Source organism: Gavia stellata, unplaced genomic scaffold (assembly GCF_030936135.1).
Source record: "Gavia stellata isolate bGavSte3 unplaced genomic scaffold, bGavSte3.hap2 HAP2_SCAFFOLD_34, whole genome shotgun sequence".
Lineage (NCBI taxonomy): Eukaryota > Metazoa > Chordata > Aves > Gaviiformes > Gaviidae > Gavia > Gavia stellata.
Window position 1 is genome coordinate 1,429,130 of NW_026776320.1, and position 66,445 is coordinate 1,495,574.

Genomic DNA, 66,445 nt, shown 5'->3' on the forward strand with positions numbered 1-66,445 from the left:
GAAGCTCCAGGAAGATAGTGAGTGCCTGCTCTGGGTGCATTTGCACTGCACTTACCGTGACACATTCTGTGCCTTGGGTCTGATTCCAGCAATCCAGCCCCTTCTCCCCCATCACTGTCCCCCACAAAGAGATGAGATTATGATCATAAATTGATTTTATAAAAAGCAAGTGTGATACGACCAGAAATTAAGACAACACTTCCTCCGTGGTCATGCTGAGAACAAACTCCTGTTACCTTCAGTGAAGCCTGAAAGCTACCTAAGGACCTGACAAAGCAAATCATTAGCAACATTTCACCTAGGTCTTAAAATATTTTCATTGCAAATGACTCTCCTGTTAGATGAATGCCCACTGCAGAAAGTAATTACCCTTTCTTTGAACTTGCATTTCAGAAATTTGAAACAACTAAACAAAATGACAGAGGAGAATAAGGACACACTTTTTATGACTTCCCCCCTTCCCTCTTCTGGTACCACAGCAGTAATAGAGTGAGGGGCAGGTGAACAGCCTGAATTTTCAGCATTAGAATTCAAGGAGACCGCAAAAGATGCCATGACCAAGAAGTAGCTCTCACCAGTCCTTTCTTTAAAACTGCTCCTCTGACATATATGAACTGACAGGACAGTGTCAGTGAGCTGCCAGGGCAGTTGGGTCCCAGCTTGAAGCTCAAAGCTCTGAGGGCACATGCCAAGAGACACAACACAGAACTGCTGGCTGTCTGTAAATGCACTCCCCATGCAAAATAGTGGACAGCAAAGACAGATTCTTACAGTTCATTTAAAACATAAACCCTAACTGAAGGCTGAATTTTCTAAAAGGTTTACTTGTTATGTGTCCCAGCTAAGCTGAGTGTGAAAGCTGACAGGGGACAAAGCCATGGGATCTGGGCTGACATTTACAAGTTCTTAGACTCTCAGAAACAAACATCCACTTGTAACGGTGCCTCAGCAAATTACTGATTTATTTTTTTCTGTATGTGCATCTGCTGAGACATACAGGCTAAAATTAGGGTGAGTACTCTTTCTGTGTATGTATACATGCATGTGTATATATATGTATAAGCACACAGAGACAGATTTAAAAGGGAAAGGAAGAAAATGGAACTGTCAATTAGTAACAGTATCTTAATTCTTTGTTTTAAATTCATTTTGTGATCATTCACCCTGGGTTTGACTCATAATAAGAAGTCCCTCTCTCTGAAGAAGATGTATCCAGATGCTAATATCAGGACACCGATACAAGACCATGATATTAAAAAAAAGACTATTCTCTACACTAAGAAGTCACTATATCTCTTCTGTGAAAGAAAGAAAGTGTGTATGTGTCTCTGTATAGGATTTTTCTAGGCTTGGGAGCAAGTTATAACAGAGGATGAAAACAAAGCAACATTAATCAGTGCTTCCTTTAAGGGAAAAGAGAGAATAAAATTGGCCCTATCATAAAATATTTAAATGGGTTTTTTGTAAATCACAGTAAAACACAGTAAAACACAGGGGGTGAGCACAGCTGTGGGCACACACAGGCAGAACCCAGACCTGGGGCTCTCCGAGCCTGTCCTGTGAGAAATTCGGTGCCTCCAGCACGCGCAGCACTAAATCAATAGCTTAGTGTCGCAGCCTGTCTCCTCCTCCTCAGGCCACCTAACCCAGCATGTCTCATGTCATCCTCACACACCCACCCATGCACCGCCACATGCGCCACAGCACATCAAATTCCCTCCCCGTCATGTGAGCTGCATGGGCTCTCATGCAGTGGGGACAAGTGGCTTCAGCTCAACCCGCAAGGCAGACGAGGCACATCAGGGCGATGCTGGGCTGGCAGCCTCTGCCACCCGGGCCTGGAAACATCAGCTCAGGGTCCCTGGGGTGACCCCAACCTGCATCTCGGGGCACAGCCAGAGGAAAGCTTATTGACATCACCTCTATCTTACAAATCTAACACTTATATCATTACATCCATAAAGAGTTTCAGGGGTTTTTTAGTTAGGTTGAATTGATTGCCATGTGTTTAAAGCTAAGCACAGGTATCAGTGGGTGCAGGATCATGGCATTAATTCAGAATTAAACCACTTTGGATTTTAAGCAGCTTCAGCTTTCACTATGAGTATTTCGACCATCTCTACTAATTGCACCCAGTGGAATTTTCCAAAAGGACACCTTTATTTTGGAGGGAGGAAACATGTATTACACAGACTTTTTAGAGGTTTGAATTTGAAAAACCCATATAGTTTTACTTAGAAAACTCCACAAGTTTTTCTACTCAGCCACTTCCAATAGTATTTTGTTGCCTCTAACTCTAAATCCTGCTCAGAGCTGCTATTTTCAGAAAAAAAGCTGCCATATATCTGATGTAATTCAGATATTGCACTGCTAAAAGTGTCTTTAAAGTGCAGATTTGGGCAAAGAACATCCTGCAGAGATTTGATGAGAAGCTTTTATACTTAAGCGATAGCCTTTGTGTTGCATACAAGGAGGAGGAAATAGCTATTCAGACAGAAAAACAGTGATCTATTATTCCAGAAAAAGAAAACTCTGAACATGACAAAGATGATCAGCAGCACAAAAAGCACAGTGGATCACGGACATCTCTCGTCTGCCGAGTAACACATACTGAATGCCACCAGCTCACAACTGATTACAGTTTGCACTCTAGGATGGATATTTACTTTTTCTCATCCCTTAAGTCTGCTTTCCAACACTGTCCTAAGATGACAGAACTTTGTAGGGGTCAAGTGGAAATGAAAATAAAGGCCACTGTAACACTAGAGTACTTTTTGTAGAGAATGAGTATTTGTGAAGACTTGTACTTAATTAGAGTTGGAGTGTGTCCCCAAAAAGGTGCATGTGTTCTCTGCTCTCTATTCTGTCACATCATATTTCTGCTCAACATAATGCAGCAAACCTTGGGAGTGATTTGTGGAATATATTAACACAGTTTAACGCAGTATGCATAAGATTTACATGCTAGTGCTGTAAGGAAAGGTGATAGGTCAGAATAAAATGGATGATTAAAAAAGTTCATTAATTTCTGTAGCACTATTTCAAAAAGATGTATTGGAACAGAAAACTTGACTCACTCCTTCCAAGTATCTTAATTATGCAAGACGAAAGGAACAATGCTGAAGCTGTGATCCTCCCTGCACGACCATGCATTACTCGCACAAAGTTAGTCTCATCCTATGCACCCTTGCTGCGCCCTCCAGCTCAGCTGTCTTATCTTGTAGCTCTCATCTTCCTTTGCTCAAGTCATCTGAAATCAAAGCTCAGCATGTACTGAGGTGTTTTCCTCTTGAAGGATGGAATTACATGTAAGAATAAATCTTTTTTTCCTGGATTGGCACCCAAGGAGACACACAATGGCTTTCACTTGAGTATGTCAAGGCTGAATCATATCCAAATATCTGTACAGGATGAGGCACTCTAGGAGGCTCAGTCCCAGTTAGGTTGATGGGATTTTGTTCAGCCATCACTTCCAGTGGGGCCAAAATTACCATCCAGCATCGTCGGCTGCTTGGGGAGGGGACAGCACTGCCACAGCCCCTGGGCCTGGCTGAGATCTCCTGGCTTTGCTGCAATAAGAAACAACAGTGACCCATATAGGTAAACATCAATTTGGCCTGAATTTCAGTCTCGCTCAGCTGCGTGCACATAATTATGAATAAAACACCAGTCAGTCACCCCCGAAGCATCCATCACAGCATTGCTGCCATTTTCCCAATGGGTTGCTTCTTTCTGGTGGAACTAATTGACCTGTGACCTGTTTATTGCTTTACTGCCACCAATTTAGCACCAGTTTATTCATCAACATCTGGTGGTCGGAAAATTGTATTTTACATTATTAGCTCTCAAATGGATAGCTAATGCTGCTTAATGGGGCAGTTATAGGCTATTATAGACTCATTTTTTCTCATTTTGCTAATGAATGGAGAATCTTCATCAAATAAATATTTGCCAGTTGGCTTAATATCAAAGTCACTAATTAAAAACAGAAAAATGCTCAATATATGGAGAGCTGAATGGTGGTAGCATGTGAGTTTTAAAGAAGTATCATTTCTGCCACACTGTACTTGCCTAGAGGCCAAATTGGCAATCAAGTGATCAGTGTGAGGAAGGTTGAGCTGTATTTACATATTGTCTCAGTAAAATGCTACTGATTTATTTCTCTGGTGCCAGAGACACAATATGGGCATAGCTTAAATCGGCTTATTCTCCTGGCTTTTACAAAAGAAATGGAAAAAAGAAAAATATGGAAATAAACAACCTTGGACTCAGTCCTAAAAAAAACTGATTTCCCTCCACAGACTAGCACAATTGCATTTTGCAATGGGAATGTGCATAGATAGTGTGACCGGGCATGCAGAATTCATGAAACATCTCTGCATAAACATGTGAATTTGGAGTAAACATATTTCAAGCTGACAAAGTGCAGCACTGGACTGAAAGCAGGCTACACTTCAGCATATATGCCCCAGGGCTCAGCGCCTGGCTCAGATTTGAGACAATACAAGTCAAGGCTCTGAAATGAGCTCCCCCATCCCAAGGGCCAAATAGCTTATATAGTTTAAAAGGGGTTTTTTGACTACATACACATCTATTACTGTTTGATTATTTTCAGTTATACACTAATACCTAGTGGTGTCAGCTGGCAGTATTCAATGCACAGAAACACATTAGTTTTTCTTATACCAAAAGTCTTTTCTTCTCAGTTCAAGATTCTGCAAAAGACCTTAGGGAAGCATCTTTACAAACAAAACTACTTACTGACTTCAAGAATGCAGACGTACAAATACGTTTAGTTTGCAGGACTGGAACTTGCTGCCAGTCTTATATTCCATGTGCTTGCAAATAAATGAATGTTACCATTGAATCAAATACAACGACTCACAAGTCTAAACTCACACAGGAATTCAAGTGGTTTTTTTGCCAGAGTTCAAAGATGAACGTGAGTGAAATCTATCCTGCATTACTTGCATACTCCTTCTATGAAAAGGTGCTGAGAACATTGACTCCCCATGTGATGTCTAACAAGAAGCTGTGGTTTAGATTTAAGAAGCTTTCAGCATTTAGCGTATGTCACCCATGCCACATTTTCAGCACAATCCACATGCATCTTGAGGCACACCAGTAAAGGCATAACACACAAAAATTATTGTAATAATGCTATTAAAATGTGAAGATCTCTTTATTTTTCCCAAACCAAATAATTCCTATCATTTCAAAAGAGAACGTACTCTAATCTAAAGCTACCGAAGCACACAGAAACTGTGCCAGCTCTAACATATCTATTGGCTTCATGGACCATTAAATAGCACAAATGGCACTATGAGTTATTTCTGAAAATGTCAATACGGTTCTAATGCCACAGGCAAAATTCTCCTCATCTTTGGGTGTGCACTCCCTGAGGCTAGGTCCCAGCTCAGCTCCCGAACGCCCTCTTTTTCCATCTCACTTCGCAAGATGCAAGTAGCTGGCAGCAGACACAGCCAGCAGCTGTGCAACACCACAGAAACTTCAGCCCACATAGACCCCCAGATGCTACTGCAGTTTTACTGCTACAGTTTCAAAAAACTATCAAGGGTGCTGGAAGCACAGGATGAGCACTCCTCTAGCAACAGAAAAGCATCTCATACAAAGTAAACACCAAAGCCCAGGAAGTCATTGTAAAAGTATTTCTTTTTATTTATTTTTAGAGCTCTAATGCACTCTTTTTTGAAGAAAATAAACCAAAGAAAATAGAGAGAGGAGGAAAAAAAGCTGTGTCAGATTTACATGGGTTTGTTCTGCCACTCTTGTTTGCAGATCCATTGGCACACATATGATAAAAGTGCAGAATAATTACTGCTTCACTAATACAGATTATTTGAACCTAATGTAGAAGAGTCACAAACTTGTAATTTCTAAGAAGTCAGAATAAAACTAAGATATATGCCAGGTTTAATATCTGTAGCCTGATGCTTAAGCATACCAATATTTGTCATGGCCGATGACTAACACCTCTAGTTCCAAAATCCTTTATTCATCAACACCTCCATCCATTGAGTAAGGGGATTTTTTTTTTCCTTTCTGCTTTTTACTTTTGGTATTAAATTTTCTAATAAAAACTCAGTTTTCTATTATTTTGCATGTCTGTATTTTACATGCAACTTCATTGTGGCCATGAGAAGCACGCTTAGAGAGCTAAGAAAAAAAAACTGTGGTTTTCATTTCAGTGGACACCTCTGGTTCAGTTACAGGCAAGAAGGGGTTTGTAATTGCTAAACCTTTGATTTACACAGTAACTTGTCAAAGGAGGAACCAGTCAGATGAAAAGAGTTGATGGTTCTGCGCTGTGAATACATTCAGGCCAGATTACATCTCCGTTAAGATCCTTTCGACCTGTCCAACAATATAAGGTGACATGAATGTTCTCCCCTCATGGGAGAACCCACCCTGGTGAACCCTCCACAAGCCGTTCTGGAAGACGTGCTATAGTGTGGTATGCCAAAGCATCTTTTTCTAAGCTTTAAATGAGAAACAAAGATGACATCAGTCTGAACAGAGTCTTAATTTGTGCCTCTGTGCACACATATTAAAGGTCAAAATCTATTTCCTTTTGTCACAAGGAAAAGTAAAGCTAACTGTGGTATCCACAGCTTATGGTACAAAACTGAATTAGTGAGGGTGAATGGAAACTAGGACGGAGGTTTTCCTCTTTGGAGCAGAGAGGGCTCTCAACAGTGAAAGGTCCTGGAGTATGTGATTTTAAGTATGATTTAGTATGTCCTTAATTCAGCTGCAGCTTCAAACCTCTTGCAACAGACACCCTCAAATTGCTGTTTAATGTCTGATGCAAAGTACATTTCATTCTAAACCTCTATTTGACTTCCACAAATCTGATGTAAACCAAGATGAATCAGCCCAAGTTTGCTGAAGGGCAGATCCAGATTGACTTACACTTAAAGGGTGGCTTCTCTCCAATTTTGTCACCGTTCAGAAACACATGCCTACAATTTTGTCCTGAGTTTGGAATTTCTGATGGCTTCTCACGTGAGCCTTTTGTTGCAAACCTTCTGAGGAACAGCTGTCAGATGGTAAAATGAATCTCTATACTGCCCCTATTACTTTCTTTTTGTAAGAAAAGTGCCTAACTTGGGGGGTGTGGGAAGAAAAAAGGAAGATCAGCAGTATGTACTGAAACACACAACACTTTAGCCAGGAAAGATCTTTTCTTTATGGATATATAAAACACACAGTCTTGCAACAAGCTTGTAGCTTATTTGTTGTTCCCAGGTGGCTACTGAAAACTCCTTAAATGTTGTGTGATAGAGTAGTGATTCTTTTCTGCCTTACCGGTGTAAATTGAATATATCTAAGAGCAGAATATATTGGCAATAAAAAAGGTTTTCTTTTTGAGTTCTATCAAAATAAAATATACTTGGGAGGCTTTGCAGTTAAATTTAAAAAAAACTTTTGGAAATTGCCTTTCATTTCTGAGAGCACAATTTAAATTCAATCTGAGGGTTTGCATGAGACACCTCAGGTACTCTCTGTTCCAAATTCAGTTGACTAATGTTGCCGTAAAAGATTTGCTGAAGAATCAGGCAGATGTAATTAGAGGTTGAGGTAGCTAATACTATACATAGATCATCAAAGGATAAGTATGCACAAAGGAGATAAAGAATCTCAATACAATTGTAATAATCTCTGCAGATTAAAAAAAATAAATTACAATCATAATTAGGAAAAAGTAATGAAAGCTTACATGAGTATATGATCCGGGTTCCCTTGGTGTCTTATCACTGGCACAGGGTTTGCTGGGAGGGAGCCCTATTCAAGCCAGCACAGCCGTCCCAGACAGGGTGCCGAGGGAAACATCGCAGAGACTGAAGGGAAACAGTCCAGGCTTAAGTGGGCCACAAAACCTTACAGAAACATTATCCCAATGGTTGTGGCCTGATTCCTCTCCGAGCAGGGATCCTGTTTGGAGCTCTGTGGGTTCAGTGGGAGCAAGACAGCCCAAGGGCTGGTGGATAAACAGAAGCCGTGCCAGTGTCACCACAGAAGTGCCCAGGGCCCAGCTGCGGTGGGCTTGCACAATTAGCGTGAGATCTTCCAGAGTACACAGGGTACTGCCTAAACCCTGAATTCCTGCCTGGGTGAAACCCTGCATGACGTTTCTGTGTTGGGCACCAGTCTGAGTTTTGACCATGGAAATTCTAAGGGCTGGAGGTGATTCAGCTTCATCACAGCTCTTTTAAGCCAGGACTAACTACTGCAGGCATGACTGGAACCACTGTGCTCTTGGAGCTGGGAGCACATATGTAAACACCAGAATGACTCAGGGCCAGTAAGACTACTTTTGTATTGAAATGCAAATTTTTAAAAGGTCCTTTTTTCTTTAAATCTGCCCAAATTCACTATTTCTTCTTTAAACGTGAAACACCTTTTAATGCAGTTATAGACAGGCCATTGTATCCCCTCTGATGCTGGCAATTTATGTTAAATAGGTGGTCAGGAAAAACAGAGGTCTGTAAGGCCCTCACCAGTAATAGAATAAGTATCTTTTCAACACAAAGATGAAAACCGCGCTTTGATGGGACACAAATGGCCTCATTACTGTATGGGCATACGTCCATATTTTACGATTTTTCCTTCCCACTATGAAGGGTAGAAAAGAGGTAAAGAAAACAAATAAGGTTCACTAAAATAGCGTCACAATATTGTAATAATTACTGATATGTTGTTCTTCAAGGCGGTTGAAAGCCAAAGTGAATTGGAGGCTGGTCAGCATTACAGTGCTTACTACGCAGGACACCACAATTCCATGTTCTCCCTCATGCTTCATTTATTGCACTGGGAAAGTAACCCAGGACTACATTTCTGAAGATACTTTTCACTCCTGTTGCAATTTTCCAGAGGGCCTGCAACAGTAGGTGTTAGGCATTTGTCTAATCTTATCACAGAAACTCCTTTTATAATCAATATTGGGACACAGATACTGCCTTAGGATAGGAGGGATCTTTCTTTTCCGGAAGAGCATCTCTTACAATAAACAGTTCTGCTGAACAACTCACTCAGGCTGGACAACAATATTTCAGACAGCTATAGAAAAATCCCAGCCCAACTGTAAAAGAGCATTGCGTGCCTCAGAAGATCAACGTAAGGACAAATACCTGAGGTGCTCAGTTGCTATGTAAAGAGATTGTAGAGTAGATATTTGTGATAGAAGGAAGACGTTGCAGTACTGAATGCTAAATATCACATCAGCCCTTTGTCATGAACAGGCTTGTTCAGCCTTGGTAAAGTTAGAAAAATTTGCAGTCAGGTTATCAATACAGATACCAGTAAGTTGGAAAAAGACTTACATGAGTCGCAGTGACACCGGCACAGCAAGCCCTTCTATCTGGCTGCATGCCAGAACCAGTACCAGAACTCCTCTGCCCAAACACAGACATCCCTTTTCCTCTTTTGCTGGGGAATTTTAACTCTTAACAAGGAAATACAACTCTGACCTTTCTATCAGACAAGGTCTGTTCTTGCTAAGAGAGCCCAGGCACATTTATATACGGACATTACCTTCAACTGCAGAGCAGTTAGCAATTTTTCCATACATTTTTGCACAGATCCAAGAACTCCAAGAGAAATGTTTTGTTCGCTTGTTTTCACATCACTGACCTTTGTATTGCCAACTCTGAAACCCACAGAGGTACCCATCCATGCAGTCATGGCTGGAAAAGTGCTAACAGATCTTTTCATAACAAAAGACCACCACACGTGAGTGGAAGCATGCTTTCCCATCTCCACTTGAACTGAAGTTTGGGGAGTGTGTGTGTCTATTTGAGACATGACAGAAAGGAAGCCAGTGAGAGTGAAAGCCACCCCTTTCCCACAGTAACATAGCTCTTTCTCACTGCAGCCTGAAGAAATCTGGAAGGATTTAGTTCCACGCATCATTAGAGATGGAATAAAACTGTAAAAGCTTAAGAAAAAGATCCAAGAGCACTCAGCATTGCGTCCACTCCAAGGACCCTCTTGCAATTTATGCACTGACTGTTCTTCCTGTGAAATACATGAGTAGCCCTTGGAGCAGTCTGGGAGCCAGCATCACCACCATCCCCAAACCATGACTTTCCTCCCTCCTTCTCAGTCTTGAATCTTTAATTCCTCCATCTAAAACAGAACAGATGAAGGCAAGCAGTGTGTTACTGCCCATCTACTGCAGCTCAGTGGGTTGGCTGCTCCATAGGGAAAGAGGGACCTCCTCAAATGGAAGCAACTGAGCTTAAACATCAGTTCGAAGTGCTGATGTGGCTCTAAAGAAAATAAGGCCAGGTTAACAGGGAGAGGTAATAACTTTCATTAGCTTGATATACAGAAGCAGCTAAGCTTGCAAACACATCACAGGCTCCAGCTATAGCACGTTGGTCTAATAAAAGATATCACCCCTGCCTACAAACCTTTTGCCCTGTCTCTCAGACCATCGCTGCTACCAAAGCCCTATTACTATTGTAACACCACAGGAAAACAGCAGTGACCTGGGTTGGCTCACACATCAGAGGAAACAACTTTTTTTTCCCCAGGTAGCTCGGACCAGCACAGGCAAGGCCAGAGGTAGTCTTCAGTAGGAAGGAGGGAGGGACAGAGAAAGGAGGCAGAGCTGATCACATAGAGATAGCCCCAATGCAGGTAACAGCTCAAACATGGGCTAAGCAGGACATGCAATTGCAGTTTTGCTTCAGAACATGACCTGCATTTGGACTGCAAAGGTACTTCGGTATCAGAAAGTACACTGGCTGCCTAATTTGATTTTCAATAGAAAGTAAGTGGATTAGGGGTTAGATTTTTTAAGGGATTTAATTTCCTAAAGGGACAGAGAAGTACCCAGTGGGAGAGCATTACAACTCAATTAGGATTATAACGAAGAGCTTGTATTTGTTTTTCATAGTTACATAATTCGTAAGTGGTTGAAGGAATTTTGTACAAATAATCAAATTATAACAAACCTAAAAATGCTTGGTTTATTTTGATAGAGATCAACTGTAAGAAACTTCAGGCCAAACAAAATTTCAGAAGGTTATCAGTACCAAAAAAAATGAGGATTCAGGAAGAAGTTCTGCTGCAATAATTACCGTAACTGTTGGGGGTTTTCTATAGAAATACTGGCATTTCACTCAAGGCATTTACCCTGAAATTCTAAAATATCCAGAATAATGACAATTAACTTTTTTTTCTTTCTTCTTCTTATAAATACCTCAAAGGAATCTCAGCTTTTTGTCCTTTTTTACCCTCCCTACTGATTAATATTTTACTGTGTTCTTCCAGAGTGAAGACAAACTGTCTTGGTTCTCCAGTCTCTGTTACGCTCTGAAAAAAACTGTAGTGAAATGTAATGCTCCAAATATTACCTCACCCAATTTTGGAAGGAAAAATTACATGTATAATCCTGCCCTTTTTCCTGAAATCCTAAATTTTCCATATTTCTGAACAATTGCCAAAAGTGAATTCTACATATGAAATTATTTTCTTCTTTGGTTCTTTATACATTTTCTACAAAAAAAATCCACCTATGTGAAAAGGTAACATTTAGCAAAATTGGTTCTTGTGCCAAAAGCTTTGACTTTAATAACAGAGACTGAGGCAATCTTCTACAGATGTAGGGAAGTAAAACTCAGAATCAGGTTTTAAGATCTCTCACAGCTTTCTGATACTTCCAACTAAAGAAAAACTATTTCAGTCTAATCGTTTATTTCTTAATGAAATACAGATTATTTGGGAGTTAGCTAGCTAACAGAGGCTTGAGCCAGGACTTTGCCCCATAGCTATTTAGAAACTGTTCAGTCTAGTTAAAAACTTTCATGACATTGGTTTTGTAAGTATGTTTCTTAAAAACTGTAAAGTAATAGCATAACTTTCTAAGGAATGCCATTTTCACTGTGGAATGCTGTAAAATTCCTCCCCTGAGGTAGCTATGTTATCTCTTTGCATTTAAAAACAATAAATTGAAAGTTAAAAATAAAAGAAAGAGGAAAAGGTGGAAGAAATAGGTGGAAAGGCATTGAAGCTGTAGCAGTTCTGACAAATCATCCTGGCATATAGTCCCAGTGGTGATGAGAAATTGTTCTGTGCATTTTATTTATTTTTTTTATATGCCAGAACAAAAAGTGTACTTGAGGCAAAGTTGTAGAATATTGTTAAATTAGTGGGCTTATTTTATTAATGCCCATCAGCATGCAGTGATGAAAAAGGATTATTCTAATACACAACCAGTGTGGGAAAACATGGTATTACATATCCCAGTGCTGCAGTCTGTTACATGTACTTTATGCATGTAAGTAATCACTCCATGGTTTAATACAATATCCTAAGATACTTATTCTATACTTGGAATTACATATATTGTTTTTTCTTCCTTTAATGGATAAGTCTAGTGACCTATATTTACAGTACATTACATCAAATCCAATAGACTACTTTCCGTATTTTGGTCTTTGAATGAAGCATTCATGTGTGCTTTCTACCCTGTCCCCTTATGAATTAGATAAATGACTTGGTATCAATTAAACATGTAGAATATAATTCACCAAGGCATATTCTTTAACAGAAACTGAACTTCACTGTCATTCATCCCCAAGGCAGTATTTGAGGCCAGCAGAAGAAACCTAATGCACACAATTCTCCTGATAAGAGGAGTGAAAATTAGAAGCATAGAAGTTTGCTTAAGCAGACTCAAGTATCCCTGGAAACGAGTAACTAAAGCCAGACAATCCTTGCATGCTTCAGTTCACAGTGGGTTCGTAAACCAAATTCTGTTTTTCTGTTCACAGAGTTTGGACTCTTGCCTGAAGAGTCAAGTTAGATTAATTTAAATCTCGAATTAAAAATTCACATGTAAGACAAGGAGAGGCTGTTGTGATGTGATGCAGGACAGAGCAGATGCAAATAACAGCCCAGGTTTAACTGAAAGATGCAGGTATGCATGTCAAGTCACCTTGTGCACAGATTTTCTACTCGTCTTTAAACATTCTGCAAAGGATACACACGCACATGGAGAACAAGATCTTATAATACCATCTCAAGTCAGGGTTGATTTGTGTGCATGGATGAGATGTTTTTCATGGTTTCACTTTCATAGCTAAATCCAAGCTTAGCAGCAACTTCTATACACTAGTTCAATATTGGCTGTTTTGTATTTTCTGAAATTTTGATTTGGGCACAAAATGCAACAAGAACAAAAATACTGTGTGTTTTCATTTATTCTCATTTTGTTTCCAGAGGGAGAAGAAATCTCACAGTTAGACTCTATTAGCCCGCTTTCATAGCAATGCCATTAGTAAAATGTCATTTTGATTTGAACCAACTACAACCTACTTCAGAAAAAAAAAAATCCATGCTGCATACACTATATATCAGTGTATGCATATATATATATATCTCTGAGAACTTTTCACAAGCTGGTAAACTGTGTAATGGTGTTTATATATGAGCATGGCTTAATTAGCTACATAATGAAAAAAGCAATGAAAATGCAAAAGGAGGTTAGGAAGGGCTGAGCTGCAAGAGGAAACTGGATGTTGACACATCTTGGGAATACTGAAGTTTGTATAATAAGGTCAAATTCTCACCTCCCATTGATAAATAGACCATTACATAAATAAAAGACTGTGTCTGGTCCTTATTATACAGACTTGTAAGCTCACTGAAGAAGACAAGAATGATGAATAGTTCCTCGAACAGCACTGAATTAGCAGCAATGCTCCGCAGAGAGGCAGTTCAGATCTGCAGTTTAGCTTGCGTTGCATGAAACAACTGCCACCCTTTTAAGCCATTGTGGTGGAAGAATGTTTTCAGAGTGACATATTTAGGTGTTGGAAAAGCTGCCCCGAGGCACAAAATATTGTCTGTGAGAAGCATGAAGGAAAACAGCACCATCTTTTAGTTCAAACCAGCAGTTTCTAGCATGTGCTGAATATGCAGGGAGTGGTTCACTTACGAGCGAAGATCCTGCCTGCCTAAAGCTGCAGCTCCTGGAGAAGAAGATTATGCAGCTCAGGAACTGGTCCAGTGAAAGGAGGTTTTGTTATCTGAAAATGCATTGGCAGCAAGCTGAAAACAGTCCCACAGTTGTCATGCAAAATGTTTAGGCCCATAACAAAATAGGACAAGAAATTAAGGGAAAAACTAAAAGGCAGCAAAAGCTCAGCCACAGCAGTCAGAAAAAATTGTCTGGGATGAAAAGGATGAAAAGAAGAGTAAAACAGCATCAACAGTGAATCATGCCCATAGCTACTGATTTAAGAGCACTACAGTGCATGAGGGCCTTACTTATGTGATGCTGAACATTGGACAGCCATGGTCAGAACTGCTCATACAGGGTCTAACTTGACCCAAACGTGTTAGAACTATGTGCAAGTCCTCTGTTGTTATCTGACAATCCACTGGCTGTGCTGGCTGCAGAGGCAAGCGTGCTCACCTGTGCTACTACCACCACCCTGCAAGCTCTTCTGGATCTACCTTAAGAAATCAATTAGCTGCTCCACAGAGATAAAGAGGCCTTTCAAGTTCTCCAGTATCCTATGAAAAGTGTCATAAACTCTTCAGCAATTACCTCTGGTATGTGGAAGAAAAACGAACAAAATCTGAAATTCAGTTGTATATTTGCTAACTGATTGAATTATACTGTCAGGATGTAGTCTTCTCTTGGATGCATTTTCTTTCTGCCTAGAGATATCTCATATAAACTGAGGTGCACTGGCTAAGATAAACATTTGACTGAGATTTAATTCTCTGGCTCCTTAATTGGTCTTTCATCTGGTTCACTATTGTATATTTATTTATACAGCACATAGTAGTTGACTTCTAATTAGTTTAGAATCAGAACCAAGTTTCAAATACTCAGGTACTATTTGCACTGGAGTCAGAAGTGCTACCAAGTACTAGACATAAATTAATGTCTATGCCTCAGCTGCCTTCCCAACCTGAGCATTCAAACTCTTTTCCATTACTCCTCAAGACCCAGAAAACACCAACAGGTCACTCCTTTATTATAAGGGTCAAGAGGACTTCACAGAAATTAGGCTATTTCTAAAATAATTTAGAAGTTTGACTATCACCTTATAAATGTCAGTGCTAGCTTTCCAAGATCCTAACACTTAACTCAGTAAGCTTTTCTGAGTTACTTAAAAAAAAAAAAAATCAAATAAATACATACCAATAAAAGCATAGCAACCCCATTTAATTCTGTTCCCCTAGTATGCCAGATGCTAATTAGGAGCTGGCCCTCATCACATAATGTGGATCCAGATTTGCACTTTACCAAATCACGGAAAGCCAAATTCCAAGCCAGGATTTCATTCTAGCCTACCCTAATGGCTGCAAAAAGCTGCACAGTTGAGATCTGGATCAGATTCAAAACTTTCCCAAAATGTATCTGTGTTCACATCCTGATTTTTGATTCCAGCTCATCTCTAATTATAATTATTACACAGAATGTCAGATCTCAGGTTATGCTCTTTAAAGTTCTCCCTATAAACAATTAATTAGCTTGCTGCAGCCTTTCTATAAATAGCTTGTGCATATAAATTATTCTCATCTGCTCAGACAAACAAAATCCCTGCCTTCTGATTTTCTCTAGTGGACTGCAGCTGTTAGGCAGTCAGACACACATGTGTGTGCTCTTCACATTCAGAGTTAAAAATAAGATTATGGGGCTAATTGACAAAATTTTTTGTATCGAATTAATGCTTGAGAAATCAGGTTTTCCCCAGAAAATGTCTGAAAGCAGCATTTTATCAACTTAATAACTCCGCTAGAGAGCTGGCTCCCAGACCAGCTGAAATGCTGTTCAGCCAAACAGCATGTATTCCTTGTTTTGAGACATCATGCTATTATGGGACAGGATACATATGGCTGCCCAAATTAATTTTGCTGACAGGTCTTCCAAACTCATCCTGTAGGTGCTGACAGGCAAGATCGGTCCAAAGCTTCCTCCAACAAGCAGGGAGCTACCTCTCCTCTCTCGAAATGTATACTTCACTTCCCTACCAAAGGTTTTCACCTCCCATAGTAGAGCTGCCCAAGTAAAGTGTGTAGTCACTCCTCTGCCATGTTAGGGCATAGTCCTGTGACTTAGCTTCATTTACAGATTAATTGGATTTACACAAAGACACCCTTTGCCATGCGCAAATGTGAGGTAGGCTGGGATAGGCAGACTGCTATAGCAATCAGACCAAAAATTGCAACAGTCATGAACGTACAAAGTGAACATAGATATGAATTTACCAGAACCAGATACCATAACCATTCCTCTTAGTCTGCATGCACCTACCTGCGAGATGTGCATACCAATAATCTTTGTCTCATTCCTATGTTGAGACTGAGTAAGGATTATTAGTAAAGCACTTCGGAAGATTGTAAACCAGTGCAAAAAAGCGTTATGATCATTTTGAAACACTAATCTATATGTTTTTCCCCACAGTCTAGCATACAATCATCATTGCGCCCAGCCAGAGAGGAGAAAGCAGGATTACTGGACATTTTAATGTTTCACAGCATAATACTGCTATCATAGTGGGAACAGCAAGGCACTGAGGAGATTGCCCTTTTTTTATGGCCTTCAAGCTCAGATGGGAATCAGTCTTGTTATATTCCTCAGACCCAGCAGACAGAGCCCAGGATGAGCAGAGCTTTCCCAAGCTTCCTGGCAATTATGCTATTTCAGGCTGAGTGACACGCCACCAAGCACACCACGCATCTCTAAGCTCCACAATCCCTTCATCTATTTATTACTGCTTTTCAGAAAGACCACTGTGAAGCCCAAGTGTATGGGGGAAACCTCTTCATCAACAGTGCTTTCAATGGGCCCTTTGTGGTTGCATGGCTGTCCAGGACACAGCTGGGGAGCCGAGTTCTGCTTTTGGCATGATTTGTTGGGTGTCCTTGGGCAAGTCCCTTTTTCCCTGGGTCACCTGCATAAAGGATCATAATACTAGCTCACATGAAACATTCCGAGACCACTTTTAAGGAGCTAGATCCTATTGTATAAGAAAACACCAGCAGATGTTAAGGATAATGTCCCATCTATTTTTATTTGGAAAAATATAGAATCATTAAAATCCATTAGCCTTTATCCTTCCCTCTGAAAAGCTTTTTTGTATACATATTTTTGCTGTCCATAGTTGGGGAGATTTAACAAGGCAAGTTTGAACCCAAAAAAAGTCACACTGTACTGAAATGTGCTTTCAACTATCCACAGGTGCACACCATATGGCAAAAATGTGGTTATGAGAAGGTATAGCTCCAAACCGTAAATACATTCATGTCAATATGCTCTGATACACAAGCTGGGTCACTGGGATTTCTTCTAGTCTTGGCTTTTGTCAGATGGGTAAAGCTTGCTTGCCTCAATGCCTGTTAAATCAGAGAAGCTCAGTAAGTGCAAACACGGAGGTTCAGACTAGTCTGAGCAAACCAGCAGAGATAGAAAGAACAAGTATCTCTGGAATCAGTCACCCGGCTTAGCAACCACTACTACCCTCCTTGTTTCTTGCCTCTCCACATTAAAATTCCTTGGAGTGGGAGAGCACTTTGTTGTATTTGCAAATTAATATACTACAGCCATGTTCCTTGTACATATTAAAAAACCCTGCAATTAACTACCAAGCTGGCTAGCCAATTGAAGAATAGATTTGATTCTGTTTTTTCACGTTACCAAGCCTATTTAATTTAAGGTTTGCAAAAAGTAGACTTGATGACTCCTGCTTTGTTCTCTCCAATATTCAAACCATTGCAAACAGTAGTGTAAAATATTACCAAACTATGTGCAAAATAAATATATTATATTCGCTACATAATAAATAGGATGAAAACCAACAGGGAATCAGATAGCCTTTTGATGTGGACTTTGGGACCAGAGTGACATAGACGACTTCAAAACCTGAAGCTCAACTCCATTTTGTGTCAAAAACTTCAAGGAGAAAATTTACTGATTGTTGGCCTCTCATTCCAAAAAGGCTGGGTTTTTTTAGATGTATAGGGCTTTTTTTTGGTTTTTTTTTTTTTAATATTTGCTACAAATGAGTTGTTTCCAGTTTAATGGGGGGGGAAGAAATAAGGGAAAGCTGCACTGAAAATTAGGAGACGAAACTGGGCAGAGTAACTCTTGAGGCACACTGCCAAAAAAAAAAAATCCAGGAGAGAGAGTATTTCTGAAATACTAGTCACAGACCAGGCAGAGAGGTGGTTCTCTATTTCCACAGCTTATATGAACAGAAATGACACCTGGATATCACTGGTAAAGAACTGACAGGAAGACAGAATTTCAAAAGCACTGAAAATTGGTCTTATTGCTCCCAGTGCCGTCCATTATCGTAAACCAAGCTGGATCAGCACCGGATATTTTGCAACTCTAATAAGCTCCACTGAAAACACAGATTTGATTAAATTCAATAGTTTGGGAAAAATGAATGCATACTAACACTTTGATGTTATTTTAATAGAATTTTGCTGGCTCTATTCATCCACTCTCCTGGGCTAACTCGCTTTTTTTAAGCAAGTGAAAGGGATTGAATTTTATTCAGGACATGTGTGTCACAAAGAAGAAGCAAGTATCTTTTAGAATCCTGCTTTGAAAATGGTAACAAGGATGGGTTAGTTACTGATATTGGTTTCTAAAGTATATACATTAGCATTGTGTTTCAAACAGTTTTACTGCTTTCAAACATTACTCTTCATCTCCCTCACATTTAAAATGTCCCTGACACATGAGTTTTTCTTCTGCTTTGTCAAATTATTTATCTTTTGACATTTTGTTTTTGTATTTCATGAAGGCCCCCAAAGCAGTAGTCTGTGTGAACTAAAAAATTAGCATTATTCTATAGGTGAAAACCTATCTTTTGTTTTGCTAGTTCATATCACTCAATAACATGAAATGCCAACTTGTCTTGTTGATTCTTAGCCTTTTTTACTTCAACTATTTAAATGGTTTAAAGACTCGCACAATAAAGTCTCATAAAGTCTCGATTATTCTTCATTCATCTATACTAAACTGTTTTAGTCAACAATTGACCTTGATCTATTACAAGTCTCATTGCATCTGGTTACATTTGCTCTTGGAATTTATTGCTCTTCTTTCATCCACGCTTTTGACCAATACTAATCTACTCTGTTTTTCATTTTCTAAGCATCCCACATAGTTCAGAACCTTATTGATATTCTGGATTCATATGTTCTGATTTATTTGAGTTTCTCCTAACTATCACTGCAGACAAAGGCAGCTTTATTGTAGAACACTAATTGGAAATGGAAAAGTGCTACTTTGTTAGACTGTATTATGAATTCCTCTCCCATCTCCCCAAAGCAAAGTGGTTCTATTATGTGTTTTGGATTATAGACCCCAGACTAAAACCTGCGCATATTCAAGTCTCACCAAGCAACAGCACAAATCCCAAGCAGAGACCAGAAAAGTCACAATTGGCAGCTGTTGAATTTGTATCAGCTGGTAACTGAGGTAAACCATATCATTGCCAAGCATGGTTTATCTTTCAGTGCAGCCACCAAGATCTGAATTAAACAAGACCAATTTTTTTTCTAATTAGAAATGAGGAGGATGCAATGAGCATCCATTCTAGACACTTTTCTGAGGGGGCATCACATGGAAGCAAATATGTAAACACACAAAGCAGGCCAGCTTGCCAGAGACATTGTAGAAGTTCAAGCAATTGAAACATTGATTACAAGATATTAAAAAAGAAAGGGGTTTTTTTTTGTTTTTTTAATCCATTAGGCCCCTGTGTGGGAGAAGATGGGGTCACTGAACCAATCCTCTGCTCTAGCACAAAACCCACATGGCTCAGCAGGGGAGGGACTGCTGGTTTCCACACATCCATCTTCCATCCTGTTAGAAAGCAAGTTGGGATTAAATCCATCCTCCTGCACAAGCACTGTGTGAGGGCAGAGTTTGAACTCTGTCATCTCTGCAGCCTTGGGCGGGATGGGGTAAGGGGGTGGGAGTCTAATTTTTTACCAGCAGACCACAACAGAAGAGTAAACTTCTAGGGAAATGTTTCTTTAACAATAAATGTCAGCTCATTACTACAGCTGACATTATTATCAGCATCATTATTAGAAAAGTATAAATTCTGGTGAAATTCTGATTTAGGGAAAAGTCTTTGAAACACTGATTTTTCCTTTTAGAAAAATAATTTAATTTTATACTATATTTTTAATTCAGAGTTCCACAGCAATCCACATGTACTTACTTTAACCTATATCTCTCTATAGGTTCTTTTTTTCTAAAATAGGGGTTTAGAAAAAATACAAGTTAATTTGCTTTGCTTTTTCCATTACGAGGAAAAATTCCCATCTAGCTCTAATTGATGTTTATCTTCATAGATTTCTTTATCACCATCAACCTCCAGACAAATCATGCTCCAGCTGAAGGTGAAGTGGTTTCTATAGGGTGTTATATCATATCAGTATGCCACATTGAAGATTTGCTGGGTATGTGTAGCATCAATCCAATGTGGTGCTCCTGCTCTATCACATTTCGCTAACATAACAACTAAAAAAGAAAAGGTAAATGTAAATGAAATATCCAGCTCACACAATTTGGAAATCACTGGTCGTTCATAACTTCTCCATTTGTTCTGGGGGTTTTTTTTGCAATTCTTCAATTTTATTTTATTTTTTCTTTGTCTTCTAGTTCCTCATCTTACCAAATGAAATCATATGAGCACATGGATTCTCCTTGCAGTACTAAAGATCTACTTGAAGACCTGTGAGGACATTGACTTCCTACCTGCCCGTACAAAGCTTAGCATTGTTATGACAGGATTAAATATTTAGTAACATAATAAAATGCGAAAATGAACTATAATAGCATTACTGCTATTGGGTTACCCCTGCTCAGGATCTGTATTGCATTTTTTGCAACTGCATAGTCATCCATTTTTATTAATAAATGTAAATTTAGAAATCAATATGTTCACCCATATTAAAATCCTTCATTTCTAAACAGGTTTATTTTCACCATAGTAGTTTTTTTTTTCCTCTACTGTATTCCTAAATGTTTTTCTAATGTTAAAATACTTTCTATAGAAATGGTTTGACATTTTCTTTGCTATGTACTAAATCAAGAAACCTAAATCCCAAAGAATTGTTTAATGACTGCTTATGTCTGAGGGAAACCAGGGTTAAAGTGCAATTTTTCAAGTAAGCAGCATGCTGATGCTCACTAAAGTGATACAGATTATTTTAGATAGGAGTAACTGAGCTGGGTAATTCATCTAACCTACCTGACCTGACAACTCCTTTCATTATTTTAGAACAGTAATTGAGATGCTAGAACACGTGATGATGATGACATAAGATGACAATATTGGTCCACTTCAACCAGCCTCCATGTCTACATCAATGAGTGATACTACAGGCTCACAGCTTAGCCACAGACAAGGTCCAAAATGCTTATCCTCCTCTGCCTTTCTTTTCAGAGGATGAGACAACTCCAGGGATTAATGTGTGAATTACCTTGAACTCCTTTTCTCATTGTCATAAGCAATGAAGTGCCTCAGGAACAGTCCTGAAATTGGCTAAGGGCCATATGCCACCACTCACCCTTTCCTGCCCCCTTATTTGTTTCAGTGGTGAGAGGACTGCTGGCTCACTTCACCTCTTCCACCAGTTCTTTTCCCGTTGCCAACTGGGCCACCTACTCCTGTTGACAGCCAGAGAAGTGGAGGCAAGGCTCTTCCTATTCCCTTAAATTCACTCCCATATGAAGAGGAGAAAAGGGCAAGCATTTAGGCCATGTTTTAAGTCATTTTCCTTCCTCTTTACTGCCTGCATATCCTAGGCTTATAGTTCTGCAGCTTCCTTAAAACAGCTGAGAAGAGAGACCTCTGCTTTATAGACTTCAAGTCCACCCTTTGTGATGACCACCTTTAGCAGCCTCCATACAGCTAAAAGTCAGGTTGGACAAAGAGTGTTTTGTCCTCCTTCTTTGTCTAACCGAATATGTGCTTCCCTTTAAATGAGTGCTTAATCCTCGCATTAACAGTTTTCTCTCCTAGACTTGCTTCTTGTTGCAAAATCACCTCCTGTGGTTTTAGGCAGAGAACCACAGCAAAGGCTACAACCAAAAGGATGCTCAGAGAATATAATAGAACCTGTAGTTTAACACAGGGATGTATAAATAACATATGATATGAAACAGAATTAAAGCAGTAAGTAGAAACACATCAAGCAAGCAGTCACAGTACTGAATTGAAAAGCAGGGGGAAAAGCAATAGCTGTAGATAACACACTGCGTGTGCTGGAGGGCCTACAGAGATTTCAAAGATAGTTTAAAAAAAAAAAAAAAGACACTTCAACCTCTCTAGATCTAAGAATCTAAGACACTCCTAAAGATATTTTCTCCAAGCGAAGCCTAAAATGAAGCACTTCAGCATGAAAATGAAACTATCTGTTTAGCATTCTTTCTGGAGAACTCAAGTATCTCTGGAAGCTCACATTCTCCTTCAGAGCATCACACAGCTGTGGAAATGAGAAAGAAAATATAAAGCAAGACTTGCGATGGATATAAAAATACTATGGAGGTAGTGGGGATCTACTATAGATATCTACCGTGGATAACCCAGCTGATCCGCTCTGCCTTACTGTAAATTCTTAGCAATGCCACAGAGGAAAAATACAGCCACAGATATTCAGAATAAGCAACACCCAATGGTGAAACGTTTATTTCAAAGAGAAGAAACTGAAATCCAACGTTTCTGTAGCTATAAACACCTTTAATTAGAAAGCTTATTTCACTTACTGGATATTCAGAGAACTACTCACTGGCCTCAAGCTAATTTCATTTTCCAATCTCATAAGACAGTAGGAGCTACACATAAAATGACAAAAAATTACACCAGTGTGTTTTGTTAGAAAAAGAATTGCACTCTTCACAGTAAGGTGTGATTCTGGAAATATTTTCCTACAGAGGTGTTTGGGTGCTAAAGGGAAGTAAAAAGTTACTGGCAGCAAACTCAGAATATTCTCTTTGTCACCAGAAGTCCAGGAGCCTGGACTGATGCGAAGTAACAGAGCTCCAGCAAAGCCAAAGACAATTCTCTGGTGATAACAGTGGATGCTTCAATGGGGTTACTGCACTCAGTGACTGGTTGGGAGGCAAATAAGCACAAGTGTGTCATTCTACTTCTAGAGTTAGTGTGATAGAGCGATCCCCCTCAATACCATGTAAGTGGCATCAAGATTCATGAAATCACAGTAAGAGGATTTTGTGATTAATATATCTGATCACATATCATACTGCCTGACTTCACCCTGCTGTATTAGGCTAAATGAGGGAAAGGGATGTCTTGTTTTTCTTATAATTTGGAGAGAGAAAAAAGAATCCTACACTATCACTTGATTTCTACCATATGGGTTAAATATTTAAAGCACCCATTGCTGGAATGGCTCTCTGAAAAGAACACTAAATTCTTCAACTTTGACAGGCAAAGTCAGTGATTGGCATTTCAAAATAAAAAAGACTGGAAAGAATATAAAACCCAAACAATAAACCTTTCACATTGGCTGTATTGTCACAAAGCTCCTTCTCTTCATCAGCGTGATGCCAGGTATATTCACTGTCTCCCCAGAAGCTTTAAATAATAACACGAAGGAAAAGATGAGAACTTAATCTATTCCTCTCTAGGGCAACTTTTAACACTAACTTTTCTCTACCGAGATCCTCTCAGTTGACTTCCAGGCTGACACAGCTGATTTACACTGGATTAAAGCATTGGTTTCTTTCTGTGAAGATGACACACCAATGTCCCTGGCTTAAAGCAGACCTTTGGAGTTTTGAACAAAAATCCCTCTTCCCATTCAATCCTTTTTTGTCGTGATTACAGAACAGAACATGCGTTGCTAGAATATGCAATGAGATGTCCATAAAACAGGAATGGGGACATGCAATTGTCTGGTATAATTTCTGAATGCCAGCAAATTAGAGTTGACCAGACAATGACAATTCCATTTTGTGAGAACTTTCAATGTAACCACAACAACATGTGGAAAATATTTTCCAAATGCTTTTGTTCCAATGCAAAACAGAAAACAAACCCATTTCAAAATCTTGCCATGAAAACAAAATCAGACAAAAATGTCTACTTTCAGAATAAAATCTGAGCTTTTCCATTTGGAAAGAGGAAGCAAGGGTGTTTTAGCTGTTATGAAGCAATATGGAAAATTCAAGCTCCTGTTTCTCATCCCAGATCAGTATCGCAGTAAGTCAGCGATCACCCCTTCTCAGCGGATCATTGAAATACTTAAGTCTCCATAAAACATTGTAGCGTCACAGAATGCATATTTGGCAAATGGAAATTCTCTGATTTAGCCAGCACTAGTAGAAACCTGTTCTTCCACTCTTCCAGAAATTTAAGGAAATTTTTCTTATAAAAATGAGTAACGAATATGAGTAAGCAGAGTTACCTGTGTGCAGAAGCAACATGGGGCTAAATTCTTCCCTGTGACTGCTTGCTGCTGCCATAATTCTGTCTTAAGTACAAATGACTGCACTGCTTTCAAATAACTTGCTATAAATGCTATTTGCTGGAAGAGAGGATAAGTGCTAGCAGCTATAATTCAAAAGCAATAAAAGCTGCACACATTCCCCAGCAACACAACAAATATGAGACAGACCTGCACTTACAACAACAACAGATAGCTAGAATAGTTCAAATTGTTTATTCCTCGAAGAGCAAGAAGAAGGGAAAAAATATCTGGTAGCTCTTCAATGAAATACGTTGAGCAATCATGTTAGTAAGAAACAAAAGCATTCCCTATGTTGGTTAGGCTGTAGAAAAGGGATTCTATAGAATAAAATATCTGCAGCTCAGTGAGCATCGTAACAGGACATTTAAACAGGGACGTGTGAGACACGAAGTAATTTGCTCTACACAGCTTCAGTGAGAGTCCTGTGTCCAGCTTGGAGCATCACATCTTAGCAAATATGCAGACCAGTTTGGAAGGATGCCAGCATAGAACAGTAAGGATGAACTTGAATGTGGAAATTTTGCCCCCTGAGGCAAGACCGAAAGAATTGAAAATTTGCTAAGTCTATAAAAACACAGTTGGAAAATCCTGGAAAAAGAAGGCCTGAGTAAGAGTTTTATCTTGATTCTGTCTGTCAGTGACCCAAGCCACTGCCCGAGTATACTCAGCAGTCTGGAAGACAAAATTATTGAAAATGTATGAGAGGGTTTTACCCCTGTAGATCTGAATTTTGCCAGTGAAGTCAATCTTGACAGTAAAGTTTCCCTCTTGATGTCTGTCTCAGTGGATCAGAGGATTCACATTTTAAAGCTTTTTGCCCAGATCTGAGGAATATCCTATGTAAAGCAGGCAACAATAGACCATTATTTTAAATTTGTGAAACTGAAACGTCCAGAGTTCCACTAAATATATAGTCCACTTCCTCAAGCTTGGTATCTTAGACACATCCCTGCAGAAATATCCTTAATGCTCCAATTCAGCAAGCATTTAACGTCCATTAAACCAGTCACAAGTTCCATAAGACTGAATGGATTTAAACATACTCTGCTGAAATGAATACTAAAAGTAAAGCTCCCATCATTTTGGAAAAGTTCCTTTGAACAAGATATGTATGAAGCCCATAGAAGGGATAGTATAAACATCTTAAAGCTTAAAACAGAATCAGATTTGCTGAAACAGGAGCAGTAAGGTGATGAAAAAACCATATATTTTTCAAGCTTAGACAGCCAGGCCAAATCAGCTGCAGCAGCCTTTCACCTTTTATAGCTTAAGGATAATTTCCACCTCGCTTATGGACTATGCTTCTCGGAGCTCTCCCTGCCATATTCGTGCTGAGCCCTGTGCCTCCTATACGCCAACCAGAAGGCAGGAGAAGGTTTGCATTGAATATCGCTATATATTATCCCAGAAAAGGTTTTTCCTCAATTCTACCACTGATGATCAGGCAATTCTGAAAATAACCCATCATCACAGTTTAGCAGAAACCAATTACGAAAAGCTGTGGAAAGGTTTTTTCAGTTGAGTAAGTTACTGCGCGCGTAAGCATAGGACTGTACCTGTGATAATTATTGACTTGAGTGACAATGGAGGAACTGTTCTTCACATTAACCTTCCAATCTTGGGGGCTAAACCAAAAAGTGCCTTAATGTATTTGTTGCTCCACCTCCCATACGGTTTCACAGACTTCAGCAGAATAAGGCTGATTTATACTGCTCAGCACTGGTCCAACACATGCAGGAAACATTGCTAAGGAATCACAGGTTTTGTCTGTACCTTTTCCTCTTTGTAATCCGCGAAAATCCTTTTTATGCTGATCTCTAATGCACAGTGTTAAACCTACCTGGGCCAATAGATATTACTAAAATACAAGAGCGCTGCTGCGGGCTTCCAGTTCACCATAATCATGCTCCTGACTCCCAAAATTATCAACAGGGTTGGGAACAAAAGAAAATGCTGGGGCAAAGACGGAAGGTGTCACACGGTGTGCACAGATCTGCCTAGAGCACAGAAGCACTGGCAGAGCTGGGACCAGAGGGAATATCAGTACCTCCTTTGCACAGCCTTGCTTAGAAGAGCTTGCTGGTCTTCAACTACGATCCTTCCATAATCTGTAGTGTTACTGAAACATCACCAGAGGATATTTTGCTTTCCTTTCATTGCGGTCCTTTGTAGCACATCTCAGAAAGTATAAATCAAAGCAGCATGGAAATCACATTTCCTCCCTGCCTCTGGAATGATTTCATCATCTCTTTTTCTATTCAGCCTGTGAAACAGCTAATGCTTTTCTTTTATTTTCAATCCCTTCGTGGATTTTAGGTTACCTGTACTACTGACCTATTTACAACCAAGTGCCAAACTAAAACATAACGTGGCAACAGGTTTAGTAGCCCTTGTCAGTCTAAAGAGATTAAAAACAAAACAAACCCTGCCCCAAAAAAATAAAAACAATCTGGGTTTTTTGCACCCCCAAGGACAATGTTTCAAATCTGAAATTCAGCCACTTGTACCAAAAGAGGCACAAACAATTTTGTTATATTTTAAAAAAAGTTGGCTAGTATTTAAGCTACTCAGTTAAGGAGATAGCACAAGTCAAATACAGAATAATCCAAGCTAAGATTAAGATGGAAGTTTCCAGCCTGACAATAAGGGGCATCATCCACTACACAACCACTGAAGAACCCCCATGCTATTTCTGGCATTTCTGCCCTATGCAGGTGTGATCGGTACCCCCTGCTCCCGACCCCTGGTAATGTCTGTCCCCTTAGTGTCAGGTGACAGAATCACACGCATTTAGAAAGACAGTCGCACTAATTTTTGCTGTCACACAGAACACTGATGTGAACATTAAAAATCTTGTAGAATTGTTCCTTTGTGTCTTTGACTACATCAGTTGTTTATGTATAAGCTGCCCAAAGTACCTCACATGTAATTAAACATAATCTTCAATAACATTAAATAATATTCAATATAAACAAACAAATAAGAGTAAGCGCTTGCAGAGAAGTAGGAGAAATCCAATAGAATTAAAACTTTGTAATCAATTTATTATAAAAGTGATTAGCAAAAAATCTTGGGGAGAAGGATTAAGAAGCCATTTCAGAAATACCTGAGCACCATTAGCTCGGTGTCCTCCTCACAGGTGAACAGGTTTTGGAAGACCATGTTCATGGCGCATATGTTGCATTAGGAAATGGATAAACATGCAAAAAGTGAAGTGAATGGGATTCAGAAATTCCACCCGTCTTTCACAGTGATGTCTTTTATAACACTTTTATGATGCAGAAGTATTTTCTTTGGAAATGGAGTGCCATATTAAATGTGAGCATATGGAATTTATAGTGAAACAGGTTATCACTAGTGAAATTATGAACCTATTACATCTTGTTACTCCCAAATACGTTAGCTTACTTTTTGTTAGTCATTTGCAATAAGACAGTCAAAGTCATCTTGATAATTGATGTGCTGACCTGCCCTAGATGTGATGACTCTGGTCTTTAAATTTCGCCATGATTTCCTCTACAGGGATTTAATTAGGAGATGTGCTCCAAGGCACTCGCTCCACATTTCTGCATCTTCTAAGAATGACCTTTGATTTGTTGATTTTCATTTGCTTAAACACATCCTGAAACAAATTTTGCAAACTGAATTAATTTTCATTTGCACTTTACCATTTATGTTAAAATGGGCCAGCGCTCTAACTTCCTTTGTAAAGACTGGCTTCTAAAAAAGAAATTTCTTAAAGTTTAAATCGTTCACCGTAATGTCTGTGAAATGTGTATAATGATTGTTATTAGAAGTCATCATCTAGGGCAAAATACTAAATACATAAACCCACAAGAATTCACAGTAATTCAAAATACAATTTTCTTCCTGGAGAATCTAATTTTAGCTACTAAAAGACCATCATAGCATTAATACTGATGTTTTTATTGTACATGACCTAAACTGTTGTTCAGAAAAACCCCAGGCAACTCACTTAAAAGTGCAATTGCTCTCCTTAGATCAATATGAAAAAAGCAAAATCTGGTAGAAGAGAAAGCAGGGAGGAAGGTATAGCTTTGTTGTATGCTCTAACTGCAAAATGAGCTCATGGGGGTTTATTCACTCTAAAGATGGGTTTCATAGCACCGATGACAACGCGCTGTTAAAAACTACACTGAAAGCAATGGGTGCTGGGACTTTCAAGCATAGGGACGCACATTTAGCAGAAGCCACTTGGCTAGTTAACACTAGAGGCTCTGCCAGTCGACCTGGCCCTGCCCAGTCTAAACCCCTGCGCACTGTGGAAGGAGGTAAGATCCCCTTAGTACATAAAAAGAACTTGCTGGGAAAAACAGTCTGGGTTATTCCTTCCTCAGGAAAAGGTAAACCTATTGGTGGGGTAGTTTTTGCTCAAGGACCTGGGTGTACTTGGTGGGTAATGCAGAAGGATGGGGGAGTCCAGTGTGTACCTCAAGGCGATTTAATTCTGGGTGAAAATAATCCATGATTTGAGCTGCATGTTATGGGAATTGCTATAGCAAGAACCCATTGCTGCTAGCCAGGCTAGGAGCAAAAGGAGGAGTTCATTGCAATCTTAAACCCTATAAGCTGGCCCAAAGGGACCGGGGTGGAGATTGTCATGGAAACACTTTTAAATTGTTGTAACCCGTAAGTTGAGTTGCATGTTACAGGAATTACTATAGCAGGAACCACCTGTACCAACGGAGGACAAGCCTTACAAGAAGCAGTGCAAGTGCAGCAGTGACCCGACCTGAGCTGGCTGTGGTGCCCAAGAACTCCATGCAATACTACACCTCTGCTGTCCTGAGTGACCACCCTAACAGCTGGAGCCCAAAATGAACTGAAATGAACTCAGTGGACATTTTGTGGACATTTGTGGATATTTATGGACATTTTACAGACATTTCACAGGGGTGATCCATAAACTAAGGGAATGATGTCCGTGTCCTATATCAAAGGGTGGGAAGGGTGATGGTAACTAAGGAGAACGTATTGGATAGTGTGCTACCTGAGCATGCCATAAAAGGTAAGGAATAAGGGGTGGAGAATATGCTGGTTTTGGCTGGGACAGAGTTAGTTTTCTTCACATTCGCTAGTACAGGGCTGAGTTTTGGATTTGTGCTGAAAACAGGGTTGGTAATGTTTTAGTTATTGCTGAGCGGTGCTTACGCAGCGTCCAGGCCTTTTCTGCTTCTCACACCACCCCACCAGCGAGTAGGCTGGGGGTGCACAAGAAGTTGGGCTCTGAACTTGTTTAGGCTACTAAAACTTCCAACATACACTCGCTCTCCTGCTCACGCTGGCCAGAGCTCAACACTGATATAGCGAACGTCCAGTGATTGCTCCTACAGTAAAGGTGCCAGCCCTGAAAGCTGTTGCTGGTCCTCATCTCCCACCGGTAACCTCTAAAACGAACCACAAACACTTGGGCTCTGAACTTGTTTAGAGCTGGGACAGCTGGACAGCTGATCCCAACTGACCGAGGGGATATTCCATACCATATGACGTCATGCTCAGTATATGACCTAGTGGGAAAGCTGGCCGGGGGACCGCTGCTTGGGCACAGGCTGGGCATCGGTCTGAGGGTGGTGAGCAATTGTTTCCATTTGCATCGCTTGTCTTTCTTGGCTTTTATTTTTTGTTGTTTTTATTTTCCCTTTCATGACAATGTTTAGTATTATTATCATTATTATTTTATTTTGTTCAATTCCATTTACGAAACTGCTCTTATCTCAACCCATGAGCTTTCTCACTTTTCTTTTCCGATTCTCTCCCCCATCCCGCTGGGGCAGGGGGGGAGTGAGGGAGCGGCTGTGTGGTGTTTAGTTGCCAGCTGGGCTTAAACCACGACACTACCGCCGTCCCTTCATCCGCTGGTTGGGTGACCTTACCCTAGAAGGGTATCTAATGAGTGAAACAGGACTTTCCCTTTGTGAACCCATGTTGACTGTGCCTGGTGATTGCATTATTCTTTTAAAGCCTTTCAAGAGAACCCAGTACCATCTTCTCCAGAAGTTTTCCAGGAACTGAGGTTAGACTCACAGGTCTGTAGGTTTCTGGGTCCCAAGACCTTTGGCAGATGATGGAGAGGGGTCCTGCCATAACATCTGCCAGCTCCTTCAGTACTCTGCGGTGAATCCCATCAGGCCCCATGGACTTGTGAGCATTCAGCTGATACAGCGGGCCCCTGACAGCTTCACTATTCCACAAATGGAAAGTCACTGTTCCCACACTCGTGCTCCACCGAGTCAGGGGACCGGGCAGCCCAAGGTCTATCAGTATTATTAAAGGCTGAGGCAAAAAAAAACATTGAATGCCTCTGCTTTTTCTCCGTCCCTATCAGTCAGGCGACCATCTTCAACAAGTGGTCTTCTGCCCCGCTCGCTTGATTTCCGACACAGGGGAATTGCCTGCTTCTGACCTTCTCAAAGGCGCTTCTTAAAGACTGACCAGCACTCGCCGACTCCTGAGCCCTCAACAGCAGACTCCCAGGGGACTCTGCTAAGTACCTCCCTGAATAACGGAACGTTTGCTCTCTCAAAATCCAGCATAGCAACTCTGCTGTCCTTCTTTCTCATGACACTGACAATTTTAAACTCAACCGTTTCATGATCACTGTGGCCAAGAGCATCCCATCTCCCACGAGTCCTCCTCCATTCCCAACCAGCAAGTCTAGGAGGGCATCTTTCCTACTTGGCTCCCTGAGTACTTGTAACAAGAAGTTCTGTCCCACAAACTTCAGGAACTTCCCAGACCTGCTCATCACAGCAGTATGGTATTCCCCGCTGGGGCCTGGGGACTTGAAATCCCCCATACGGACACGGGCTGCCCATCCCGAGATTTCTCCTAATTGCCTGTAAAATAACTCCTCAGCGCTGGCATCCTGGCTGGGCGATGGCTAGCAGACACCCACTACAACATCTGCTTTGCTTTCCATCCCCCTCATCCTCACCCAGAGGCTCTCGATCATGTACGTCATCACCACCTGTAAGGGCTCTACCATCAAACCTCTCCCTCACATACAGCACGACTCCTCCACCTCGCCTGCCCTGACCACCCCTCCGGAACAGCCTGGACCCTACATCCCAGCGGGACCCCTTCCACCAAGTCCCACTAATCCCAAGGATATCCCAGCTCTGGGAAGGCACCAAGGCTTCCAGCCAAAGGCATTTGCACCCACAGCCCCCAACAGCCGCCTGCAGGGCCCGGGGCAGCCCAGCCCCCCTTAACCCTTTCCCTCCCCAGGAGGAGCTGGGGAGGCTGTTGGGGTGGGGCGGAACACAGGGAGCCCCCGCATTCCATCCTGGGAGACCCAGAGAGTCCTTAGCAGCCAACAGCCACAACGGACCATGGCGCGGCCACCACTGCGGCTCCCAGCGCGTGGGCCCTGGGCCCCCCGGCGCCCCGGCTCCTTCAGCCTTTTGTGCTCCCCAAAACCTTCTACCCCCGAGGTAGGGACCCACCCCGACCCCTGCAGCCCGGGACGCTCCTGGGGGCAAGAGCGGAGGTGACCGATGGCCGTCGCTCCTGTCTCTCTTGCAGGCTCACCCAACCTGTGCCAACTGCCCGGGCAGGAGCAGCCCTTCCCCGCAGCCTGGGCACCCCCAGTGGGGCTGGCCCCCCAGGCACCACCAGCAGGTATGGCACCCCTCTCTGCTCGGGCACCCCGCCACCTTCGGCACCTTCAGCACCCCCGACCCCTGGGCACGCCCAGGATCCCCCCACCACCCCCAAGCACTCCCAGCATCCCCACCACCCCCGCCCCCCTGGCAGATATGGCACAGGGCTTCAGCAAGCCCGGGCGACCATCCCCTGCCCTTGCCTGGGTGATGGGTGCCCACTAAATCCCATTTCCACAGAACTTCCCAAATCCTTGGGGCCACCTCTCCCGTGTCAGCCCCCTGGAAGTGAGTCTCCTTCCCCAATTTGCAACCTGGTCCCACTGGCACGTCAGCTCACCCCACGGCGAGTGCCCCGGCCACAAGCTCCCCACGTGCCTGGCGCAGAGCCGGGGGACCTCGGCCATCGGGGCCGGCTCGGCGGGTGCCCTTGGAGGGTCCCACCGGCCCAGCACGGCTCCCTCTCCCCCACACAGGTCTGCAGAGGGCTCCATGCGGCTGCTGCTTCCACCCCCAGCTCTTCCACATCCCGTGGACGAGCACCCATCCGCCTCCACTGGCCACGGCCACGCTTGGCCGCGCTGCCGCTTCTCTGCCGGGTGCTGCCCTGTGGGGTCCCGGGGGCTGCGGGACCCCCCCGGCTTGGGCAGCCCATCGGAGCCCCCAGGGACAGCCGCAACACCTCCCACCCTACACCCAGCAGGGGAGAGCGGTGACCCCAGCCCCCCCGCTGCTGCCGACGTCCATCCCCAGCTACCAGCAGATCCAGGGGCAGCCCGCAGAGACCAAGACCTCCGGCAGTGCCACCCCCAGGGCAGCACCCCCGGGAAGCAACATCCCCCCGGGCAGCGACGTCCCCCCCAGCCCCTCTGCTGCCCCCCACGAGCAAGCCCTGGGGGACCCCACAGGCGACCTCGCCGTGGCTGAGGAGGTCCTTCTCAAAGAGGCCCTGAGGCTCTTTGGTTGCTCCCCGGACGCGGTGGGGGTCAGCCAGGACGCTCCCAGCAGCGGCCCCAGGCCTGGGGACCCTGGTGGCACCGGCGCAGCCATCCCCCACTGCGACTTCGCCTCGCTCTCCCTGCCCGAAGAGCTGCTCAGCCCCGACTACAGCGTCCCCGAGACCGCCGACGCCATCCTCAGCCTGGACGAGCTCGTCATGGGGCTGGAGCCCCAGGAGCCGTGGGGGGATGAGGGCAGGGACCTGCCACCGTCCCAGCCCGCCACAGCAGAGAAGCGGGGGAAGAAGCGCGCCACGAGCACCGCGCCAAAGCCAGCCAGCAAGCGCAGGGCTCTCGCCGGCAGCACGGGGGTGGCGGGGGGGGATTAGACCCACAGCAGGGGTGAGAGGGAGATGGGGGGAGCGGGGGGTGGGGGAGGAGGGCTGGGTATTTGGGGAGGGGGGTGGTGTTGGTATAGTAGATTTGGTGAGGCCGCTTCTCTTGTTTACTTCATTAAAAGCCGTTTCTCCTGAACTACTCCGTGCCTGTGTGGGAGCGGGAGGAAGCGCAGGGGGCACCGGGAAAGGGCACCCAAGAGGTGCAAAAGCCCCGCAGAGCCCCACAGCAGAGCCGGCGAGCCCCGAAGGGCACCGAGCCGTCCCCAGGGCTGAGTCACCAGCAGCGGGGCAGACAATGGCGGCAGCCGGGGGACTGCCCTGTCCCCTTCCCCAGGGGAAGCAGGCCTTCGGCAGGGGAGCCAGGACAGACGGGTCCCTGCACGACACACGGACATGGCCCCACGCAGAAAGCAGCATGGAGTCCCCAGGACAAGGACAGACCTTGGGGGCCAGGCTGGGGATGGACACACACAACGGGGGCTGCAACGCCTTCGTCCTGAACATGACCCGTGTCCCCTCCAGCAGGGACAGGGCTCGGTGCAAATCCCTTCAAAGCCTCAAGACAATCACACCCTTCCTTGGGTCCCACCGCGCTCCGCTCTGGAGCCAGGCTCTGCCTCACTGCCCAGCAAAATAACCCCAAATCACTCCAAGAATGGCGAGGGAGGGAGCTGCAGGCCAGGCAGGGACCCTCCTCCCCTTGTCTGGCTGCACCTTGGGCAGACGCAAGACCAGGAAGGTGGCAAAAAAAATAGGAAGAAAGAAAATCACTGCACCGGCCAGAAAGTGCCTGGAAACTTCATCTCTCTTTGTCCCCCTTTTCCCATCCCGGCTCCACAACCTGGGGCCAATGCAGCCAACGGCGCCTTCGGGAAGCGGCCTCACCTTTCCGGCTCTAGCTTGCAGAAGGTGCAGGGTGAGGTCCCCATCGGGGCAGCCCCCCAGTGCCGGGGGTCGGGGGGATAAGCCCCTTCCTTAGGGCAGTCCCAGTGATCCCGCTGCGGCAGTGGGAGCCGCTCGGGACCCCGGGCAGGCACAGTCCCGTTGGCGTCAGCATGGCACGTTGCAGCTCCCGCTGCCGCTGCTGCTCAGCGTCTCGCCTCCAATGCTGACCCGCCCCGAGCATCCTCCTCGCCCCAAAACTCCTGTCCCCTGGAGCAGCTGCACCACCACCACCCACAGCTCTCGGGGGCCACAGAGACTTCTTCTGCTCCAGGGAAGGAGGAAAACAGCAGAAAAGAAAAAGCCCACAACCCAAACTTCAGGGCGGACCAAAAGTTAAAGCATCTTCTTAAGGGAATTGTCCAAATTGACTCCTATCCTGAGCCTGCTGCCCACCAGCACCCCCAGACCCCTTTCTGCAGGTCTGCTCTCCAGCCACTCGGACACGGGCTGCCCACCCAGAGATTTCTCCTAATTGCCTGTAGAAGAACTCCTCAGTGCCGGCATCCCGGCTGGGTGCCAACGCATTTTTCTCGATCCCTCTGGCAGCAGAGTGCAGGACACAATTTGCTTTCACATGGAGGGGTGTCCAGTACACCTGGAATCGACTGCCCCAGGGGTGGGAACATAGTCCTGCCGTTTGTCATGGATGGATACAGACTGCACTGGAGCAAGGTGAAGCTCCCGAACACCTGCAGTGTATTGATGACATCATTGTGTGGGGCAACACAGCGGAGGAAGTGTTTGAGAAGGGGAGAAGAATAATAATTTAATAATACTGATAGACCTTGCATGTGTGTGTGTCTGTGTGCACGCGCGCACTTCTGGAGACTTTCTTGCGATGACAGCTGCTCTGCTGGGAGTTCTTATTATTGTTGCATTCATTTGAGTTTGCTTATGCAGTCAAAAATTGCTGAAGCAAAATCACTACTGATCACTGTGCAAGTGGGAATCGTTCAGGTGACAGTTACATGTGCTGTATCTGGAACCAGATCATAGCAACGGAATTCAGGTATCCTTGAGGACGGAGATGGAAACTCACCCTGGTCACCAGGATCCGCATCCTGGTGAAGACAATGGTACTGTACAAGAACCTTCAAGTAGACAGTAACCTGTTTAGGTTAGTGTTAGCAGACATGTTTTCAGGGCGGCCAGAAGCTTTCCCGTGCTACGTCAAGAAACTCAGCTTAAGCGGGTGGATGTTTGACCAATCGCTTTAATGAAAATTACAATTACCCCTCGAGCAAGGGAAGGAGTAAGCCCTTTTGAAATATTAAGGGAAAACCCCATACGGTCAGAAGCACAGGTAACCGAAGTGACAAAATGCATTTTATAGGGGAAGGAATGTTGAGAAATTATTCGCTGTCCCTTTCGCGCGTTTTATCATCCTTACAGAGGTACTTCAGCCAGGGAGCTCCTTTGCCCCTGGATTCGCCAGTACACAATTTCCAACCTGGAGACCTGGTTTATATTCGCACCTGGAAGGATGAGCCGCTGAGAGAGAAGTGGAAAGGACCCTCTACAACCCTACTGACCACCTAGAGCGCTGTGAAGGTAGAAGGAATCAGCTCCTGGATCCACTACACGGGAGTCGAACCAGCTCCTCCGCCAGAACCCGAAGACAAGTGGAGAGCCATTCCGGCAGGACCCTTGAAAACTGTACTATTGCGTAATCGGGTTGCAAAATGAAAAGCTATCTGGTTTTGTTTCTTTTCCAGGTTGGAGGTACAAATGTGTTTTTCCCAAAATGGGACAGATCTGGAAATGTTTGGGAAAGCTTGGCAAGAAAAGTAATAAATACCACCACCTTCTGTCTAGCCGGTGGAACCTCGGTAGAGGAAGTTTTCACCTCCTGCCTGTTAGGAGTACCTACTCCTCCGACGCTTTTGGAAAATTATACTATTTTAAGATCTTTTAATATCAATATGACATACAGCAGCATGTATATTTGGGGAAAACCAACTAAAATCAGGGAAAAAGGTAAGCTAAGAGTGAGAGTTAAGGGCATGTTTCCAGCTGAAAGTTGTGTTCAGTTTGTGAACTGCACTCCACGGTCTAAATGTGAAAATCTTTCAAGAATCGAGCCCCCACTGAAACGTAATAAAACTGAGAGAGTGAGTTATGCTTGGGCCCATACTAAATTGCCAGTAGGATGGTTTCTTCTCCGTGGAAAGAGATCATATATCTATATCCCTGTAAACGTTACTGGAGGACCATGCGCAATGGCAAGGTTAACAGCAATGTTACCAAAAAAAGGAAGACTTACGTGAAAAGAAAACTGTTAGCCAGAAGAGACAAGTCTCTGCTCTGTCTCCAGATTGTAACTCTCAATTGACATTATAGAGCCCTAGTGAAATCATGGCAGCTGCCATCCTTGCACCTGGAGCTGGGGTAGCTATGAATTATCACAGTATAAAGAGACTAGCTTGTGAATTAATCAAAAATACTAACTTTCCTTCCCAGGTGCTCTCTGCCTTGAGAGAAGAGATGACACAGATTAGAGAAGTCATGTCAGAAAACCGAGCAGCTGTTGACTCTCTGCTTTTAAGACATACCCATGGATGTGAGGAATTTAAAGGAATGTGTTGTTTTAATTTGACAGACGATTCTCAGATCACAGAAGAAAAGATCCAACAGTTGAAAGAATTAGCGGAAAACACCAAAGAGAGAGAAGGCTTGGATTTTTCTTGGCTGACTTCCTGGTTGCCCGGTTTTGGATGGTTAAAGCAGCTGTTTATAGCTGGCTTCCTCCCGATATTTAGGATTCTGATCAGCTGTTGCATGATACAATGCTCACCTTTATGTTCTAATTGGCTGAAATCATCTCTTCAGAAAAAGCCTTCAAATAATATTTTAATGGTGCAAAAAGAAATTAACCCCTTTGTTGACAAGATAGAACAGAAGGCAATGGAAATTAAGGACGTTCAGACTTGTGGGAATGGTAAAACATATCCATAAGTCTCAAAAGGGGGGAAATTGCTGTGTCTGGAACCAGATTATAGCAACGGAATTCAGGTATCCCTGGGGACGGAGACTCACCCTGGTCGCTGGGATACACGTCCTGGTGAAGACAACGGTGCTGTGCGAGGGCCTTCGAGTGGGCAGTGACACGCGGAAACGAACTTGACAACTCACACAGAGTTGTAAAGCAGGCATGTTTCTGGCGGCGCCGGGTGCAAGGGGATTTCTCCTCCTAACATGCACACCGGCTTAAAATCATGACCGGTATTTAAGACAGTTAACAAAGTTAATTACGCCTCCTGGTTCTACCCCTTAATTAACTCTTGGTTAATACTTTTCTTACTTCATCTTAAAGTTACAGTTCTCTTTTAATTCGCCACGCATGCTCAGAGAGTAGGGGGCTTAATTGGGTTGGGGCTTTTCTAGCCAGGAGGTGTGTTCCTTAGCATTAGAATGAGATTATAATGAGACGAGTTAACTCTAGGGCACTATTTTGGCAGTCCATTGTATTTTTCTACGATTCGTCCTTGCGCTAATCGTTATTGCTAGTTAGCAGAGAGTCGGTGAGACAGTCTTTACCTCTAATATTTCTAAGTGCCAAGCGCACTTGTTAAGAAGTATCTTCTTTACATTCTTCTCTCTTACTTTTAACCCTTGTTTTTCAACATGTCCTGTAACAGCAACAACCTACTGAGTGTGTGCGATGGCATGTGGGGACGTGGGAGTTGTTGTGGAGAAGGAGTCTGGGATTTCATCAAGACTGGGATCCTAAACTACGCTCAGTTAGTGATTTTAATAGTAAAAAATGCACCCCTCGGAGGAGGTTTTCAATGCAAACACAGGTCCCCCTCAGTGTACCGAGTGACATTAAAATGAAGACAGGCGCAGACGGACTTTGGTGTGAGCGACCAGTCCGTGACTGCGATGTGATTCTGTCTCTTGTCGCTGTTCCCTACGAAGGACCCCCCGTGTGTCCCAGGGGTGCGCTGGCGGATGGGCAGTGCCCGGCACCCCGCTCTGCAGAGCGGCGATACGGACCGAGGTCTCGGCCCCCGGTGCTGACGGGCGTTGTGCACAGCGGGCGAAGAGCCCCGGTGTAGGGACCGGGACCGCACCCGCAGCCCGCCCGGCCCCGCCGCCTCCCGCGGCCCCCACCCGCGCCCCCGCCCGCCCCTTCTCCCCCGCGGGTCTGTCCCCGCGGCAGCTGCAGCGGGATGGCGCTGCTGCCCGTCCCCAGCGTGCGGGGCAGGGCTGCGCACACGGAGCCCGAGGGGTCCCGTCCCGGCACACAGAGCCCGGCGGAGACCTGCGCGGGGGACGGGCGGGAGCGGCGGCAGCAGGAAAACGCTCCCGAGCCGGTCCCCTCCCGGGGCCGGCCCGGGCCGGGCTTCCCGAGCGGGGCGCGCCCCCGGGAGCGGGGCGAGCCCGGGCGCGGCTGGCTACCGAGCCCGGCTGGCTACCGAGCCCGGCGGCGGGGCCGGGCCGGCCGGCAGCGCCGAGCACCGGGCGCAGTCTGCCGCGGGTGCGGCCGAGGGCCGGCGCGGGCTTCGTCCCGGCCGGCACCGTGCGCCTGCGGGGAGCGCCGGGACGGCGGCAGCTGGGACACGGGGACCGCCGGGGCGCTCCCCGGCCCCCGGCAGCGTCCCGCCCCGCCCGCCCCCCCACCCCCGCCGGAGCCGGGCAGGACGCGGAGCTGCAGCGCCCGGTGCGCGGTGCCGAGGGGCCGGTTCCTGCCCGCCATGGCCCCGCCCGCCCCTGCCGCTGCGCCCCGACCGGCCGGGGGGGCTCGGCTCGGCCCGGCTGTGCTCGGCTGGACTCGTTCCGGCTCGGCAAAGCTCGGGTCGTTTCGGCTCCGCTCCGATCCGCTCCGATCCGCTAGCTGGGCTGGGCTCGGGTCGTTTCGGCTCGGCTCGGCTGCTCTGGGCTCGGCTTGACGGGGCTCGGCTCGCCCGGCTCGACACCACTCGGCGGGACTCGGCTAAGCTCGGGTCTTTTCGGCTCCGCTCCGATCCGCTCGTCTCGGCTGGGCTCGGCTCCGCTGGACTCCGCTCGGCTCGGCTCGGCGGGACTCGGCGGGACTCGGCGGGACCCGGCGGGACTCGGCGGGGCGGGTCTGGGCCGGGCCCGGTGCCGGTGCCGCAGCCCCCGCGCAGGCGAACCGGCCCGGGCGCTGCCCACGCAGGAGCTCTCCTCGGGCGGGTCCCGGGACACCCCTGCCGAGCTCCGCCGAACCCCCCTCGCTGGGCGGCAGCCGGCGGGACCGAGAGACCCCGGCGGGCGCAGGGCAGAGGCGCGGCGGTCCCGCCCCTCCCCGCCCCTCCCGGGACAGAGGGGTCCGCAGCGGCTGTCCCGGGGCTGCTGCCCCACGCCCACCCGTGCGGCGGCACCGAAGCGGGTGGAAGAGGCCCCCGGCTGCCGACCCCAAACGCGCCCCCCCGCAGGAGCTCCCGGAGCGAGGGGGCCCTGGCCGGGGACGCCCGGCGGGCTCCAGCCCCGGGACGCGGAGCAGCTCCCACGGGAGACGGTTCCGCCGCCGCCGCCGAGCCCCGCTGCGGGGAGCGGGGTGGGGAGCGTCCCGCCGGCGACCCCCCACGTTCCGGGTGGGCAGCGCGCGCGCGCACCCGCGTGTGCATTTGCTTTTCCTCCTTTCGCAGCAGTTTGGAATAACGGGGCGGGGGGGGACGGAGCCGGGGCGGGGGGGCGGGCGCGGCCGGGGTGCAATTTCTCCTTAATAATGTCATAGTCCCGATTCTTTGCAGTAAAACACATTATCATTAAATTGCCATGACGGCTCTGCTCCGCTCTGAATTGTTTATTGCATCGGGATTTCAAGCGGAAAAAACCTCCGAGTCCAATCATCAAGAAAAAGCACCAAAAAAGGCAAAGTGTCCATTGGAAATGCTGAGAAACACTTCAGTAACTCCTGAATATATTCCCTGTTTTCACTGTGAGACTCCAGCTCTGAAGGGGGGGAAGCAGAATACAGAGATCCGGTAATACCACACTATACCATCTTTAATTCGCGAGAGCGAAGCGTAATACGCAGCAAGCTGCAAATACAGTGCTCTTCACTTACAGTAGCTGAAAGCATTTCATTCCCCTTTTTTTCGATCCATTGCTGGGTTGGTGTTGGCTTCCCCCCCCCCCCCCTTTGAGCTGTATGAAACAACTTGGCTTACCTGGAGGTGCACGGCGCTTGTGTTCTAGCTTGTGCTGCGGGTTCTTCCTGCAAAGAAGAAAACAGTAAAAGCTCAGCTCGCCACCGTGCTCCACACTTGACAAGCTCTGAACTCCTCGGTGTTCTATGGATGATTTCCGTTTCTTTTTAAAATAAAATTCTGTGACCAGTGCCTGACCACAGTCTCTCAGCTCAGGGTGGAATGGAGGGTGGGAAAAAAACCACCAGATTAAAGGAGAGTTCCTAAAGAAGAGAATAAGAGTTCCTGCACACAAGTGCCTGGATAACAAGGGATCTAATCGCTGGGATCAACCTCTGGTAAAGCTCGGACTGAGATCCAGTTCGGACTGAGAATGATCCCACTCTGTACTGGGAGGGGACCAGGGGATCCAGTTTGGACTGGGACAGGGCCCAGTCTGTCCTGGGAGGGGGCCAGGGGATCCAGTTTGGAATGAGAATGATCCCAGTCTGTCCTGGGAGGGGGCCAGGGGATCCAGTTTGGAATGAGAATGATCCCAGTCTGTCCTGGGAGGGGGCCAGGGGATCCAGTTTGGACTGGGAATGATGCCAGTTTGTCCTGGGAGGGGGCCAGGGGCTCCAGTTTGGACTGGAACAGGGCCCAGTCTCTCCTGGGAGGGGGCCAGGGGATCCAGTTTGGACTGGGAATGATCCGTGTCTGTCCTGGGAGGGGGCCAGGGGAACCAGTTTGGACTGGGACAGGGCCCAGTCTGTCCTGGGAGGGGGCCAGGGGCTCCAGTTGGAACTGGGAAAGATCGCAGTCTGTCCTGGGAGGTGGCCAGGGGATCCAGTTTGGACTGGGACAGGGCCCAGTCTGTCCTGGGAGGGGGCCAGGGGATCCAGTTTGGACTGGGACAGGGCCTAATCTGTCCAGGGAGGGGGCCAGGGGCTCCAATTTCGACTGGGACACGGCGCAGTCTGTCCTGGGAGTGGGCCAGAGAATCCTGTTTGGACTGGGAATGATCGCAGTCTGTCCTCGGATGGGGCCAGGGGATCCAGTTTGGAATGGGAATGATCCCAGTCTGTCCTGGGAGGGGGCCTGGGGATCCAGTTTGGAATGGGAATGATCCCGGTCTGTCCTGGGAGGGGGCCAGGGGATCCAGTTCAGACTGGGAATGATCTCACTCTGTACTGGGAAGGTGCCAGGGGCTCCAGTTTGGACTGGGACAAGGTCCACTGTGTAATGGGAGGGGGCCAGGGGATCCAGTTTGGATGGGGACAGGGACCAGTCTGACCAGGGTGGGGGCCAAGGGATCCAGTTTGGACTGGGAATAATCCCAGTCTGTCCTGGGAGGGTGCCAGGGTCTCCAGTTTGGACTGGGACAGGGCCTAGTCTGTCCTGGGAGGGGGCCAGAAAATCCAGTTTGGACTGGGAATGATCACAGTCTGTACTGGAAGGGGGCCAGGGGATCCAGTTTGGAATGGGAATGATCCCAGTCTGTCCTGGGAGCGGGGCCAGGGGATCCAGTTTGGAATGGGATAGGGCCAAGTCTGTCCTGGGAGCGGGCCAGGGGATCCAATGTGGAATGGGAATGATCCCAGTCTGTCCTGGGAGGGGAGCAGGGGATCCAGTTTGGACTGTGTCAGGACCCAGTCTGTCCTGGGAAAGGGCCAGCGGATCCAGTTTGGACTGGGAATGGTCCAAGTCTGTCCTAAGATGGAGCCAGGGGATCCAGTTTGGACTGGGAATGATCGCAGTCCATACTGGGAGGAGGATACCGGATCCAGTTTGGACTGGGAATTATCCCAGTCTGTACTGGGAGGGGGCCAGGGGATCCAGTTTGAACTGGGAATGATCCCAGTCTGTCCTGGGAGGGGGCCAGGGGATCCAGTTTGAACTGGGAATGATCCCAGTCTGTCCTGGGAGGGGGCCCCGGGATACAGTTTGGACTGGGAATGATCCCAGTCTGTCCTGGGAGGGGGCCAGGAGATCCAGTTTGAACTGGGAATGATCCCAGTCTGTCCTGGGAGGGGGCCTAGGCTCGAGGCCTTGTAACTGTCCTGTGCTCTCACTGACTCACTTACTCTGAATCTTTGAGAACTGAGTGGCTTTTGGTTGTACAGTATTTGAACAAATATTACTGCCTAAGACTAGATTAGTCTGAGAAGCTGTGCTTACCTGAAACATGTCATTAAAGAGTTTTAAAGACCCCTTTGCTTCCTGCCTGATGAAGAATGTCTGCTTTTGCTTTTTTATCAAAGTCTTTCTAAATACTTCACCGTTTTCCGTGGGAGATCATAGTGACCAATGCAGAAGAAAATGACTTGTTATGGCTGACCTGCAACTCTAAATGTACTCCTGGTAGAGGCCACTATGGTAGAGCACAAGTTAGAGCCGAACACTGAAGTGGATTTCTTGTCACTTTGTCACTTGCAGCTTCCTGCGCTACCATGGCCATTTACCACACTGCAGTGGTTACCAGCGGGGGCATCACCACAGAACAGTGGTGCACACCGCTCCTTTCTGAGGAAGGTTGATGTTGTGAACGTAGGGGAGCGATTTAACCACTTACTTCCATTGGTAAATTCCTATTTCTAGCAGAAATTCTTTTATTTCCTACAGTTAGGGAAAAAAATCCTCCCACCTTATACTCGTTGCATAGGTAGTATAACTGAAAAAAATTTGCATCCTCCTGTTCATAAAGCTACTGTGAAAACTCAGTTCAGTTAACAGCACTTCTCAAATGCAATTTTTGTACACTTACGATATGTATTTACAGTGGAATTCCTCTCGGAAAAGTGTGCAAGGTAAATATGCAGTAGAAGGCAACAGTGCTTTAATGAAGAGGAAAAGTTAATGTCTGGGGGAAGGAAAAGTGTGTAGGAAGAGGGGAGTCCCTGTGGTTCTTAGGTGCCGCTCACAGCTTCGGTGAATAACTTCTCCATCTTCTGCTGTGTGGATGCTATTATCCCTGAATTCATGGGTTGTATGGATTTCCTGTCTTGTGACAGATGGGTGAAGGCAGCAAATTCTGTGCCTGAGCCTTAGTCCCTGTGCATACAGGTGTTGTAAATACTCTGGTTTTCTAAAATAATCAAAATATGATCATATAGAAAGGTTAAATTTGATTAATAAATAAAATAATAAAATACAAAGGCATAAGTTAGGATTGTTCAGTTAGAAACAATAACCATAGGAACCTCACCAGGGAGTCACTGTTCCATACCAAGGAACTAACAGTAACGAGATGCAACGATGAAGAATTGAATAGAAAAGTCTTGTTTGAGTCCTGTGACAATGTGACCTGATATGCACCAGTGATGCTGCTTGGAAAATTCCTTACCTTTCCCACCTTGATTCAAATATCAAGAATGCCAATCAATAAATATTAATAGAAATAACCATTGATTGTTTTAAGGATGGATATTGGTAGAATAGTATAATCCAGAGAGCGATTAATAAAAATTAAATTATATATATTCTGTATGAAGGTAACTAGGTATGAATTATCTGTGATTTAATCATAAACTAACTGTTGAACAATGTAGCATCATGAATAGGTAGAATTTGCTTGTCAAGACAATGATAAGTTGTAGGCCTGATCAGTAAACCGAGGAAAACTTAGGAAGATTCAAGAATGGAATTTTACAACCAACCTGAGCAAAGATGGGGTTCAACTAAAGGACACCATGAGGAAGACTATGGACGACCACCAGAGGACGTCAGACGACGACCTGTGTACCTGAAGGTGCATGCGTCACGAGCATTTACATATATTAATGAGTTCTCGGAAACGGTATGAGTATGTTAATTGTTTATTGGAAATGTGATGAATATGTATACTTTGATTGTAAATAACTTTTGTAGCAGAGAAACTAAGCACGCACACGAGGTGGAGTGATCCCCTGGGCGTCCAGCGCTGCAATAAAGAAGTGTCTGCTCAGCTACGTACATTGTGTAGGTGAGTTTTTATATTACAGATTTGTAACACAGGGAACAGTGAAGTTGTAAAAGAATGGGAAGGGGTGGGGGGAGCTATCGGCCTAGATCATCTCTGCCTAGAAAACCAGAAATTTTAACTAAGTCATAAGTAGGTTCTGACACAAGTTTTGTTTAAAAGAGAAGTAACCGAGCAAGCAAGACAGTAAGAATTACCTTCTTTGTAAGGTGTTGATGAAAGGTTGGGTGGAGCCAGACAAACTCCACTATTTCATCTGTTGGATAGCATTGCCCTCATCTGACCTAGGCACAGATCTCAAGTTTGGGACACGGAGAATTCGTGGTTTGATGGTCACAGTGACATCTCATTGGGCACACGGAGACTGCATGCCTCTCGGCCGGGTTAAACGAGGCCTTCTGGATGTCTGTTAAATGCCAGGAAGACTGATACTCTCCTGGCAGTGCAGAAATGAGAAGCTGCAAGCTTCTGGAAGATTGCATTGGGTTAAAGATGAGGTCACTTGCATCTTTAATGCAGCGTGGATGCGGCAGAGCGGGTGGCCTGCGTGTCCACAGACCGGCTGGAGCCTTTTTCTCTGACTGAGTGCTTACGCTCGGAGCTGAAATGAGGTGTTCTCCGGGTCCTGATGGTTCCTTATGCCCTGACACAGTGCCCCTCCAGCTCTGCCTGTGCCTGATAGCTCAGCTGAGACGGGCCATTTTGTATAGCTTTGCTACAAGAAAACACTCACACATGTTTAATATTTTTAACATGCTTTACTGAACTTGTGATTATAAAGGCAATTTACAATAAAGCAATTAAATAAACAATAAGTTAAAACACCATACATTTACACAAAGTATTTCAAAGGGCTCAAATGACTATCAGGTTCCAATTCATTAAGACTTTAAAACAACATCAATCTTCAAAGTGTATCCACACCTATACTTAGCATTGTAACATGTTTGAAGACTCCCAACAACGATTAAGAAGAGCACTGCACGAGACAGGCATGAATGACGTGCTTGAAGCTTCCTGGGAAATATGGGTTTTACCTCTAAATTGAATTGACTCTTTGGACAACAAATTGTAAACACTAGCAGCCTTTCTGGAGTACATGAGTGATACCCTTAGTGGGAACCAGTCTCCACGTCCCTCACTTAACACTGTAGTTTCACAAATGTTTCAGGTTAGTGCTGCCTAAAGACATACCCCACCTTTCTCCAGCCATCTGTTCCCACGCGCATCTCGTGCTACCCTTGAGCCAGTGCAAAGCACTTGTACGTTTGCTCAGTGAACCGGCCAGGGAAACTGATTGAGCTGCAAGGTAATTCAGCAAACAAACATGGCAGAGCGCTAGCTGTAATTCTCCTTGATTTCCCTGGTCATGTTCGCTGTGCAGATGTGCTGGCACCAGAAAGACATCAGCACAGGGGAGAGACACAGTGCCTGGGAGCAGGAAGACTATTTCTGTAGGCAGCAGTACTGTTAAAAACACCAGTTAAAACCATCTTGTGGAACTACAGCGTTCAGCTTTTTCATTTTGAAACAAGAAACGTGTTTTTGAAACAATTTATAATGCCGATCAAATAGTCAGGAGCAAAATAGTGGACTATCAGAATAGACAATAACTTTTTATGATCTCTCTCACCCCTCTTTCTCTCTGCCTCAGCCAGCCGGTGCCCAGGGGTGGAGTGGACTTCAGGTTTTCATCTCGAAGGGTGTATGGTGTAGAGTGCAGGGCCACCAGGCCACAAACACAAAGCAATGCTCCAATACTGTAAACGGGATCTGTTCCTCCTCTCCGAGTACGGAAAGCCCACAGGATAGTTGGTACAACAGGGGCTGCTACAGTATCTCTTTTTTATTCCTGTCTTGACATACCCAAAGGCTTCATCATCAGGAGGTTCTGTAAAATCACGTTCTTTCACGAAATAGTTTTCATTAACTCCGTGCTCCACCTTCCTGCATGGAGACTCCATAGGTGACAAAAGCATGGCAGCGTTTAGATGACTTGGAGTTAAGTCCACTACGATACCAGAGTCACTGAACCTTCCAGGAGAAAATTCACCCAGTTCCTTCAGTGAAGACGGTGGGCTTAGAGGACAGGCATCTTGAGCTCTGAAGATGTTTTGAATGAGCTGCTCCACATCTAGGCTAGATGCCACCACGTCAGTCTGGATGGCCTGTTCCACCATCACGTTGCTGACTTTCTCCTCCTCCTGGAAAGAAGTTAGTTTCTCATCCAGAACATTTTCAAGCATCTCTTGATTCAGAGCAGAACTGGAGGGAGCTGGATCACTCAACTCAGAGGTTATGGTGGTCAAACTGTCTTCACAGGAATCAGTCCCGTTAGCTGTGCCCTCATTAAGAAGCAGCCCACTATCTGCCACCTCCTTCAGAGCTTGGTCCTCTGTGGTGAGGCTGTCTGGCACTGTGGCACACAACACCAACGGCTTCCCCTCTGAGTCACACCTGTGCTCCAGGCACTGCTCATCTCTCACAGAGCTGCTCTGAGCCATCTCCATGCTCTGCAGCAAAGATTCCAGTTTCTTGTTTTCAATGCTAATGTCTATGAAGTATTGCTGCATTTTTTTGTCTTTCTCAGCCAAGCTGTTTTTCATGCTTTCAATAACATGCTTGAGTTGTTTAACTTCCCTTCTTGCTTCCAAGGCGGCCAGCTCTGCCTCCACACGATGACACTCTTCCTCAACCCAGTCTTCCTTCATCCGTCCCAGCTGAGCTTTGAGTTCTTCTATTTCTGTTTCCCTGTAGCAAAATAAAAAAGTTATAAAGCTTCTGCTGACCGGTCAGTTAAAGGGTCAACATGAGGCTCCACTGCACTGGGATGGCTATGCTGCGGAGATGCTCCAAGAAAGAAGCAAGTTTTTCCATGCAGCACTTGCTGCTGCCTTGAACGGAGCTGGCAGAGATGTCAGTCGGCTGCCCAGACACGCCGGCTGATTGCTAACTAGAGTCACCGACCTCGCCACACAGCCAGCAGCCTTGTGAGCTGTGCTCTGATCCTGGACATTCTGAGGTGCAGGTGCTGGCTCTAGGTAAGGTCCAACCAGTGCAGCGCTTAACATCTCACCTACTGCCTCACCCTGGAGGAAATGGAAAGCTGGAGGCTGGAAAGCTGCCCGGCAGAAAAGGACCTGGGGCTGTTGATTGACAGCCGGCTGAAGATGAGCCAGCAATGTGCCCAGGTTGCCAAGGCGGCCAACAGCATCCTGGGCTGTATCAGAAATAGTGTGGCCAGCAGGAGCAGGGAGGTGATCGTGCCTCTGTGCTCGGTGCTGGTGAGGCCGCACCTCGAATACTGTGTTCGGTTTTGGGCCCCTCACTACAAGAAAGACATTGAGGTGCTGGAGCGTGTCCAGAGAAGGAAGGGCAAGGAAGCTGGTGAGGGGTCTGGAGCACAAGTCTGATGAGGAGCGGCTGAGGGAACTGGGGATGTTCAGTCTGGAGAAGAGGAGGCTGTGGGGAGACCTCATCACTCTCTACAACTACCTGAAAGGGGGTTGCGGAGAGGTGGGTGTTGGTCTCTTCTCCCAGGTGACTAGTGACAGGACAAGAGGAAATGGCCTCAAGTTGTGCCAGGGGAGGTTCAGGCTGGATATTAGGAAAAACTTCTATACTGAGAAAGTGGTGAAGCATTGGGACAGGCTGCCCAGGGAGGTGGTGGAGTCACCATCGCTGGAGGTGTTCAAGGAATGTGTGGACGTGGCATTGTGGGACACGGTTTAGTGGGCATGGTGGTGTGGGGTTGATGGTTTGACTAGCTGATCTCACAGGTCATTTCCAACCTTAATGATTCTGTGATTCTGTGAAATGAGGAACTGCTGCCTGGATGCGTCCCCTGTGCCTGCCAGCAGCTCGTCACATACAGCCAGAGCCAACACTGGCCTCAGACAGCAGGAGGGCTCGGGGCTGCAGGCATCTGGCTTGCTTTGCACCCACCCAGCCCAGCGTGGAGCCAGAGGCTGCTGCCTTGACTTGCAAGCAAGTGGGGAGAGGGGGCCCTTACTGAGATCCAGCCCTCCCAGATGCAGAGGTCGGGCTATCCCGAGCTGGTCCAAGGGGTCCCTGGGACTCTGCCTTGGGGCTCCACTCAAACACCCCTTTGTGCCCGCTTGGGCTGTGTGTGCTGGAGAGCCAGCTCTCAGAGCGCAGCTTTAGTAAAAGAGATGACAGAGATGACGTCTGTTGCTGTGGAATGCACATTGCCGCTTTTTTGCTCAGCATCCATAAAAAGGGCTCTTGCGAAAAATTCAGTATCTAAGCGACAAAACCACAAGCGGGCACACTGGTTGGTGTAAGAGCTTTTCTTTCATTAGGGGAGAAGGGGGACAGCTGTAGTCATCTTTCACTGAATCAAGCAGAACAGGAGACTAAGGCAATAACATGCTTGCAAGTCGAAACTCTTATGTAGAAAAGGTCTCAATGCTAAATCAGACTGGTAAAAAATGACCCTTTAAAAACATTCTGCTAGGGAAGTTCAGAAAAGGGAAAAGAGGCAGCCATGTTCATAACTAAACTGCATGGTACGTATTCACGGAGCACGCTATGAAACCTGAAATACCTGAAACGAACCTAATCAGATTGATCATATTTCAAATTTCTTAATGAAGACTTTATGTGGTCCAGAAATGAGTAAAAACATTCAGGATTCCCACCCCTAATTGCTCCTGAATTAGTCTTTCTAATTCTGATTTCTGAAGTGAAATATACCTTTCTTTAAGTTTGCTCTCAGATTCCTTCAGCTTTGTTTTCAAATGCCGCACTGTAAGTTCCTTCTGCTGCAGAGGAGTCAAGCACTGCTCTGGATTTTCTGGCTTCATGCTGTGATTGTCACCACAAGAAATGGTGACAAGAAAAAAAAAATCAAACCATCACATAACATCACTCCTACAGTTCTTAAGTCCTGGCAAAAAGAAAAACATCCCATACACTAATACAAAGCTTGACTCATTTGGGGCTCCTCACCGCCTGCACAAGTGACTCCCTCCGGCAAATCAAAGTACTTGAGGAAATGGCTGATTTGTGGCTATGTGCAAAATTTGCTATTTGTTATACTTGTCTTCAGTGCAGGGAGACATTTAACTTTAAAACACCCAGCCAACCCCTCACCCTAAACAGGTGGTGTGCCCAAGGGCAGGCAGCCGGGCCACCGGCAAAGGCACCCAGCTGCAGACACAGTCAGGTGAGGTAGTGTAGGGACTGCGTTCAGCTCCACATGTGAGGTAGGAAGCTGAGCACCCTGAAACCTAGATTCATCCTGTCTGGCTTTAGGTGCATATCTGACATGCTTGGCTGTTGAGTTGCCTGAGAGAGAGAGAGAGAGAGAGGGCAACAGCAGCAGCGTGGTGGCAATTTCTTCTCTGCAATACGTGTTGCATACTCTGACAGGTATCTGTTTTCTTTCCTGTACGGGAAACTGCACAGAGAGGTGCCTAAGGCTGGGCAGGGTGAATTTTCACCTGAGTGTATCATATTTTCTATACTACCCCATCCAAGACTCTCCAAAGCGAAAGGACCCTTATACAAAAGAACCAGTAAATCCACATGGGAATTGATGCCATGAAACCACATCAAGGAGCCTGCCTTGGAGTGAAAAACAACTATAAGGGGCTTTGACTAAAAGTAACCTTGAATTTTACAGTGCTGAAACAATAAAGCTTTTACAGAGGATGGAGCACCCTGTTGACTGGCGAGCCACCAATATGAGGAGTCACACCTATGCTGAGGAGCAAGTTGACCTGCACGACAACCCAGACAGCCAATGCCACATTACCGTGCAGAGACGGTAAGTCAGTGCGCTGAACACTGGCATGCTGAAATAAAGACTTGCCTCATCACTGAGCTGCTGTCATTTCCTTTGCATGAGCCTGGCTTGCTCCTGCTGGCTGAAGAAGCCCCGTAATTCTGGTGGACGTTAGCAGGACACAGCTGGCTTTTGCCCAGTCTTGACAAAGGGTCCTTTTCACGAGAAGCAGGTGGGCTGGCTCTGGACTTGTAGGATAAGGATCCATTATTCTGACCATAAGGGCCACGGCTGCAGGGGAAGCAACACGGTTAAGGCATATTGGATTATCCTCATCACGCAATCCATTATGTGTCTTATTTTACACACAAAGTTGTCTAAACACTAAAACAGACAGGTAACTGTGAGTGGCCGTGAAGAAAGTCAGTCCCAAAGTCATCAGCCACTGCACGTTCTTTCACTGACTGTGGGGCACTCAGTCTGAATTACGTGATCTAGGAAAACCTCAGCCATTTTCACATTTCTCAGTGGATAGCACGATTCCCAGTGACTCCATCAGATCATCCATGTTCCCTGAACCTCTGACTCCATTAAGTAATGAGAGAACTGCAGCCTGGACTAGTGCCAAAAGAACCACACTTCAGCCTTTCCCAGCCAGGTCTGCATAGAGATGCCTGTCCACGGAGGTCTGCTTTAAGACTGCTTTCAAGCTCCTCAGCAAGCGGCCTGAAGGATCACAGTGTGCAGTGAAAACAGATTTTGGTTGAGCCACTGTTCTTTCCTGCCTTTGGCATACCGGCTGCTTCAGCTGCCATTCACTTGCTTAGATATAGTTCGAAACCCACTGTGAGCAGTCTGAAATGGCATTAAAAAAGCACAGCCTTTTCTTTCTTCCTTCCAGTTTCCCTCATACATATCTACCTTTCTTTTCCCACTTTTTACTAAATAATCGGACTGTCAACTGTGTGCTTGACAGCAATTGGTATCTGCATTGCCTGACAGCTGCCAAAGGGCTGGGGTGCTCTGAGGACAGCTTCTCGAGGGGCATTCCTCACTTGCTTTGCCTTCTGCACTACTATGCTGCTAACTTCATCCTCTCATGCCAGTTGTTCTTCTAAACTGTAACGGAAGGGCTGGTTTCAAAAAAATATGGTAAAAGGCAAATCCAGACAGCAAAAGAGAAACCTTAAATATAAAAATTGAAATACCACAGAATTATGAAGCAAGCTCTCTTCTCAAAATCATCTGACTTGGTTTCCTCCCTTCTCCGAAAATGGAACAGTTGATAAGGAACAGGTGGTTGAGTGGCTGCCGCAGACCTCCATCACACTGCTGCCGTTTGGGTCATTTTATAACCATTTCACAATGAAGTGCAGGACTGTGGCTTGTGACAACGTGGAAACGTTTCACAGCGACTTAAGCCAAACAGTTAAAAGAGAACATATTGCAAAGGAGACATCTCTTTCCACTCGGTACAGTACAGCATCAACTCTTGTGCGAGGCAGAATTTGCCCAGACTGTGCGTAACACAGCCACGCATTTGAAGGAGCATTCTTACAGAGGACTTCTGTCCAATTAAGTAGGTCAGTATGCTCTAACGTAAAGTTACATTTAAATGCACAATAATCTATGAAATGATACATCATCTTACTGCAAGTAAGGTGATTTTAGGGCTTCATATTATATCTAGTATTGCTTTTTCCCCCAGCCAGTACCTTTACTTATTAGGTTTAACCTAGAGAGCACTTCAGTAACATTTATTTTTCCAACAGTCTCATGACACAGACAGGAAACTACTCATTAAGCATCATTCTGCCAACCTCTGTACACTGGGGCAAGCTGTGACCTTGGAGACGTATGTGCCTTAAGCACAGGGCTATCCCACTGCCAGTCCCAGCCTGCCTGCCAGCTCTTCCACAAAGGGCAGGAAACCAGTCCTGTCAGTTTGAACTCTTTGGTTTTGGTCTCCACACACAGCATTTGTATTTTTTTTTTCTTCTTTCTCATATCACAGGTCTCATCCACATAAGTACTGCCCGAGAGCACAGCATCACCCAAATTGTTTTAAAACTCACAATACTGCTATTGTCTGTATTAGCTGCAAGACCTTACAGAGTAGTCTACCTCTGCGCTAGTGACACCTGCACTATTCACGAAAGATTGCTTTGCTTACTTGAGAGAAAAAGAAGATCTTTTGCTTCCAGCAGCAGACACGTGGACTTCAGGCGCTGAAATACCGCCCATGCTGCTTGAAGAGCTGAAATCGGCTTCACTCCCTGGCAAGGAAAAGGGAAGAGTAAAAACATGATGATAACTCAAAGTCTGTTTTCAAAATAACAATGAATCCCAAGCATCCTTCCTTCGTCCGTCCTGTGTGCATTTTAGAAGTCGCATGAATTTTCAAACATCCCTGAGGACAAGCGCTGGGCTTGTTCCAGATTTTCAACGTGTCTTCAGAACCGGCACTTCAACAAGAGCAGAAAAAACATTTGAACACAAAACCCTCATGCTACAGAAGCCATTGTAGGACGCGACCAGGAACATTTGTTGTGACAACCTGTTTGCTTTCTCACAGCCATCAGCACGTGAATGAGGCTGCTCACGTGGCTCCGTCAGAAGCCCAGTGATTCGGAACACACAATTGTGATGTCAAATGAGAACCAAAAATAGAGTGAAGGCATCTAAAACACAACCTCCCAGGATTTAGATATCTAGGTGCATAAATGCAAGTAAAATCCCAGTGTTTAAAGGGGCCAAATGTTCGAAATGCCACCACTATCTCTCTGCAAAGACCTGCTGAGGTCTTTATGGTCGAGCTTCCACTTTTGAGCCCAGTAACCACCACTTACCCCATGCTCTTATACCACAGTGGAATCAAATAAGTGAGATTTGCATAACTAAGATAAAGACATTCGCTTCGCTTTCTATGCCTACACATAAATAGAGATACATAAACAGAAGGAACATATAGACATATGCACTCAATACTGCTCAAAAAGTGTTAAAAGGAATCACTCTGAGGGAAACAAATACTTTTAGGGAAGTAATTTGGCCACCAAAGAACAAAGTTCAGTGAACACTGAAGCTGTTTGATTTGAAGTCAAACATGGCCAGAAAATGGAAAACATGAGTTTTCTATTTTCTGTCTGAAATGACGCTTTCATTTTGAAAACTGTCAAATTTCTTTCTTCTTTTAAAAAGGGGTGAAAACATTAAAAAATCTCCCCAGTCATTCTAAATATTTTAGGTTGAGTATCATCTCTGTTCAGTCTGAAACACAGGTTTTCTTTAATGTATTGATTTGGCAGCAAAGCCCCAAATCAGTTATTCCCATAGCTCCACTTTGAACATAACAGGGTGTCAGACAAAAAAAGAAATAGGGGATGTAAAGGAAAAGAGAACAGGGGATAATCTACCAATTCCTGAGTAAACATTGCTCAGAAAACAGTTCCAGTCCCAGGATTCTCATTAAAAAGGTGTTAATAACCTGCAGGAATCCCAAAAAAGGTCAACAAAAATGGTAACACGATTACAGGGCACTGTTTAGGAAGGGAGATGATGGGAACTTGTGTGTTCTAAGATAAAAAGAAATACTGGCAACACAGGGAGGAGGAACACAGCTGGAAAACTGTAGAGAAACTGTAGAGAAAACCAGGTAACAGCAACACAGGATTCTGGCTGCGATGCGTGTTATTTCATCAAAAATGACTTGAAATAAAATCTGATGGTTGGTGGGAGTTGTGCATAGTAAAATGTAGCTGGAGTAGGTTCAGAATACTTTAACCAGGGAATCAGAAAGCTATTTTAAACGTTGGCATAAATAATAAAGATTGTAATTTAAAAGCAGAGCACAAAAAAAATATCTCCCAAGGGAAGATTCATAACAGTATTTCTTTCTGTGGAGGTGAAACGAGCTGAAAGTCACAGAAAACAGTCAGAAAGAGCAGAAAATTTGCTGCAGTAAATACCCAAATTGCAAAACATGTTCTAGCTTGACCTCACGCCTATTTTAAAACAAATATTTAAGTGTGCGCAGTGTGTGTAGCATCGGCTTCTCTTTTTTGACTCATCTTCCAGATTGCTTGAATATACAAAAAGGAATTTTTTTGACTAAAGATCACAGCTATTGCCATCTTCCATACCTGCCTCAACTCTGACCTTGAAACCCCAGGGCCCTTCTTACGCCAGAACTCAGCCATCTTTTCCAGACGCAGGAGCACGTCCCCACAATCCCCACGAGACCTGCATCTCTGCCAAAAGGCATGTGGAGCTAAAAGATGAATTGGCTGGCATGGGTCTCACCCTGTCCAGCAGCCCGGCGGCTCAGGCGCTCCCTGCAAAAGTCCCATCTCTGCATCCCCTACTCACTCAGCTTTGCAGTCAGAGCCGTGGCTTTCTCATGGACCAAGCGCAAGGCTAAGCTCGAGGTGGCAGGCATCCTGAGGCGAGAACCTCCCTTTAACGGTGGGCATCCCACTCTCTGTAAATCTGGAGCAGTATCGAGACAATTAACGGGCCAGAGAGAGAGAGAGAGAGAAAGGAGTTATGGTGTGCCTGCTGGGAACTCGGCTTCAAACCCCCAACAAAACAGTTACTAAATTCTACGAAGGGGAACAGCTTCCCTGGGAGCAGACTCCCCGCATCACCTCAGCCTACCCAGCAGACTGCTGTTAGGGTGCCCTTCTTCTCTGTCCTCAAGTCCATCCTGCACACACATCTAAATAGAAATTTCTTTTCCCTTTACTGAACTAAGTAACAGGCATCTCCTTTTTTTTTTTTTCCCCCCCCCTTCTGTGAGGAAGGAGATAAGTACCTTACTGCAGAAGATTTGTGCTCGACACCCTGAATTGCAGGTGGCCTGTGCCACCAGCCCAGGGCTGAGCAGTTCATTATTTAGGACAGATGGGACTCAGGCTTTTGCCTTTTACTTGCCCATTCCTCCTTTGTAACTTGCTGACTTCTTTTTTGCATCCTCCATTTTCACTGTGACGTCTGGGCGCTTGCTACAGCCTAAGAGTCTTCTGAACAAAAGGAGAGACGTGTCTTGAGAGGCCACAGCCCAACCACTAATTGTCTACATCTCCACTAAGCAACGGCAACCATCATTTTTTAGAAGGGGGTGGCTCATAAAATTTGCGACACAGAATTAAAAGATCACTTTTCTAGGCCACTTGAATTCAACAGAAACTTGTAGATTTGCATTCAAACATACAAAACACTTCAAAGCCAAAACTGTAAGTGCTACTTAGCTTATTCTCCTTTGAAAGAAATGCTTGGCTATTTGAACATGTTTTCCACATCAATTCAACTAAATTTGTTTAAATTCAAACTTTAAATCGAAGAACTATAAAAATCCAAACTAAAGAAAATAGCGCTATGCTAATAATTTTTATCTAACTCTTAAAGCATCTTTTGCTCAAAATATTTATATTCCGATTACATTCCAGAATTATCTCTCGGATGTTACGGAGCACCTTTTTCACTTCAGTGCAATTTAGTTAGCTTATGTTCTAAAAATACTTCATGCCTGCTGACTAACAAAATTCATGGTGCGAAATGAGATACAGAAATTTCCCTGTGCAATGCTAGGCGCCTTGGGCAGCGGTCCTCAGAAACAGGACAAACAGAGAGTGCCTAAGCTTATCAGGGATGAACAGAAGAGGAAAAGGCATCTAATTAGACCTACTTGAAAGATCCAAGCGTGATCTTCAAACACCAACTTTCTTCGGCAGCTGAATGTCCAAGACTGACTTTCCTTTCTGTTAAACAAAAAAACCCCCAAAACCCTAAACAAACAAAAAAGGAGAGATAAAAGAGACAGAGACTGTACTTGGCTTCCATAAGGGCTAACAGCAGAGCTGTCAGAGACCTGATGAGGACCACAGGAGACTGGGGTGGGATTCATCTGACTAAACATGAATGTCTCTAACGTAGACACCCGCGTCTGAGCCAACATCGGTCCCATTTTTAGACAACGGAGAGTTACTCAGTAGAACCAGTGAGTTCAAGGCACTGCTTACCTTATCCTAAAGTAAATGCTTACATATTTGGGCAGAAAGACCGCGCACTAGAGTCACTGATTTTATTTGTTATATCTCCTTTAAAAAAAATAGGACCTCAGTCCACTTGTGCCAGTGGAAACGATTACAGCTACATTACAGATACACAGCTGAGGTCAGACAAATGACAGTCCATCTCTGCTCTATCCAATTTGGCTCAAGACCGTGAATGTACATCTCCCTCACCTCCCAAACAGCTCCCGTAACCCCCAGAAGAAGGGAAATGGCAGATTCACCTCTTAAAGCTGTTCCACTTAGGAAGTGGAAAGAGAGCCAGTCCCCACCCACAGCCCACAGCTCCTGAAGGTCATCTGAGGAGACCTGGAGATTCAAATGTCACCTCTTCTAAATCTCCAACACCGAGGGATTCATGCCAGAGAGAGGAGCTCCAGCGGGATCTACTGGCTGTGCCGGGTCCGTTGAGCCAACTGGGAGGGACCACTCACAAACTGCCACCGGAACCCAAACGTTCTGAAGCGTGCGGGGGAGGGCGGGGCTATGCAAATGACGGACCCCCAACAGCCGCATCCACCCCCCACCACCCACCAGACATCACAGCGCTGGTGCCTTCCAGACCTCACAGCTCCAACTGCTACAGCACACCACACCTTCCCAGGGTGACGCCCCTCCATGCCCAACTCCAGGACGCAAGCTTTGAGGATAGCACTGGCTTGAACCCGGACACGGCGTCCTCGCTCCTGGAGGGCGAGATGTGCACGTTCATCTCCCTCTGAAAGAGGAAAAAATGACTTTAGAAACCCTCAACCTGACACGACAAGAGCTTTAACTCATTTAAACCAGACACAGAAGATGTTTCTATGAACTTCTGATCCTAGTATTTAGGAACAAAAATACAGGCTTTAGACAAGTATGATTAATTGAAGGAAATCACGCCAGATAATCTCAATGCCACTTTAAAGAGGATTTCACATTGAAGCAAGCTGGGAGGGGATTTTGTCAGCCAGGAATCCATCAGCAAGCTCTTCAATCTTTAAGGGAACTGATTTTTGGAACACTGAAGGGATATTTTTAATGATAAAACCATTTACTCCAAGCAGGAGAAGATCATCCACTGTACACTCGCACTCTGCTATTCACACACCCCTCCCTCCCCGCCCTTTTTTTTTATTAATTAAAAACAAGTGCCACTAAGCAGTATTTCCGATGGAAGGCAAATGTGGGTAAGCCTTCCAGAAATACAGGCAGTTCAAAGCAATTGTCCTGTCCCACAGAGAGCATCCCAAAGGAAGACTGAGCTCCCCAACACGCTTTGCACAACTGCAACCCCTCCCCAGGAAGCCCAAAGAGAAACATGATGCTTTTGAAAAATCCCAGTCCTCCGCACTTGATGGTGTCAGAGCAAAAGTCTGGACAAGAACAAGAGCCCCACTTGAGGCTCAACAAAGCTGTATTTGATGCACAGTCTGGGAAAACCAGAGCCAGCAGATGAACTGAGAGCTTTTACAGAAGGCCTCAGACCTCCCAGCATCAGCGCTGAGAGCAGCTTCCATACACCAAGCACAGGGATGGAGAAACAGGTGGTCACGAGCAATGGGTCCTTCCCAAGGTCTCCAGGCAGCCTGCACCATAGAGGGTTGCTTAAGCAAGCCGTTTGTAAGAGACAAGGTCTAGGAGGAGGCTCTTCCATAAACAGCATTCTCAAGCCGAGATCCTCGAGAACACGACCTTGCTGCTCGCTCTCTTCCCCTACAGAGCCTGAAGGAGCTGCCCAACGGCTCAGGCAATCGCCATTTTCAAGAGAGGCAGAGTCCAGCAGTATGTAAGGCTGCCAGATCCAGAGACATCTCCTGTATGGATCCTTCCCCTGACATACAGGCCCATGCTGGCCAGTCTGGTATTTATGACTGGAGCTGAAGTGCTCTGGAAGGTCTGCACACACTGGCCACTGAAAAGCTCTGCTCAGTGCTACCAGATGATTTCTAGTCAAATTCAGCAACAGAAAGACAACCGGGGAGAGGCCACAGTCCCACGTGCAAAGGGAGCAGAGAACAAAACAAAAGATACCGGGGGCAATTCTGGAAGCAGCAACTGGCCGTCTGGCAGACGCATTTTTACCCTCACCTGGTTCAGGTTTTGGGGGGAAGATCTCCGAACCAAAGTCTTCTTTAAGCAACTCCAGCGGGTGGAGAGGAAGGCAGTTGGGAATGGGGACGAGGTAGCCGTGTCACAGGGAGAAGAACTGCAGGAATAGAACGACAAGTGTTAGAACCACAAACAGCCAGGGAAATCGAACTAGAGCAGTCTTCAGCCTCAGAAAGACAAAAAGAATGGAGAGGAGGAGGCAAGTCAGGAGGCAGGCAGGGAGATTTCCCGTTTTGAGTTGTACGTAGAGGATCTTCAAACAAATCCTTTGTCTCCATTTTCACAAAAATTATGATCTCGAGCAGGTGGGGCGAGGAAGCAAGGACTGAGTTCAGCAGGCTGGATCAAAGCAGTCAGGGAACTTCTTTCAGAATTCAGAAAGAACTCACCCATGAAACTGAAGCCCTCTCTCAGAGCAAGAACTTCCGACATCATCTACCTCTGACTTAGCAGGTTTGTTACTGAGCTACAGAAAACATTTCCCCAAAGAACTGGAGTCAGGCAGCTGCGCAGCTATAGCCTAACGGGTTTGACATCAGTAGTATGCAAGGCTCTGGAGAATTTGAAAAGGAATTAATCAACACCATCAAACTAAGCAGGATAAAAGACACCCCTGGGCAACCAAAATAACGCCAGCATCCCAGCCCCTCTAGCACATCTCTGAAACTCTCCCAGCATCATCTGGGTGCTGGTGATTACTCAAATCGTGTTGTACATGAACACTCCAAGATGAGAAGAACCCTGTGTCAAACCCCATTTGGGGTGCCCCCATTTGGCTGGGACACCTCATGCACAGGAATAAATAGTTACCCTTGTATTTCTATACTTTGTGTCCCAGCATCGCTCCTCGGTTGGCATGGGCCACTTGCCAATTTTCTCAACAGCCCTACAGAGGAGAGTTTTGCTTGCCTGAAGGAAACTCTGCAATTGGGTTCACTGTGATCACACAAAAAAGTGCTAACCAGAATTATGTGTTTCTTTTCTTCTTAGCCTTTTATGACTTTCTCTAGCAGTTTCACTTCAAATAAAAGTAAGAAAAGAAAAGCATAGGGGGAAAATGAGGCAATTATTTAAAAATTCAGTCAAGATGAAATGAACACTAAAATCATTGATGCAAGTCAACAACGGTGGCTAGCACGGCTCCACGGGCATCCCACTCATTCTATTAAGTCGCATATTTATAAACTTCTATTAAAATCACTTTTGCCAGTACCTTGAACGGCGATTCTTTAAGCAGCCTAAACCACTCATTCACAACAGTGCCCAGTATTTCTTTTTCTTTAAACCTTCATGCCATTCCTGTCAGTGTTTTCTGGCTTCAGCTGTCTCCTGCACTTACCGCCATGCCTGTCTTGAAAAGGAGCTAAGGGACCGTCCATGTCACATCTGTGGCGTGCTTCAGGTTGTGACAAGGATTTTTGCACGGGCCGTAGCCAACATGCCTTTTTTTGTATCCCAGTGGACGAACAAAGGCAGACAATCTTCGCTTTCGAATGGGAAAATCCCACAACAGGAAGAAAGGCGCAGCTGTGCTGGACTCTGCTCCCTCACGGATTTAATAGCAGCCCTACTCTGTTCGGTAATGTACTGGCAAAGGAATTGGAACAGTGGCAAGGTAAATATGACAACGTAAATAACCCTGTTACAATATGTTGATGACATACTAACAGGAGCTGACACTAAAGAAAGCTGCTTGGAAGCCACGGTTAGTTTGCTGAATTGTTTGGGATTAGCAGGATACAGAGTTTCCCAGAAAAAGGCTCAAGTTGCAAAGGAAAAGGTTTGATACCCGCGCTTCGAAATATCAAGAGACTTGGGAATAGAGAGAAAAGAAGCAAGCTGTAAAACTGCAGAACCAAAAATTGAGAGGGTTTCTGGGGATGGCTGGATTCTGTCGAGCATGGATTCCTAACTTTGGATCGATGGCCAAACCGTTATATGAGGCGGTGAAAGGACGAGGAGAATTGCTAGAATGGACTTCTGGATGTCGGAAAAGTTTTGAAATGATAAAGAAAAGTCTGATGGATGCCCCAGTATTGGGATTGCCAGATAGGACAAAACCTTTTCACTTGTATGTGCGTGAAAGGCAGCACATGGCCCTGGCAGTGATGACCCAAGTTCTTGGAAGCTGGGAAAGACCCGTTGCTGACTTCTCAAAGCAATTGGATGAAGTAAGCAAAGGGTGGCCAGCATGCTTACGAGCTGTAGCTGCAACCGCCTTCTTGACCCAGGGAGCTCGAAAACTGACCCTGGGACAGCCTCCCACTGCGGAACAAAAACATTTACAGCATGACTGCACAGCCACCATTGAACAAGTTTACAGGAAATTAACCACAAGAAGTAGTCATAATAGAGGACAAGGAGAAATAATTGAAGGAAACAGAAAAGCTGATTTAACAGCAAAGAAAGCTGCCTTATGTGCATGTGTAAGTGGAGCCTTGATACCCAGAAATTGATAGGAAACCTCCTCAATATTCTGAAAAAGAAGACCGATCAGCAGAGACGTTAGTGTTCGAAAAATTCAGAAGGATGGCAGGTAATACCAAGTCAACAGTTTCTCACCACAGCCAAAAGGATGGAAGCCCTCCTCAAAAACTTCCACGGGGAAATGCAAATGGGAGCAGATGCTACGATAAGCAGCGTGAAAAGATATGCTCTAGGACCAAAGATGCAAACAAATGCAGATGCAATAGTAAGAAGATACTGAACTTTTTGTGTAAACAATCCCAAAATACAAAGAAAACCTCCTGCGCGTGATGTGAAAAGAGGAATAACCCCCGGGGAACGCTGGCAAATAGATTTCTCTGAGTTACCAAAATGTAGACAGTATCTACTAGTGTTAGTAGATACGTTTCCAGGATCGCCAGAAGCTTTCCCTTGCCACACCAGTCGGGCTAGAGAGGTTGTTAAAGCATTATATTAAAGGAAATAATCCCTAGATTTGGGATTCCTGAAGGGCTATCTTCTGACAATGGGCCTCATTTCATTTCAGAGGTGGTCCAGGGAGCGTCAAAATTTCTCCAATTTAAATGGGATTTACATACCGCATGGAGGCCACAGCCGAGTGGGAAAGTAAAAAACAAAAAAAATGAACCAGACTCTTAAGAGGCACATCTCAAAATTATGCCGAGAAACTCGACTTTCGTGGGTGGATGTTTTACCAATTGCTTTAATGAGGAACAGTGTGAAAAGTGGATGGTTAAATAAAATACTTCACGGGATGGGATTCTCCTTAACAGGTTGGTCACAGAGCTTACTTCAAACTCTGATTATGTTTATAATACTGATTGTAGTAGTTTGTATCGTTTTTGGATGTATCGAGAGTATAATTGTTCGGGCTGTAATGTCACGATCCTCACCCCTAATGATAACCACAACTCAGGAAAGAAAAAAGCCCCTTCCTCACAGGACATGCGCAGTAAAAAGAGAGTATCCTGTGACTTCAAGTGAAGATGAGGCACCTAAGAGGCAATGGGAACGAGGGCAACTAAGCTCAACTGTAAAAAGTACTTGTAACTGTTGCTCGGAACGTAGAAATGCTTAACCGTGTGTTTACCGAGGGGTGCTAGCTTTGTGGAGTTACCACCTAGCACCCACCTCTGTGCAGACATGAAATAAACAAGGATCTCCACTCTGCGTGTGCATCAGCCTCTTGCACAATGGGTAAAGAACCCAACTTCTGGGACAACACTGGGAGCCAGCAGCTTCCCCCCGCAGGCGAGCATCTCTGCTGCAGGGCTGGTGGCCCCACAGCCACCCTCGGGCCTGAAGCGCTGGGGGCTGCTTAGTCTGAAGAAAATAAAGGGAAAGTGCGGTGAGAGTCTGCACGCGAGGAAGAGGGTGGCAGGAACAGGATCTCTGCCTCTCTAGTACCACACACCTCTCTCCAGCCTGACATTGCTCGGACACGGTCTTTCTCACTGGTTCTGGTTTCCGCCTGTCGGTTGCAGTATTTGTCTCTTCTTCTGATTTGCTCTTGAGAAGCGATGCGTTTTCTTGAGAGACATTGTCTTTTTTCCCCTCATGCCCATGAAGCTTTCTCCAAATAGAAATAACATCCAGCCAACACTTTGGCTCCTCGAGGAGAAGGCTTTTCATCTCATGCAGAATTTTCCCTGGAAGAAAAAGCGGGTTCAGGTTAAGTAGTTCAGTCTCAGCATTTAATTTTCCTGCTGACTGAGAACAGCTGTTAACAGAGACTGTGTTCAGATTTCATCCACATGTGAATCCAGGAACCACAGCAGCAGCAGACATCACAGGCACAGCTGAGCTCTCAACACCCACATACCCCACCAGCAGAGACCGAGGCATTACTCTGATTACGAGGAATACAGAGGCCAATTCACTTAAAAACCTTGCAGCCGGTCAAGGGGAGGAAAATAAAAAAGGTATTTCTATTTCTCATTTAGAATCATGGTTAAATTGGACCCTAAAGCTGAAGGCCATTTGCAATCTCCCAAATAAGAATCCACCAGCACGCAGATATCAGTCCATCTTACTTAAAATTCTTATTCCAGCACTGACAGAGAACGTGACCTGAGTAGCTGAGATTCACAAGAAATCTGTGCACTGAACACTTAAGTGACACAAGATAACACGTCTGGATCCACTTCACCTACAAGAAAATGACTCATCCTTCAAATGCACACAACGGGTCCAGAACTGGACTTCAGTTTCAGGTGGGGCTGTTGTAAAATCACTGAATTTAGTTGTAAGTAGAAACAGAATGTTAGAATATTGGTGTGTTTTGAGACTCGTAACCATAGGAACCTCACCAGGGAGTCACTGTTTTGTATTAAGAAACTAATCGCAACGAGATGGAACAATGAAGAATCGAATAGAGAAGTTTCATTTGAGTCCCGTAACTATGGGGACCTGGTATGCACCAGTGATGCTGCTTGGAAATCCCCTTACCCTTCCCATCTGGATTTGAATATCAAGAACGCCAATCAATAGACATTAAGAGAAATAACCATTGATTATTTTGGGTATGGATATTGATCGAATTGTATAATCAAGAGACTAATCAACGAAAATTAAAAACCATGATATATTTTGTGCTAAATAATTTGTGTAATGGCAACTAGGTGTGATTTATCTATGCTTTGATTATGAACTAATTGTTAAACAATGTAGCTTTGTCGATAAGGAGGATATTCCTGTCAAGAGAATGGTAAGTTGTAGGCCTGGTTAGTAAACCCAGAAAATCTTCTGGAGGTTCCAAGATTAAAGGGGAACGGAATTTTGCAACTAAGCTGAGCATGCGCAAAGATTGGGTTCAACTAGCGGACACAATGAGGGAGACTATGGATGACCACCAGAGGACTTTGGACAACCACCAGTGTACCTGAAGGCGCATGCGTTATGAACATTTACATATATTAATGAGGTCTCAGAAGTTGTATGGATATGTTAATTGTTTCCTGGAAATATGATGAATATGTATACTTTGATTGTATATAACTTTTGTAGCAGAGTAACTTGGCACAACACTAGGCGGAGTGATCCCCTGTGCGTCCAGCGCTGCAATAAAGAAGTGCCTGCTTTCTAAACTTCAAATTAAGTCTTAGAAAGTTCTTGGTTTTGCTGACTCACGGTAACAGTTTTGGCGACCCAGATGGGACCTTGCGAGTGAGACTGGAAGGGATCGAGTGCTGATCAGACTCCAGCCGGCACCGAGGGATTCTCGGCGAGGACCGTCGCCCTCGACCCATACAAGCTCCTCGCAACGTTCCCTGGAAAAGGGTAAGGCACTTCTTGGGAATTTGTTTGGATAGCCTGCCCGTAAGGTGCAGTGAAAGCTTCGCAGGGTTGGGGCTTTGTTTGCATTGGAAGCCTAGGCGTCTGCCCCTAAGTCATAAGCGAAAGCTATTGCTGGGTTGGACATTTGTGTATTTGAGACAGTTGTCATTTGGTAATTTGATATTTGATAATATAATTATATAAGAATAATAAACATAATGGCGTTAACAAAATTGTTTAAGAGTAAGAGCGCGGGGAATTTAGCCATTGACGAGAAGATACCAAAGACGTCACCCTTGGGATGTTTATTGACACATTGGAATGAGTTGCATGATGACTTGCATAAAAGTCAAATGATTGAGTATTGTAATAATTGGTGGCCTTTATATGTTTTAGATGATCAAGAGAAATGGCCAACTAATGGGACTTTAAATTATAATACTATCTTGCAATTGATGTTGTCCTGTAGGAGGGATGGCAAATGGAATGAGGTACCTTACGTGGATTTGTTCTTTTACTTGAGACAGCGAACTGACTGGCAGAAGGAGTGTAAATTGATAAGTCGAGGTCATTTAGTGATGGCTTTAACCTCTGAAAACAGGAAATCTAAAAGTTGTTGCTCAGCTTGTGTTATTGGAAAGAGATGCAGAAAATGCACAACTCCAACAGAGGATGAAATGGAGCTAGAATTAAATATAACCCCACCGTCGCGTGAGCGAAATTCTTCCCCGTATCAGGCGCAAGAGGGAGGTATTAGACCAGGAGAAAGGGTGGAACCAGATAGTAGTAGTGGAATGGAAAAGGATGTGGCGGGACCACCTGAAGTAGCGGTTCATACACCGGTGTCACGGAGAATCAGACACCAGACACAATTGTTAGCTCCTTTGCGACAAGGGGTTGGTCAGTACATGTGTGCTATATGTGAAAGTTCCGTTTTCTGTTACTGACTTAATGGCGTGGAAACAGGCCGCAGGAACGTATAGAGAAGATCCGGAGAGTGTTACAGAACATCTTGAGAAGAATGAGAAGAATGTAAAGAAGATACTTCATAACAAACGCACCTGGCACTTAGACATATTAAAGATAAAAACTGTCTCCACTAACTCTCTACTAACTAGCAATAATGATTAACACAAGGACGAATCGTAGAAAAATACAATGGAATGCCAAAATAGTGCCCTAGAGTTAACCTGTCTCGTTATAATCTCATTATAATGTTAAAGAACACACCTCCTAGCTAGAAAAGCCCCCAACCCAACTAAGCCCCCTACTCTCTGAGCATGCGTAGTGAATTCAAAGAGAACTGTAGCTTTAAGATGAAGTAAGAAAAGTATTAACCAAGAGTTAATTAAGGGGTAGCACCAGTAGGCATAACTAACTTTGTTAACTGTTTTAAATACCTGTCATGATCTTAACCGGCTGTGCATGTTAGGAGAAATCCCCCATGCCCCCAGCTGCAATAAACCAATGTCGGCTTTCTAAACTATCATTTGGTTTGGAGAGTTTTCTTCGTTACGATTTTTGGTAACAAGAGTAGCTAGAGTTGTGGAAACGATTATTAGGACTCAGGACCCTGCCTGGAATGATTTGCAAGTGGTATTAGACAATTTCTTCGATTGCACGGAAAAAAAGATGGTGTTAAATGTGGCGAAAACACAGGCAGAGGCAGCAGGTGCAAATGGTATACTTACAGGAACTATAGAAAAGAACTTCCCTTCGGGGGACCCCCAGTGGGATCCAAATGTTGTGGACCACAGGCAGAAGCTGACTCATTACCAAAGATGGGTATGGTATGGAGTTAGACGTGCAATGCCAAAAGCTATCAATTGGTCGAAGTTATATGAGGTGAGACAGGATAAAAATGAATCCCCCTCGGTATTTCTAGAAAGATTAAAAGAGATGGCTAGAAAATATACTGATAGGAAATCGGAAACACAAGCAGAGCAGCAACAGTCAGCTTCGATTTTTATGGGACAAGCAGCACCAGATATCAGGAGGAAACTTCAAAAATTAGAAGGAGAGGATTCAAGGAACCTAAGTAAGATGCTTCAAGTAGCACAGAAAGTTTACAATAATCGGGAAAGAGAAGAAGAACAGAAGAAGGAGAAGAAGGAAGACGTTAGGGAGAATCGCCTGATAGCTGGTTTAATGGGAAATTCTGGAAGGGGAATAGGGAGAGGACAAGCAAGGGGAAGAGGAGCTTTTAGGAATTGCCCTAAACTAAAGGCAAACCAGCAGGAAGCTGCGAGAATGATGATTTTGGATGAATGAAGGGAACCGGAGGGGAACCCAGCTGAGCCTCTGGTTACAATCAGGCTGGGAG

At 45.1% G+C, this 66,445-nt stretch overlaps 1 protein-coding gene and 1 pseudogene across 1 annotated transcript; one reads left to right on the forward strand and one right to left on the reverse strand.

The window, feature by feature from the left end:
• The first annotated feature begins 31,865 nt into the window (after positions 1-31,865).
• Positions 31,866-33,462, forward strand: LOC132320853 (proline-rich protein 22-like). Its single transcript, XM_059834477.1, has 2 exons — positions 31,866-31,967; positions 32,839-33,462. The coding sequence occupies exons 1-2, from the start codon at positions 31,866-31,868 to the stop codon at positions 33,460-33,462; spliced, it is 726 nt and encodes a 241-aa protein (XP_059690460.1).
• A 12,345-nt stretch (positions 33,463-45,807) lies between these two features.
• On the reverse strand, positions 45,808-59,725 carry LOC132320854 (syntabulin-like; annotated as a pseudogene).
• Positions 59,726-66,445: the final 6,720 nt, after the last annotated feature.

Excerpts from the sequence above, each read along its gene's own strand:
- LOC132320853 (XM_059834477.1), top strand. The coding sequence starts at position 31,866 with ATGGCGCGGCCACCACTGCGGCTCCCAGCGCGTGGGCCCTGGGCCCCC. Across the intron at positions 31,968-32,838 it reads CAAAACCTTCTACCCCCGAG|GGGAGAGCGGTGACCCCAGC; the intron begins GTAGGGACCCAC and ends TACACCCAGCAG.